The sequence below is a fragment of the Cavia porcellus genome, unplaced genomic scaffold (assembly GCF_034190915.1).
Source record: "Cavia porcellus strain 051 isolate PalLab524CR breed Dunkin Hartley unplaced genomic scaffold, mCavPor4.1 scaffold_3, whole genome shotgun sequence".
Taxonomy (NCBI): Eukaryota; Metazoa; Chordata; class Mammalia; order Rodentia; family Caviidae; genus Cavia; species Cavia porcellus.
The window spans coordinates 58,967,853-59,039,941 of record NW_026947486.1 but is presented as its reverse complement, the minus strand read 5'-3'; positions in this window follow the sequence as shown (position 1 = coordinate 59,039,941).

The following is a 72,089-nucleotide window of genomic DNA, read 5'->3' as shown; positions in this document are numbered from 1 at the left end:
ATGGCTGATTTTATCAATATAATATGAAGTTGGGGATTGTGATGCCTTCAGCCTTGCCTTTGTTTCTTTGCTATTTTATGTATCTTCTGTTTTTAGATGAATTGTAGGAATGTGTTCTCTAGACCTGTGAGATATTCTTATTGTATTTTCATTGGCATTACATTAAATCTGGGAACAGTTTTAAGAATACGGCCATTTTCACAATATCTTTTCTTTATAACTATGAGAAAGGGAGAGCTTTCATTTTCTGATATGCTCTTCAACATCTTTTTTCAAAACATGATAATTTTAAATATTTAGATCTTTTACTTCCTTTTTTAACCTAAGTATTTCAATTGTTTTTTTGGATACCATTGTGAAGGGTATTGATCACCTAATTTCTCTTTCAAGAGTTTGTTGTTTGTGTACAGGAATGCTATTGATTTTAAAATCCAACATTAATTCATGATAAAAACATAGAGAAAATCAGAATAGATTTGTTTTACTTCAATCTGATAAAAGCCATCTATGTGATGGACACTTGGGTTGTTTCAAAGATCTGGCAATTACAAATTGTGCTGCTATAAACATAGGTGCACATATATCACTGTGGTATGATGCTTTCAGTTCTTCTGGGAATATGCCTAGAAGTGGAATAGCTGGAATAAATGGGATTTCCAATCCCAACTTTTTGAGAAATCTCCAGACAGATCTCCACAAAGGCTGTACCAGTCTACACTCCCACCAACAGTGCAGGAGAGTTCCTTTTTCCCCACAGCCTCTCCAGCATTTGTTGTTGGTTTTCTTGATCCTGGCCATTCTTTCAGGAGTGAGATGATATCTCAGTGTGGTTTTAATTTGCATTTCTCTAATGACCAATGATGATGAGCATTTTTTCATGTATTTATTTTCCATTTGCATTTCTTCATCTGAGAATTGCGTATTCATCTCAGATGCCCATTTTTGGATTGGATCTTTGAATTTTGGAGGTCTGAGTTTTTTTTTTTTTAATTCTTTATATGTTTTAGACAAGAGTCCCGTGTCTGAGAGAGAGTTCACTAAAATCTTTTCCCAGTTTGTGGGTTTTCTTTTCACTATGCTGGAGATTTCTTTTGACATGCAGAAACTTTTTAATAAGAAGTGGTCCCAGTTATTGATTCTGGGAAGTATTTCCTGTGCGGTTTGAGTCCTGTTAAAAAACGCAACATCCAGTATTACACTAAATGGGCAATAACTGATGGCTTTCACTATAAATTCAAGAACAAGATGAGGATGTTCACTATCACTACTCCTATTCAATATAGTTCTGGAAACATTATCCAGAGAAATTAGACCAAAGAAAGAAATAAAAGGAGTAAGGATAGGAAAGAAAGAATTTTAGTTATTATTATTCACAGATAACATGATAGAGGACCCAAAAAGTATAATAAAAACTCCTAGATTTAATAAGTAAATGCAGTAGCACAGCTTAACGCATTCCTAATTTATGTATTTTACACTGGCCCACTTATCAAGTGCCTTGGAAAGCAGCTAGTCTTTTGTGTGGTTGAGAACAAAAGAAGGCTCTACCACAGTTCCTTGCTCCTCTTTCATTGAGATTCAATGGTACTTGAAATATCAGTGGCAAGTAGAGATTCTGCACGGTCTCTGAAAGGGCCCCATGGGTGAATTGTAGTAGATTTCTTTAGGATTGTCAAGCAAGCCTCTGCCATTCTCTGCAGAGGAATATTCGCCCCTTAAAGAGCAGCTCTTATCTGCTACTGGGCCTTAGTGAAAACTGAATGCTTAGTCCATGGAATACTGGCTTTCCTTTGCAACCTGAGTTATCATTTATGAGCTTGGCATTATCTGATCCATTGAGTCATAAATTAAGACATGCATAGCAACAGTCCATAATGAAATTGGAGTGATTAAACCAAAGCTGATACAAAGAGCACAAATAAGTCACATGTATGATTCCCAGATGACCTTAGTTACTACTTCTGCTATGATACTCTCATTTCTGAGTATGCACTTATGACTTTATCAGGAGTATCATATGATAGGCTATCAGAGGAAGAGAACACTAAGTTGTGGTTCATGGTTAGTTCTACACATTATGGAGACACCAACTACAAGTGGACAGCCACATCACTACAGCTCCCAGGATACCCCTAAAAATAGTGGTGAAGGAATATATTGACAGTGCACAAAATTTCAGGCAATATACCTGGTAGAATATTTTTCATGGAAGAAAAAATTGTGCTATGTACAAATGCATACTAATTCATTGTTAGTGGCCAGCAATATCTCTGGATAGTTGGGAATTTAAAAGGAGCATGGCTTAAAAATGGTGATAAAGATATTTGTGAAAGAGATATGTGAGTAGATTCCACCATATGAGGAAAAGATGTAAAGAAAATTGTATTTCATACAAATACTAATCAAAAAATGACATCAGCCAAAGAGGACATTCAAAGTTAATTAGATAAGGTGATAATTAGGGACTTTCAGAGACCCTATAGGTCTCTGTATTAATCAATGGTCTCATGAACAGAGTGGCCATAGGGGCAAGAATGAATGTCATACATGGGCTCAAAAACATGGAATTCTACTCAAGGCTAATCTAGTTACAGTCACTGTGGGAGCCTCAGTATTCCAGAAGCAGAGAGCAACACTGAATTTCCAGTACAGCACTGATCATTCAGAGATCTCTTAACAGGTTGGTTATAAAGGATTGCTTCCATCACAAAAGATATAGAGCTTTGATCTTACTAGTAAAGACACTTATTATTATATATGGATTTGGCTTTACTTCACATAATACTTCCACCAAATATTACCATCCACGGGCTCACAGAGTATCAGACACACTGCCATGGAATTATATGCAACACTGTATCTCATGAAGGAACACATTTATGCCCAATGAGAGCTAATGAGATCCTGCTCATGGAATTCGTTGGTTTTACTATGTTTTAATTATCCAAGAACAGGTAGACTTGTAGAAGAATGATATGGGCTTATGAAGATGCAAGTATTGTGACAGCTAAGTAGCAATGGCTTCTAGGGTTGATGCAAATGGCTATATAGGCATTGAATCAATATCCACTTTATGTTACCATGACTCCTATAGTGTCTTGGTTACTTTATGCTCGTTGCTGAGAAAAAATACCTGATGCCCAAGTTGGGAAAGGAAAGGTTTACTTCTTATAGTTTTTGGAGGTTTCAGTCCACACTCAGTTGGCTCCCAAACAGGCAGGCATGGCTGGCCCACCTTTCATGGCAGCTGCAAACAGCAAACAGGAACTGGCAAAGAAAGATATACCTTCTTCATGCCATTACATCACATCCTGGCTCCACCCATTTGTGGGTAGAGCACTGACACCATCAATCCAAGCACTATACATTGAACTATCACAAATGAACAATGCAAACTCATGGGGCCTGGGTGACACAGACATAAACCATGACATTTCACCCCTGGAACCCAGGACTAATGTACATCCTTTATACAAAAGACATTTAGTCTACCTCCAAGAGTTGCCAAAGTCCTAAGTTTCAGCATTGCTCAAAAGTTCAAGTCCGAAGTCTCCACCAGAATCTATGATAAACTCTTTACTGCAAGCCCCTGTACAAATGAAACAAAGTTAAGCATTTCTGAAATGCAAAGACACAAGATAAACATTGCCATTCCAAAAGTTACAAACAGGAGAATATAAAGCATTGGAAACAAAGCAAATCCAACATCCAGCAGGACAAACATTAAGTCCTAGAGTTCCATGTTCAGCATCTGAAGCAGTCTGGTTGCAAGCTCCAAAAGGCTTGAATGATTCCACCCCCAGGGAACTTTCAGCTATTTCAACTCCAGCAGGTTTTCTCTTAAATCCTCTCTGCTCACTTTTTGCAGCTTCCCTTGGATCATCCACATTCCTGGCTTTTCCAAACTTCTGGGGTCTCCACTGCACCTTTGGCTTCACACCTACATCTTCACAAATTGCCCCCTCAGGGGCACACTGCTTGGCCAGCCAGGCCCTTTGCAATTGAGGTGGAAACCCTCTTACCCTCAGAATTTGTGCATTTTCCTCACACCTAAAATCAGCACCCTGTGGATGCTGCCAGGGTTTGCTGCTAATTGAAGTAGTAGTCAGGCTTTTCTCTCTCTTGGCTGTAGTGGTCAGTTGCCTGGATCACAGCGGTCTGTTTACCTGATTGTGAGGAAAAGCTTCTCTAAGTTGATGCCATTCTGGAACCTCATGTGGCCGCTGTTGCCATTCTGGAACATGGCACTCTGAAGCTTTTCCCTCTGAGCAAATTTTTTCACCTTTGCTGTGAGGCTCCACAGGGTGGGGACCCTCTTCCTGGGATGGCCTGAGGCCATCTTTGTTATCTCTCTGTTTCCCTTCAGGAATCAAAATCTCAACTGTGTCTTTACAATCCACAGCCTTCCTGGAATTTTCCTTCTGGCCAAACTCACAGCATTTTAAACTATCCTGCTGGGCTCTTTGCTCTTGATTTGAAACATGTAGCTGGCTGAAAGCCCCCAACAATAGCCATGCCACAGCCTCAATGTTCAATTGCTTTTTAATTTCTTTTTCAAGATTAATCAGTCCATTTCCCTTTGTCTCAGTCTCAGGCAATGTCTCTGGGCAGTTACAAAATGCAGACAAACATTCTCCCAAGCCGTAACACACATCATGTGGAGTCCAACAACCAATCCAGTCCTTCCCATCAGAAACCTCCTAAGCCTGGTCTTTACCATGAGGCTTTATATCCGCCTTCTGGTCTCTGGAGCTCTGACCAGAATCTCCTCTACAGAACAGCCTAAGCTGCTCCCGCTCTATGCATCCAGCTGACATGTCTGAATCTTTCCAAACTCCACCCACAAGCCATTTCCAAAGCCTCTCAAAAAACACGGCCAGGTATAGTCACAGCAAATGATGCCACTCCTCTTTACCAAGTTCTGTCTTGGATACTTCATGCTTGTTACTGATGCCCAAGTTGGGAAAGGAAAGGTTTATTTCTTACAGTCTTTGGAGTTTCAGTCCACACTCAGTTGGCTCCCAGGCAAGTGGCCATGGCTGGCCCACCTTTCATGGTGGCTGCAAACAGCAAACAGGAACTGGCAAAGAGAAAGACACACCTTCTTCCTGACATTACATCACATCCTGGCTCCACCCTTTGTGGGTGGAGCACTAACACCATCCATCCAAGCACTATACAATGAACTATCCCAAATGAACAATGCAAACTCTTGAGGCCTGGGGGACAGAGGCCTAAACCATGACACATAGCAAGGACTTACAGGTCAAAGATGGGATTGGAAATGGTACCACTCACCATTAACTCTAATGAAGCACTAGAATAATTTTTGTTTCTTTTTCCCACAAGCTTTAGTAGCCTAGAAGTTTTAGTTGTGGAGTGGGGGAAAGCTTGTAAAAGGAAACACAATGAGCCCACTGAACTGGCAGCTAAGACTTCCTCCTCAGTTATTTTGGTTTCCTAGTGCCTATGAGCAAATAAGTTAAAAAGGAAGTTAGGGTGATGGCAGGAATGACTGACACTCACTATCAAGAGGAAATTGGACTACCGTTGCACAAAGGAGGTTATGGTAGTTCCACTTGGAGTGTTACGGTTTGTATCTAGATGCCACCTCAAAGCTTTATACAAACATAGATGGGGATTTTCCCAGATGACTGGGTCTAGGGTGTGTGAAACTAGGATTATGGATGGTGTTACTGGATTCACCTATTAACTGGTTTGTCATTGCTCTGGGTGTGGATGATGGCAAGGTCCACAGGATGTGGATGGCATCACCAAAAATGTTTATAGTTTGCATGAAATACAAAGGAAGATAAAGAAGCTATGATTTCTGCGTCCCACTACTGCCTGCTGCCCACCATGCCTGGATTATGTCTCTTCTGTGATTCCCCTCTGCCATACACTCTTACTTTAAACCAGCCAATTATGGAATTAAATCTTTGAAAACTGAGATAAAATAAACCTTTCCTCTTTTAATTTGTGTATGTTAGGTATTTTTCTCAGCAATGAGAAAAGTAAATCTCCATTTAAAAATGAAATTATGTTCTTTCCTATTCATCTGAGATAGAATTTTATCATATTCTGAAACTTATGAATAATTTCATTTGTATCTTTTACCCTTGTTTTTGTATTGTTTGACAAACATTTGTTCTAACTCATAGTAAGTTAGATTTGTCAAGCTTATCTTAATGATTTGTAATTCTAGTATCCTCTGTGAAAACTTGTGCCTATTCTATGGTCCCTAAAATGTTCTTATGTACTTTCCTATTAAAGTTTTATTATTTCATTTGGATATTTTGATGGTCAGGTTCTGTGATTTTTTTTTGTTATGATTACTTATAAATACAAAAACAGATCCCCATATAGAAGAAAAAATTGACCGACTGTCTTTTACCAAAAAACAAACTTTCCAAAGTGCTATGTAATTTCAACTCAATCATATATCAGGTCCATGAAATAGTATGTTTCTATGTTTATTGCCTTCTTATGGTCTGTTTGACTATTCTTTTGCTAGTATTTTATTATTTTTTTAAATATTGAGATATTAGTAGTATAAAACTTCCAGCTACATATAACTTCTGGATACCTTCAAACATTAATTTGTATTTTAACAAAAGTTCATTAGGCACAAAAATGTGTTTTGGAATTTTGATTTAATTATTTTGAGTCTATAGTTTTTTTAATTTTTATTTTTGAGAACTGACATGATAACAATATGAAGTTCTCTTATCTATGGCTTTGTATTTAGATTGTCAACAGATTTTTCTCAGTGATACATTGTAATTTTCACCATAAAAGTTTTGTATAACTATTTTTTTATTTTAAAGAGGGGAAAATTAAACATAACAAAACAGAACCAAACAGATCATAAGAAAAGAATTTAAGAAACACATATTTCAAAGTAAGACCAATGGAGATCTTCACTGTCTATCATACTGCCTTTTTTTTCTTCCAAATAGTTGTTCATATCTTCACATACAGTGAATTCATACTGAACACAATAGTACTAAACTGATCAGAACAAGATGATGAAGGCATTTTAGTTCTTCAAGAACAGAAATAGGGAAGTCAACATTGGCTGCCATAACGTCTCTTAGTCTCTTCAAAATAGCTGTCCATATCTTTTTAAAAAAAAAAAAAAAACTTTTTTAAAAACTTTTTATCGGTACCAGTGATCAAAATCATGACCGCCTGCTTGCAAGGCAGGTGCTTATGCTGCTGAGCTAAATCCCCAGCCCCTAGCTGTCCATACCTTTAAGTATGTTGAAATTAAACAAAAGAAAACAGACTAATATCCCTTTGGATAGAGAATAATAGTATTGCTAAATTTTATATGATGTTGCTACAGAATTAGCACTGAGTATCTTAGTGTCTCTTTTTGTTCAGAGTATCTGTTCATTGCATCATGCATTATATAATCTATTCTCGTAAACTGTTTAAAAGTTCTACACTGCATGAATCTCTCTATATATATACCTAACCTTTCTGTATTAGAGGGAAAAACAAAACAAATCAGTAGTTATTATGACGTCTCTTGTTACTTTCAGCAGAATATCTGTATCATCAGGCATAAGATAACTGAACATAGAACTACATAGCAATATTAATAAAAACAAAACATTGGAGACATTATAGGACTTTGAAAGCAGTTAGTAATCAAATCAGTATGGGTATCCTATTGTGTCTTGTCATCTTCAGAGTAGTTGTCTTCACTCTTAGACTTGATACTATCAAGCATACCAAATTTGAATAAAATCAATCAAGACAAAACAGCAATCTAACAAACCAGATTCAAATAAGATCAGTCATAGTAAGACAATGTAAGTAATACAGAGCTTCAGGTTAAGTTAATAGGAAATTAAAGATAGTTACCACAGTATATCCTGCTTTTTTTGGTGATAGCTGTCTGTGCCCACAAATCTAGTATGAGTAGACAGACTGGAACAGAATGAAATCAAACTAAACAGAGTGATAAGACTAATGTGGCTTTTAAATATTGGTACGCTGTTAACAGTGTCCTCTGCCTAACTTTTTTAGACAGTTCTTCTCCTTTCCCTTTCTCAGAGTGCTTTCCACATTTTGGGTCCCACTATCTCCTTTAGTTTTTGGATTAGGGGGGCAAATTGCTAACTTCCTCAGTGTGGGAAGCCCTGTAATTGGCTGCCACCTTAGCATCTGCAGGCTTTACCACTTTAACACCTGCAGGCCATAGCACTTTAACAATTTCAGGCCATACCACCTTAACATCTGCAGGCCTTACCACCTTAACTCCCTTTAGGAGTTAAGTTTGGTAGTTAAGCAGCACCTTGCCTACCTAGGGTGCTTGATATATTCAGGAATTATGTTAATCAGCCTGCCTTATGAGCCCGCATGCAGGAAATTTGAATTGACCTATGAACCTCTGTCTTGCCACTGTTGCTAAGTTACCTCCTGATATCTCAGCACCCAAATCCCTCCTCCTCAGTACCCTATATATTTGATACTCATTCCTTGAATAAAGAGAGACTTATTGGAATTCCTCAACTTGTTTCCACTCTTTGTGTCTCTTGTTCCCTTTTCATCCCCACTCCCCCTCTAGGGTCTCTGTGGACTTAACCACAGGCAGGGTCACCTCAGTGGTTCTGAACCATTTTATCCCTGAGCTTGATCTTGAGTTGTATTCCTTAACCTACAGAAGTCTCAAGATTTTTCTTCCTTATAACTGAACAGTTTTTCACTGCACAAAAGTGTCATGACTTTCCAAGCTATCTGCAGCTGCTGGATGAGCTTCCCTTATTTCTCTCTGGTTCCCTGCCACATAGAACATTGTTTACTCATCTTTAACTTTTGGTTCATTAATCCTCTTTCAGGTAGATTATATTTACTATTCAGAGCATCTTGGTGGACCCAATCTCCTGATCTACTCTCCCTGTGTTTCTTTTTGTTAGTGTATCAAGGCCATTTGTGTTAGAGATTACAGTCAGTCTTCTTTGACTCATCTCTGCTATGTCTTTTTTCTGCTATTGGTTGTGTACTTTTCCCTTCATTCCACTGTCTTCCCCACTCATTGAGGCCACTCTGCCACTGTTGCTGGAATCCTGGTGTTTTTTCTCTCTCTCTAGATTGTCCTTCGGTACGTTTTGTAGGGTTGGATTGGTGGTAATGAACTCCCACAGTTCCTTTTTGTCATGAAAACATCTTGTTTCTCCATTAATTTTGAGAGACAATTTTTCAGGGTACATCAATCTGAGTTGGAGGTTATTTTACTTCAGGGCTTAGAATGGTTTGCTCCAAGCTCTTCTTGATTTGATAGTCTGTGTTGAGAATTCTGTCATGATTTTGATGGATTTTCCTTTATAGGTGATCTGTTTCTTTTCTCTGACTGTTTTTTAATATTCTGTTCTTGTGATGAATTTCTGGGATCTTGATTATTATATGTCTGGGTGTAGACATGTTTTGGTTGCAGCTGGCTGGAGTTCTGTATGCCTCATATATCTGAATATCATTTCCCTTTCCTATGCTTGGAAAGTTTTACTTAATTATTTCTGTGAATAGCCTTTGTATTTCATTTGTGTTTACTAGTGATTCTTCACTCATGTTTTTTATTCTTAAGTTATAGATCCTCTTGTCTTCTAGCCTTTGTATAGTTACTTCGTGATTCTTTGTTATTTTTAAGAGATCTTTCCTTTCACAATCACACATTGCAAATCTATCTTCAAGTTTTGGAAGTCTAACTTTAGTTTCTGTCTAGGAATTTTGCCAGCTTTCAGTGGAGTTTTTAATTTCCTGGTAATCTCTAGATTTTGTTTATATTCTTCATCAAAGGTTTCTCTCCTTTTTCTGAGTTTCTCCATTCTTACCTCTGTGTCTTCTTGAGAAGTGCTTAGAATTTTTTTTATTAATCGTTTTAGATCTTGTTTCACTTGAATTAGAATTTCAGCTTTATATTTGTCTATGAGGTCATGAAGGTATTTCTTTATGTTCGCTGATGCTGTGTCCCATATTGCATGTTTGCCTCCCTTGATCTCTGCAGTATTTACCTCTCCTGAACTTATTTTCCATGGGTCAGTGGCTAGAGGCTTTTTCTTGTTTCTTTCTCTTGTCATGTTTCTGGTTTCTTTCCAACAGGTGTATGGTGGAGGTCTCAGGCCCTCTCTGTATTGCTTACTGTTTTTCTGAAGTGTGCTGGCTAGGGAATTGCTGCCCTCTCCAGTTTCCTATTGATCTGTGAGTTGCATGCAGGAACGATGTGCGCTGGCCTCTCTCCTCTGAACCAATGAGTGCCTTTACTATGTGAGTCTGTGTAGTGCAGATGTCACATGCTGGGAGAGTTTCATCCTCGGCTATTGGGTCCTGACCAGGGGTGTAACCCAGCCCAAGCAGATCCCACTAGTTCTCTTTCGGCCAAGGGCAGGATGACTGATGCCACTGCAGTGCCAGGTTCAGGCCCATACTGTCCAACTCCAATATTTTGTCCAGCCAATTACCCGCTCCATGGAGCCAAATTCCTAGCACTCACCATGGGTGATTGCAGCTTTCCATATGGGTTCCACCCTCTGTTGCAGCACATCCTCCCACCAACCTTTGATGAAAAATATAAACAAAATCTAGAGATTACCAGGAAATTAAAAACTCCATTGAAAGCTGGCAAAATTCCTAGACAGAAACTAAAGTTAGACTTCCAAAACTTGAAGATAGATTTACAATGTGTGATTGTGAAAGGAAAGATCTCTTAAAAATAACAAAGAATCATGAAGTAACTATACAAAGGCTAGAAGACAAGAGGATCTATAACAAGAATAAAAAACATGAGTGAGGAATCACTAGTAAACACAAATGAAATACAAAGGCTATTCACAGAAATAATTAAGTAAAACTTTCCAAGCATAGGAAAAGGAAATGATATTCACCTTGAGCTCACCAACGCCTTATTGGTGCTACTGTGAATTCAGCATGACTGTGAGTCATCTGACTCCAAGGCATGCCCATCACAGTGCAGAACTGGCTCCAGTGAGAGTGAGTTTGGTTCCAGCCTTTTGTCCACGTTTTTCCTTCCTTTGTTTATTTTTATTTATTTTTTTCTTTTTCTTTTTCCTCTGTTTCTTCCTGGGTCATGAGAATCACTGTCCTTTCATCTGGTCTTCTCCATGGTGCTAAATTCTAGCATCTGAGTTGTTTTTCTCAGAGAGGTTCTCTACCCTGCTACCTATTAATTCGCCATCTTCCCAGGATCAATTCTATAACTTTCTTTAGCATTATTTATAATTACTAGATATTGCAATTGTGTTTTAAATAATATCATAGTTAAAATTTAATTTTACTGTCTGATTATGGATTGAAAATTTTATGTTGACTTTTTAATTTTCTTGAGAAAGATTTTCGCTATGTATTGCAAGATGGTCTTAAACTCACTGTGTATCCGAGGCTGGCCTCAACCTTATGGCAATCCTCCTACTTCAACATCTTCAGTGCTGAGATTACAGTTGTATGTCATCATGCACATCTTTCTATTTCTAATATGTTCACATTTTCCTTGTCTCCATTCTCTTGATTTTATTTGCTGTGTTTTCTTATCTTCTTGGGTTAGAAACTGAAACCACTTATTTTTAACATTTTCCTTTCCCATCTACACATTTAAAGTTATAAATAATCTATGAGCATTTATACAGCTCAGACATTGTGATATGCTATATTTTCATAAATGTAAAGTTTTAATTATTTTAAAATTTACACTTATGTATCTATGAACTCTTCACAATTATGTTGCTTACTTGCCATATGTTTGAACGTTTTTTGTTTGTATTTTTTCACAAATTATTATTTAAAATTTCTCCTTTTTACTCAATAGTATATCAAATTCTAGCAATAACTTTTGTTTTGGTAAATATATATTATGCATAATTAACAAATGTAGCCTTTTTAAGTGTATGTGTCAAAGACATTAAGAACATTCACTTTGTTGTACAACATGTTTATCATCCAATTCCAAAATATTTTCATCTTCCACAACAGTAATTCTGTAGCTATTAAAATAATAATTTTATTTTATTGCCTTTTTCAAGCTCCATGTAATGAAATTCTACTTTTATTCTCTATCAATTTGACTACTGTGGGTATTTCATGTAAGTGCAAACATTATAATATTTGTCCTTCTGTGTCTGGCTTATTTCAGTTAACATAAAGTCTTCAAGTTTTATCAGTGTTACAAATGTCAAAATTGTATTCATTTTTAAGGTTTAATAATATTCCATATGAATGTATTGCAATATTTTTATCCTATAATTCATCGACAAATATATTAGCTGTTTCCACTGTTTAGCTTTCAAAATGCTGTTATAAAAGGGATGTACAATATTCATTTAATTCTTTCATTTAGTATAGACATATACTCATGAGCAGATTACTTATTCTTAAGCTTCTTCTTTTTTTGGTTTATGGTTGATTATTGATTAATATTCAACAATTCTCTTCCTGAGAATTTTTCCTATATTTGAGGTAGAATTAATTTTCCTATATATTTAATTTAAGTTTTATTTCATTATAGTTAAAATTTGTTAATGTAAGTAGAATATACTGTCCTATACACATTATAACAATATTTTGGCTTTAACTAGAATGTTTGATCACATATCATCAAAATAGCTCATGGAAGTTTAATTTCTAACTTTTTTACATATCTGGCTCATATCTTCTGTATTCATTCCTTCTTTGAGGTTTTTTTTTGTTATATCTTTTTGTGTAAGATTTTTATACTATTTTACTGTTAATAATTAGTTACCTAAGGAATTACAAAATCCACAAAGTATTTAATTAGGTTCTTCTTTAATGTGATTTATTTTCTTCTTTTTAAATATAAAAACCTCATAAAAATTATACCCATCCACTTTCTTTGACCTATAGTCTCCTAATTCATGATTTGCTTTTACATGTGTTACAAAGCTAATGATAGTTATTTCTTCACAGGCCTTCCATTTCCTCATGTATTTATTTTCCTGGTGCTATTTATACTTTTATGATTTTTTTTCTGTTTAGAAATATTGTCTTCACGGTAAGAACTTTTTCTAATGCAGATGCCCTTGTGATGACTAAATTGAGATCTTTGCAATATCAGAAAATTTCTGCATTTTACCTTTGTTAAATACTTGCTCACTGACTACAAATTTTGCACCTATAATTTTTCAACATATTATCATGGTTATGTTTTTACTGATTTTCTTAAAACTGTCAACTGAGGTATTTTGTCCAATTTAATAATGCCCAAAAAATATTGCTCATGTACTGATTCAACTAGATTTGCTTATCATTTTGGATTTACATTACCTGTATATTAGACCTTTTGATTGTGTCTCATCTATTAGAATTCTATCGATATTTTATGTTTTTGTTGATATTTCAGTGAACTCTTTCAATATAGACATTTATTTGCATTTATTTATTTATTTTGAGACCAACTGTTGAACTCGTGATCTTGTACTTGCCATTCTGGCACTTATGATGCTAAGCTATATCCCTGGTCTCATTCTTTACATTTAGATATCCTAACTCTTGTCATGTTTCTGTATGATTTTTTTTTTATTTTAAGGAGAAAAAAACATAAAAATCAAGAAGCAAACAACTAAACAATAACAAATTGACATGATATCAACAACAACAAAAGCAATGGCAATATAGGATTTCAAATCAAGATGATAAAAAATTTAACAGTGGTTGTTAATTGCATATTGTTATCCTCAAGTAATTGCTCAGGCTACCATATACAGGTGTTCAAGATTGATCAAATGAGATAATTTCCCTATGAGCAGTTTTTTTCCATTGTACTATATCTATTGTAACTTTTGGATCTTACTTGAGTGAGACAATACAGAATTTTCACATGCAAGTTTGATTTATTTCACTTATGAGTGTGATTTGTAAAGTATTATTTTAAAGTAATCTAATAAACTATTTTCAGACATTGTGTTTCAGTTTTATAAAATGTCTATTTCATGTGTTTTATAGATTACAATTTTAAGTGTAGATGAAACATATCTTCTAATCAGTATTTTGAGGTGATTGTGGTCTATTTCTAATATGTAGATGAAACTTGTAACCAAATTTATTGATTTTTATTTCTTCAGCACAAATAATTTTTTACAGATTTACAAATGTATAGTTTTTTTTTCACTGCATGTCATAAATTATCCTTATATCTAGATTAGGATCATAGTTATGTAACCTTTTCTCTGAAATATTATACTTTATGTAGTATAAATTTATTATTTTGTCAACATTTTTTATACTGAAGGTTAGTAAAATACAACAGAACAATACAGAATAAACCCAATTAAGACAATGCAGTGATATTGGTACAGAACTTCACAGCTGGGTTCCAGGATAACAGTAATAGGTACCATAGTATACCTCTTTATCTTCACAATAGTGTCCCTTTCAATCAGGTATAGCAAAATCAAATCAAATATAGAACATTATAAAACTATCAAAACAGTGTTGAATAGAGAAATAGAATTAATCAATTAATAAAAATATTTGCCTTCAAAGAGATGTTAGAAGGAAATCCCCCATATTTGATATATTGCATATGGTCTTCCTCCCAAGGGATGCTCAGACCTCTGGCTCTGATTTGCTAATGGGGAGGGATGAGATGATTGATTCTCAGTCCACATGCTGGTAGGATCATGGCTGCCTACCAGGGAAGCAAGCAGGTTGCTTTGTTGCCCAGTGCCCTAAGTACCAACATAGTGTGGATCTCCAGAGACGATAGCTGGCTGGTTTTCTCCCTGGGTTGCCCGCCACTCACTGGAGCCATGGCTGCTTACCAGGGAGGCAAGACAGACCCTTTGTTGCCCAGTGCTCTAAATTTCAACAGCTGTGGATCTTGGGAGATGCTGAATGCCTGGTTCTTTCCCATGATTGCCTGTTGCTCACTTGAGTTGTATCAAAATTTGCTTTCAAGGATTTTTGTTTGCATTTCAGTTTTACCCTTTTAATGCAGGTGTAACTAACTTCTGAAATATGGTTCTGATGTCTTGATCAAAAAGTGGGCATATATAACAGATCTCTTCTAATTAGGCTTAAATCTCAATGCATTTTTGTACTCTGAGCACTTTAATATATGCTTAACTTTCTAGTCTCTCCATTTCTTTGTTCTCCTAGACCTCTGTCTTAGTTCCTTTATGCTCGTTGCTGAAACAAAATAACTGATGCCCAAGTTAGGAAAGAAAAGGTTTATTTCTTACAGTCTTTGGAGGTTTCAGTCCACACTCAGTTGACTCTCAGGCAGGTGGGCATGGCTGGGCTGCTTTTCATGGCAGCTGCAAACAGCAAACAGGAACCAACAAACAGCAAGACACACCTTCCTGCCATTACATCACATCCTGGCTCCACCTCTGTGTGGGTGGAGCACAGACACCATCAATTCAAGCACTAGGCAATGAACCAATCATAAATACACAGTTCAAACTCATGAGGCTTGGGGGACACAGACATAAACCATGACATTCCACCCCTGGCACCTAGAACTCATGTACATCCTTTATACAAAAGACATTTAGTCTACCTCCAAGAGTTGCCAAAATCCTAAGTTTCAGCATTACTGAAAAGTCCAAGTCCCAAGTCTCCTCCAACATCTATGACAAACTCTTAACTGTAAGCTCCTGTACAAATGAAACAAAGTTAAACATATCTGAAATGCAAAGGCACAAGATAGGCAATATCATTCCAAAAGTTACGAACAGGGAAATATAAAGTACTGGAAACAAAGCAGGTCTAACATCCAGCAGGAGGAACATTAAGTCCTAAAGTTTCACACTCAACATCTGAAGCAATCTGCTTGCAAGCTCCAAAAGGCTTGGATGATTCCACCCCCAGGGAACTTTCAGCTATTTCAACTCCAGCTGCTTTTCTCTTAAATCTTCTCTGCTCACTTTTTGCAGCTTCCCTTGGATCATCCACATTCCTGGCTTTTCCAAACTTCTGGGGTCTCCACTGCACCTTCAGCTTCACACCTACATCTTCACAAATTGCCCTCTCAGGGATGCACTGCTTGGCCAGCCAGGCCCTTTGCAATCGAGGTGGAAGCCGTCTTACCCTCAGAATTTATGCATTTTCCTTGTACCTAAAATCAGCACCATGTGGATGCCACCAAGGTTTGCTGCTAGCTGAAGTAGTAGCCAGGCTTTTCTCTCTCTTGGCTGTAGTGGTCAGTTGCCTGGATCACAGTGGTCTGTTTACCTGATTGTGAGGAAAAGCTTCTCTATGTTGCTGCCATTCTGGAACCTCATGTGGCTGCTGTTGCTATTCTGTAACGTGTCACTCTGCAGCTTTTCATTGTGAGAAAATTTTTCACCTTTGCTGTGAGGCTCCACAGGGTGGGGACCCACTTCCTGGGATGCCCTGGGGCCATCTTTGTTATCTCTCTGTTTCTCTTCAAGAATCAAAATCTCAACTGTGTCTTTACAATCCACAGCCTTCCTGGAATTTTCCTTCTGGCCAAACTCACAGCATTTTAATTATCCTGCTGGGCTCTTTGCTCTTGATTTGAAACATATAGCTGGCTGAAAGCCCCCAACAATAGCCATGCCACAGCCTCAATGTTCGATTGCTTTTTAATTTCTTTTTCAAGATTAATCAGTCCATTGCCCTTTGTCTCAGTCTCAGGCAAAGTCTCTGGGCAGAAGCAAAATGCAGACAAACATTCTCCCAAGCCGTAACACACATCATGTGGAGCCAACAACCAGTGCAATCCTTCTTCCCAGCAGAAACCTCCCAAGCCTGGTCTTTACCATGAGGCTTTATATCCGCCTTCTGGTCTCTGGAGCTCTGACCAGAATCTCCTCTATAGAACAGCTTAAGCTGCTCCAGCTCTATGCATCCAGCTGATATGTCCAAACCTTTCCAAACTCTGCACACAAGCAATTTCCAAAGCCTCTCAAAAAACATGGCCAGGTATAGTCACAGCAAATGACCCCACTCCTCGGTACCAAATTCTGTCTTGGTTACTTTATGCTTGTCACTGATGCCCAAGTTGGGAAAGGAAAGGTTTATTTCTTACAGTCTTTGGAGTTTCAGTCCACACTCAGTTGGCTCCCAGGCAAGTGGCCATGGCTGGCCCACCTTTCATGGTGGCTTCAAACAGAGAACAGGAACCAGCAAAGAGCAAAGCAAACCTTCTTCCTGGCATTACATCACAATCTGGCTCCACCTGTATGTGAGTGGATCACTGACACCATCAATTCAAGCACTAGACAATGAAACTATCGCAAATACACAATTCAAACTCTAGAGGCCTGTGGGACACAAACATAAACCATGACAAACTCCGACACTCAGACCCACATCTATGTAGTTTAAGTGTTTTAAACTATCTAGGAGATAAATTTTATGCACATGATTGTAACTTTTTTTTTTGCTTTTGCTTTTGTTTTTTGGCCGTTTCCTCTATTTTACCTCTTTTACCCAGTCTTCTAAATCTCAGCTACTTTGCTATCTGAAACTTTGGTTTATCTTATTTTTTTGTTCTCATTTTCTTCATTTTCTTTTTTATTAACATATGTATTTGTGATACACTCTGGCTGGGGAGTTTGTATATGTACATACTGAATCTTGTCCCTTTAATTTCCCATTCTCTTTCTTTGTCCTCTCTACAAATGATCTACTATCCACCAACAGCTATTTGATGGTTAAATTTAATTGCTCACTTGACTGGATTAAAAGACCATTGGAGTGTGGTTAGATTTTTGGGACACTAAATTCCTTAGTAGATTAATCTCCTGAAGTTCATAGATAAGTTTGTTGTTAGGAATTGGAGTCCTGATGGAAGTAGGCTACGTAGGATGAGCATTAAATGGTATGTGTCTCACTGATATTCTCCTCCTATGTTCTACTTCTGACATCCATATATTGAGAAATGTGTCTGCACTAAGTCTTCCTTCCATTTGATTTGTAATCAGACAGCCATGGAATGAACTATCTGACACAATAAACGAAATAAAGATTTTCACTTTTATGTTGTAGGTATCAGGTATTTCTCCTACAACTGGGAAAGCTGATGTATATATTTATTTTTGCTTTGGATTTTATTTATTTATTTATTTATTTATTTATTTAATTTTTGAGACAGGGTCTTTATGCAGTTCAGGCTGGTATTGAACTCAGATCGCCCAGGCTTGTCTGGAACTCCCAGTGATCCTCCTGCCTTACCCTCCTGAGTGCTGGGATTATAGATGTGAGCCACCATGCCCAGCTAGGATTTTATTTATTTAAATCACAGTTTGGAAACAGTATTGAAGAAAAGAATAGTAGGGTGCATCTTTTTAGTACTCACATGATTTATTTCTCAATGGCTTGTAAATTTTAGAGTTGAAATATACTGTCTACTAGTATGTGTATCATCTAGCTACCTATCATCCATCTATTTATATATCATCATTGTGATGCATGACAGCAAATTTTTATGAAATAGGTAGATTTAAACAACATAAATTTATTTTCTAAGAATTGTTGTTGCTAGAAATCTGCAAAGTTTCAGGCCATGACCTTTTGAAAATAGTATTTCTTTGCTATTTCCCATCTACTGATCGATGTGGTGATCCATGATATGGTTTGAGTATAGATGTATTTCTCTAAATTTGCCTTGGTTTCTTTACATGTATGTGCTTGTGCCCTCATTTGAATGCCAATTTTTATATATAAATGCCATTTTATTCCAATAAAATCTCATCTTAATTTGATTACATCTGCAAATATTCTAGTGTCACATGACATTGCAATTATAATTTCTGGGTCTCATGATTTTCTTTTTGAGGAGACACAATTTAATCTACTTGTATTAGTCAGAGATTCAAGTGTATAAAAAATTTCAAGATTGCCTTACAATAATCAGCCACAAAATCAGGTGAGGGAGCATGCAGAGTGTGTCTGGAATTTGTAGGGTCCAGTCCAAGAGCTGGAGCTTACTACAGTGTCCTTTGCAGGTCCGTAGCAAGAGGCTGATGGATCTGAAACAGAATGCTGAAGAATCTACAGTGGGAGGCTGAAAAGTCTATGTCAAAGCATGAGGAATCCCAGGGGGGAGTTAAACAGTTTGTACCAGAAGACAAGAGATGACGTCCAAGCTGAAGGTGAAGACTTGAGTTTCTCCATCAAAACAGCAATCACTTCCTTCTCATTTTCCTTTTATTATATGTAGACTACTCTATTGGGGTGATTGTAGCACTCACATATTCTTGGCGGTGCCCTCTTACACAGTCTGAGAATGTTACAAAATAAGGACCCTGGTCCCCTGCTGAATCACTTAGTTAAACTTCTGGCCTTCTAAAGTTGACATAATGAACAATATACTAGAATGTTAATAGCTTGCCCCTACATCCAAGGATGTAATGCTGTTCAGTCACTTAGCTAAGCTACCAGACTTCTCAAGTTGACATTATGTATACACCATAACACTACTATAATTTGCATGTGTATGATATAATTATACATATCTACATCATATATTTGTGTATAGTAGATGTATGATTACATATACAATCATATTGAAAGTTGTATTCTGCTCAAATAACAGGTTTATATGTGGATTGTTTCTAATGCTTATTTCTTGTTATAGGTTATTGGTCATTATTTTTTATTGGATTCTGTTCAATATACATAAAAGAGACACATCAAACCACAATAATATAATCTTTTCACTGCAAAGGAGATACGAGAGAACAAGCATAAAACGTTAATTAAAGAAATAGCAAAACAGGGTAGCTTTTCTGTTACACTTTTACTAAGATTGCCTCTTACATTTGTTTTTTTACCTGTTCTGGAAATGTGGCCATATAGAAATTTTTTTCTAAGAATCCCCTATGTGTTTGTTTCTTTAGCATTTATGATTGTATGAATTTTCTCTCTGATTTTAAAGTTATGTTTTTTATTGTAATATCTTATTTGAATTTCATCTTTGGTCAATATTAGAATTCAGTAAGTGTTTCCAACATATTTATAATGTGTTTAAATCTCAAGTCTTTAGTTTTCGAACTGAAACATATCATAGTGATGAAAATATCTGCTAGCTATTTTATTCTTCAGCGTGATTCTATACCATGAGAACATCCACATTCTCCATCATGTTCTATACTTTAAATGAAATATACTTCGAATATATTGCTCTCAAGGTTTCAACTCTCATCCATTTTGTTTCTAGTGACTCTTTCCAGGAATTTTGTTTTCTCCTACTCAGTAGAGTTTTCTACTCTATATTTCATGGATTTTGGATTAATTTTTATCTTTTATTCTCTTTAGACTCAAACAACAGCAAAAGCAAATATCTTGATTTTATGTGCCAGGTCCTCAAGTCTCTAATTTTGTCATTCTAGTGCCATGAGACTACCAAACAGATACTGCTTTTGCTGTCCCTTGCCTTTTACTTGAATCATATTTAGGTTTAAAATTTAACCTGAGAATTTCTATTTCCTGAAAAGAGGCAGCTAAAAAGATATTCTCCTATATGAAATGTTATTCATTGTCTCTACAGTTCTCTGATACCTTTTAAATTTATCTCTTTTTTGTATTTTCAAAGAGGCTATTGGTTTTGTACAGACTATTCTATCTGAAAGAACAAATTTATTAAATGTGCTTAGTATCTATATTAGTACTTCAGTATCTATATTACCACTGCAATTTTTGTAGCTTATTGAGGTCCTGGAATAGTTTAGGATAATGCAACATTAAATTGCCTTCTATTACTTTTAGAGATTTTTTTTTAATTTTGAGATCTAACTGGCCTTAATGGAAACTAGAAATTTGCCATCTATCACTTAGTTTAAAATTTATTATTGTGTATATTATCCGCTAATTCCAAAATATAATAAATAATTAAAATTAAAATCAATATCAGATGTTGCCTTTAATTCAATTCAAAATGCTTAAATTTGCTTCATACATAATTATTCCAACATTCCTGCCACTTTCTGAAATAGTTCTAGAAGTGCATTCTAATCTTTCTTTCTTTCTCTTTTTTCTTCTTTCTTTCTTCTTTCTTTCTTTCTTTCTTTCTTTCTTTCTTTCTTTCTTTCTTTCTTTTTGTTATGGAGGATAAAACTCACAAACTTGGCTTGCCATGCAGATGCATATGCTGCTGAGCTAAATCTATGGCCCACTGCTCTCATGTCTTATGAGGTCTGATAAAAAAGACAGAACCAAAAAAACCCAGATAATGCCACTTCAGAGTATTATATAATGTGGAACAAACTCATAAAAACGTTATGGCATGTTCTCATGCACTTGATTTACCAGATACTGATTCGTGTGACTATTGTTTCTTACACTAAATCCAAATATCAACAAAAGTAAGAGTTTTGAAACAAACTGGCATTGAGGTAGCCACAATGAAGCTAAAGTCACAAGACCTGTCTTTTAAGACTACTTTGGAGAGGGGCAAGAATTATAGGTGTATGCAAGGTAGGAGGGAGTATTTAGGGGGAGATTTAATGGCAAAGTGTCTTTTACTTAAATTCAGTGTGTAATTTAAATATTGCAGTTATATATAAGTATATATATTTGAGAACCTACATAAAGCTAATAGAAAATCGTTAAATGCTATAGTAATATTGAGTACTGATTCTTTAAAGTAAGAACTGAACCAATTGCAGATTTGATACTTTCTATTTAAGTACACGTTTTTATCTTTAACCATCAACTATCTAATACAGTGAAGGCAACTTCTTTACTCTGCAATCTACAGATTTTTCCTAAAAATTACAGATATACATAGTACACACCTTTATCTTTACTGTCTTTGTCTTTAAAAAAAAAACAACAAGACAGTAACTTTTCATTTCTTATATAGCATGCAAAAAATAGAAAAATCTTACTGTCCCAAACATCACTGCAACAATAATAGCTCTCCATTCCTACGGCAAAATGAAATGATATAGGTTTGTGTTGCTAAAGCACTGTGCCAAGCATTGTAATTTATACAAGGACAGTTAAGGCAAAATTTATGGCACAAAGATATTATAAATTAGGAAAAATATAATATTCAAATAAAATAATAATAATGAACAAGTTAATGCAAAGCACGTTTCAAAAAGAAGTGTATTTTAATTTTTTGTTCCTACACACTTTTAGTACATAATGATTACATTTATTGTGGGTAGTTTGTACATATGCATAATATATCTTAACTAATTTTTTCCATTCTCTTTCCTATCCTTCCCTACTCTCTCCCACTCTCTGAGAATTGGAAAAGCTCTTTTCCATCTTTCTTGACTCTCTCTTTTAAACTTCCTTATCAATTTCGTTCCTCACTATTTGCTCCAACTCTTATTTTCCTTCCCGTTTTAAAAAGATCTCCTAAGCCAAGAATATAGTTCAGTGGCCGAGTGCCTGTTTCTGCAGGTGCAAGGCCATAAATTTGATGCTAGTAAAATAAAACAAAATGAAACAAAACAAAGCTACTTATTAATAGCTAAATTTTATTTTGTTCCTTAATTTTTCATTTATGTTCCCCACACAAGAAAAATCATGCAGAATTTAAAGGTGTGTGTCTGATTTACTTCACTTAACATTATGGTCTTACGATTCACCCATTTGCCATGTTTATTCTTCTGTATGCCAGTGTAATACTTTGTTGTATACTGTCAACACATTTTCCTTATCCATTTATCTGTTAGTAAACATCTTGACTTTTTCCTAGGTTTAGCTATTATAAATGGTGCTACCAAAAGTATAGGTTTGCATGTATCTTTGTAATTGAATGCTTTTAAAACTTTTGAGAAAATACTGAGAAGGGAAATAACTGGTTTTAATGGAATCCCTAGCATTGAAATTTTAGGAATCTCTGTATTGCTATCCTTAGTGTTTGCACTAGTTTACAATGCCAGCTATGTAGAAGAGTTCTCCTTCTTATAGCCTTGCCAGCATTTGTTATTTCATTTCTTGATAAGTGCTATTCTTTCTGGAAAATGGTGATATCTTAATATTTTAATTTGTCTTCTCTAATAGTCAGTAACATTGAATATTTTCCATTTACTTATCAGACATTTGATCTTCATATAAATATCTATTCCTTTTACGCTTCCAACTCTTTGAGTCTTCTATTTGAAAAAAAATATAAGATTTGTGCTTTTTATATAATCTAGGCATCAATATCTCTCCAAAAATAACTTCCAAGTTTTTCTCTCATCCTGCATGTTATGTTTTCACTGTGTAGTTTATTTTGCTTCTTTCACTATGAACAAGATTTTAAATTTGATATAATCTCATTTGTTGAGCTTTATGTCTCATATCCTTGGGTTTCTTTTGAATAAGTCCTGTGTATGCCTATGTCTTCAAAAATTTTACCTATCTTATTCTTCAGCAGATAAAGTGTTTTTTGTTATAACATTTATATCTTTGATTGACTTTGATATTAGTTTAGTACATGGTGAAACATGTTGGCATAAACTCAGTTCTCTGCATTGGAAAATTGAATTTTCTCAGCTCCTGACCGGAGCCACGGGAGACAGGAGACCAAACTCGAGCAGGATCAGCTCTCAAACTTTATTGCATACAGCGAACCGGACCTAACAAGGTCCGCCACCCTCAACGTTGGTTCCTCTTCTGCCCGTTGGGGGCAGGAACAGCCTCTTATAAGGGGAAGCAGTATCCAATCACAGAGAAGCGTGTCTAACAAGCTGATAGGCTAGCGTCACGGGTAACTGGGCAGACATGACAATTTGGCGGGCTTGTTCAGGCCGGGAAGAACCCGGAAGCAGGAAATGGGCGCCATCATAGGCGGCTTCCCACATCTCCCCCTTTTTTATTTATTAAAATAGGATGGTCTGTGGGTCCCTCCAAGGTGTCTATGACCTTGTTGCTGTTAGACACCTAGGAGTGGGCCTACCTTGTAGGCCGAGGCATGAGAGAATGTAGAGGTCTATACCCTGCTGTGCATCACCCTGTTTTGTGCATATCCTTGCGCCAGGACCATGCTCAAGGTGAGTGGTTCATTTTTTCGCAGGGCCAGGCTTTTGTGAACCGAACCTGGATGCATATAGACATTCATTCCTGCCTTCCCCCCAACCTTTGGGGCGGACGGCACTGCAGTACCCTTGGTCTCGCATCTCAATGCCAATAATTTGACTCCAGAAGGGACCCCTGGCCTTATAGGCCATGTATATCTGAGTGGAGCCTGTCTTAGGTTGACCGGGAGGGCTTTTCCCGTCTTACCCGTCATTGGCTTGCCCACTCAGCTCTTATAGCTGATGTTCTGCAATGTGAAGGAGATATGCGGCGGCCTGCTGGTGATGGGCCACCTGCTGCCATTTGCATGGCTGCCATGGCTGTGATCTTAACCTGCTGCTGAGTTTGTATGAGGCGATCTAACAAGCATTTAATAACCACAAGCCCTACTAGGATAGCCATGGCAATTAGGATCCAAAAAGAGGTAATCGTGGGACAGAAGGAAGAGAAATGGAGGGTCGACCGGAGTTAAGCGGGTGGGTCATAATCAAGGACTGTTTGATTGATGGTGTAAATCCTGGGTGAGGCGGGCGAGGCCGCCGAAAAAGGTGCCAATGTGGGCGGGTGGTGCCAAGGACCCCAAAGATATTGTGGTGGTTCTGTGGAATCTGAGCATATCGCAGGGGTGATTAATAGGAACCCACAGAATAGAGAAAACTCCAAACCAGACATTTTAGTTTGTAGATGGTCTCAGGCGCTGAGCGTCGGTCCCAGAAGGGTCGAGTTGACTTGTGTCCGCGGGCTTATCCTCCTGTATCAGGAACTGGTGGGGAGTTTACTGCTCGCATCAATCTTTCCGGGACCCACAGCGGTTCGCAGCCTGGTTCCTGTGGGAAGACACAAACCGCACCTCGGGTCCAGCTAACCACTGGATCCGGGCCCATCCATTGTCCTGTAAGGACATCTTTCCATCTCACCAGCCCTTTGTCGGCCGGGGATGGGTTATTGTGCTCCATGGCAGGGGAATGATTATTGTGATTAAGGTTTAAAAAATTTATGGTAAAGAGTGCCAATGATATTCTTCCTTTGGGCGTTAGGCCATGGCCTATTCCCTCCTTTTGTTTTTGTAAGACACCCTTGAGTGTCCGATGGGATCGCTCAATGATGCCTTGTCCTTGAGGGTTATATGGAATGCCATGCTTAAGGACAACATCCATTTGTTGACAGAATGTTACAAAAGTTTTGCTGGTGTAAGCAGGACCATTGTCTGTTTTTAATATATTGGGCTTTCCCCAAGCAGCCCAGGCTGCAAGACAATGATTAATAGCATGGGTGGCCCTTTCTCCAGGTTCTGCCGAAGCAAACATAACCTGAGAAGCGGTGTCAACCAAAACATGTACATATTTGAGTTTTCCGAATTCTGGGATGTGTGTAACATCCATTTGCCAAATATGATTGGGGCGCAGTCCTCTCCGGTTAACACCAATAGATTGTTGAGGTGAAGAGATCACACAGGCCGGACAATGTCGTACTATGTCTCGTGCTTGTGCTCTCGTGATGTTAAAGCGCGCCACAAGGGTGCGGGCATTAACATGAAACTGAGAGTGGAATTTTTGGGCCGATTCTAGAGGACTGGGAAAGGTGAAGATCCATACTGGGCGCGTGGGCAAGTCCGCCAAGGCATTACCTTCCGCCAAGGGCCCAGGTAAATTAGTATGGGCTCTGATATGTGAGATGAACACTTTTGAGGTTCTATTCCATAACTGATATTGAATACCTAGGAATATGGAGGCTACCATTGAAGAGGGTTTAATGGGACCCGCCATCTCCAGAACTTGGAGAGCATTTACCACATACGGAAGGAACGTCCTCCTCCTCCCCCAGAAGGGGGCGCAGGAGGTAATCCGGGAAGTAGCTCTCCCTCTAACCAGGGCGGTGCCATAGGTTGTGGGCGCCCTCTGGCGGCCACGGGTGGAGGTGGCAGCCCAGGGAGCAACTCCTCTTCCGGCCACGGCGGTGCAGTAGGGCCTGGCGCCCTGAAGGGGGCGACCATGGGTCGCGAGCTTCAGAGCCCTTGTGTTTCTCTGGAGGCCCAAAGTCAGGTGTGACTTCGGGCTCCTCCGAGCACTCGGATCGAGCTTTGTCAAGAGCCTGTCGGGCTGAGCAAAGCCCGGGGGTTTGTTCGTCCGTCAGACAAGCCCTAATCAGTTCCCACAGGGGTAAAACCATGGGATCCAAGCGTCCCTCTTCTCGGGTGCATCTAAGATCCCCTCCCAACTTCTCCCATGACGGGAGGGTTAGAGAGCCCGTGGGCCAAAACCAGGGGGCAATTTCATTAACACGATCCAGAAATCTCGAAAGGGTGACCCGGTTTATGTAGATGCCTCGGGTCCGTAGCAGGACTCTTAGGGAGTCAGCGAGGGGTTTGCGAGCAGCGTTGCCCACAATGGCGAAACGAAAGCAAAACAAATGCAAAGAAAAAAAAAAAAAGACCGGTGTCCACCCGTGTGGCGCTCAAAATCTGTTAGGTGCGTCCACCCAACCCAGGCGATCCAGTACTCACCTGTCCCGGGAACCGCTGTATCTCACGTAGCTGATCAGGGTGAAGAGAAGAGGCGCTCGGGGCCTTCCGTTGTTATTGGGCCAGGTCCTCCGTCGTACCGCAGGCGACAGCAATTGCACCTCCCGGCCGAAGAGGCACGTCGCTGAGTCTTTTACCTTTTTCCCCGTACGGGCCATCAGACGACCGGAGCCGCGGGAGACAGGAGACCAAACTCGAGCAGGATCAGCTCTCAAACTTTATTGCATACAGCGAACCGGACCTAACAAGGTCCGCCACCCTCAACGTTGGTTCCTCTTCTGCCCGTTGGGGGCAGGAACAGCCTCTTATAAGGGGAAGCAGTATCCAATCACAGAGAAGCGCGTCTAACAAGCTGATAGGCTAGCGTCACGGGTAACTGGGCAGACATGACAATTTGGCGGGCTTGTTCAGGCCGGGAAGAACCCGGAAGCAGGAAATGGGCGCCATCATAGGCGGCTTCCCACAAGCTCCATTTATTGAGGGGTCATATTTTTAACAGTAAAATTGTTTGACACATTTATTAAAGATCAAATAGTTGAAAATATCTGGAGGTGGTTTTTTTTCACATTTTTGTAATTCGTAAACATTTCTGTGTTTTTTAACTTTTATTTTGTTTTATCAATATCATACTCTATTTATAATTGTAGTTTTATAACAAAATTTCAAATCTTGACTTGTGTTCCATGCAGCTTTGCTACTGTTACTAGAATTGCTTTACTTTTGTGGATATTTTCTGATTCCACATGGACTTTAGGGTTATTTTCCCTAGATCTGTAAGGAATGATGTTGGAATTTGATTAGGACTATTTTGAATATTTCACTGTTCAAAGAAGCTTTTTTTTGTTACATTGCCTCTGGGTATCAACAAAAAGTGGATTTCTTTGAATTTTATGATGTCCTCTTCTGCCTGTGTTTTCAGAGTGATATATTTTTCATTGTATATGTCTTCCATTTGTTTGATAAATTGATTACAAAATATTTACTTTTACTTTACACAATTCTGAATGGAAGTGTTTTACTTTTTTCCGTGAGTTTATTGCTAGTGTATAATAATGAGTTTTGTGGGCCTATTTTGTATCCTGCTGTATTGATGTATTAAGTTTGTAGTTTTAAGAGTCTTTTGGTGGAATATTTTGGTGGAATTGCAGGAATAGGATCCCATCACCTGCAAATAGTGATAGACTGAATTTGCCTTTTGCTTTATGTAAAATTTTTATTTCTTTACCTTTCTTACTAGTCTGGTTAATGTTCAATGAGCTTTTTGTATAGGAGTTTTGATAGTGGATATCTTTAACAATTACCCAATTTCTTGGAGCAATGGTTTCAATTTTTCCCTTTTATTATGATATGGGCAATGTATTGTTCAAAATGTCTTTTTTAAAGGAGGTGGTTAGATCCTGGAGGCAGATTTAATGAATTATTGTAATATAATTTTATGCTGACAGAAATAATCATATTAATTTATAATTTTGGCTATTGTTTATGTGTTTTAATTACATGAGAAATAATAACTTGTAGAAAAACAATAAAAATTAAATTAGAAAGAAAATCATTTCTTGTGGTCTAAATTTCCAACCGCCAGTACATATTGAATTTCTCAAATTTTTATGTATATCCTTTCTGAGTTACAATGCAATTACATGTGTGAAATATATTTTCTATTTGTATAAGCACATGACATAAAGAATTATAATGCTCCTTAATAATTTAAAAATTTGTATGAAAATTTTGAAGTCATAAAAAAGTATTACAGTTTTATACTCCCTTATTACTTGTTTCTCTAAATCAACATATATCAATATAAGGCAAAGGTTTTTTCATATGTATTTCTCCTTAATGTTTCCAAAATAGAAATATTTTAAAGCATATCTCAAATATAGCATCAATTAATTTCAAAAATCTACAAAATATTCTATAATTATAGTGAATTTATTTTAAAACAAATTTCAATAAAATGATTATGTATAATACTATAAGTTCACTAATATCATCAAATAATCCTGGGAGAGTTGGCATTCCTAAGTGCTCTAAAGGTGCTCTTTTAAAATGAATTGTTGGATATGTTTCTAAAATGAAAATTGTAGTTTGGATAAATGTACCTTTTATATGACAATGCTATGAAAATCTGCTTTTAAAAACATTTGCAATGCACGCAACAAGTTCCCTCAAATAGACAGACTAGTAAGTTTGACAAGTATAAAATCTGTACAATTTACCTTATTAATTCATTAGAATGTTATCAATATTCAACACATTTTCTTCATGCCCATTTGTAGATAACGCTCGTCATACACCATATTGGAAAAAGTGATTAGCTTCATATCATTATGAAATACTTTTAATATTCTATCATCATAACAAAGAAATAGCACAGTATTCATTTATATATGTTACTTTTTCATTATAAAGTGCTTTGGAATTTCTTTAATTTTATTCAACACATAAAAAAGATATTCTTTTTATACCTGGTCAATTTACCATGTATGCATTTCCCATGAATTGTTTTCCTTTAATATATTTCTATTTCATTGTTTCAAGGTGTGATTATTATACACAAATTACTCTGAAATTATATGGCTTCTAATGATTTTTTGTGATTCTGTTTTAATTTTTCTAATGTAAATGCTTAGAAATGTGAAATGTTAAATAAAGTTTATAAATAATTTGCAATAGTTTCCATGCAGTTTTATAAAATATCTATCATTTTTCACTATTACCAGCAATGTATGAAAGTTCCTAGACCCTGGTTAAAGATATAAACCTCCAGCTTTTTACTTTTAACAATGTTAGTAGTGTGTAATATCTCACTTTGAATATTTGTTCAAAAATTTTCTCATTTTAAAGAAATAATTACATTATTTTATGATTGTTGAATGAATTTTAATGCATATTGGTTATACACCATATTCCTCCCAGTGCTTGATTTGCATTGTGTTATTTACAATATATTTTACATAGCTGAGTTTTGAAGTTTATAGTTATATTTGTTAGATTTGGCTTGAAATTTAAACCCTGAATGAAGATATTCTTACTTATTTAAACACTGCATGATTTTGTCTGTTGTTTTCTACTTGTTTCATAATTTTGGGTTGCAAATAATATTGTGATTAATTTTTTTAAAAAATTATACTTTAATATTTATTCATCCATTATTGACATATATGATGATCACATTCATGATAGAGAATTTTCACCTGGAGATACTATATCTTAATTAATTTTTCCCATTTCCCTCCCTTTCCTTCAAGCCTTCTCCCCTTCTCCTCCCTTCAACACTTCTTCCTCTCCTCATTGACAAAAGTTTTTCTATTGTTTTTCTCTCATTCTATTTTTAATCCCTATTCTTACCTTCCCCTTCGCTGACCCTCTCCTTTAATCCTTTTCTGTTTGAACTTTATTATCCTGCTTCCCACATCCGTCCTCTATTTTTGCTCATTATTTACCCTTTTTGTTTCTCACATAAAGGAAAAATGTGATATATAAGGATGTTTGAATGGCTTACTTCACTTAAAATTACCTTCTCAAAGTGTGTCCATTTATTTAAAACTATCTCAAGTCCATCATTCTTTATGACAGAATAGTACTCTATTTTATATAAAAAACTAAGTTTTATTTATTCATTGGGCCATTGGTGGGAATTTGGACTGTTTCCAAAATTTAACTATTACAAATTTTGCTACTATAAACAAGGATTTGTATATATCACTGTGGTATGATGCTTTTAACATCTTTGGGAAGACATAAGGCAGAATAGCTGGTTCAAATAATCTTTTGTTTTAGTTTTTAAAGAGATCTCTATACTCATTTCCATTGTGGTTATAAAATATTAATTATACTCTTACAAAGAGCTAAGAAGTCTTCACTTTCCCCCTCAGTGCCTCCCCAGTATTTGTTGTTAGTTTGTTTAATTATTATTTACGCAAGCATTCTTTTTGAAGTGAGATGAGTGAAATTTCAGTGTTTTGCTGTTTGTAGTTCTTCAGAGAAGTGTTTGTTCAATTCAGATGCCTACTTTTTGATTGGGTCTGTAAACTGTGGGGACTTTTTTAAAGTTCTTCCCATATTCTAGATATTACTCCTTTATCTGAAGAATAACTGGTAAAATGTTTCTCTTTCAGTAAGTTAGCACTTCACTCTTGGTTGTTTCTTTTGCTGTGCCTAATATTTTTTAATTTGATGTGATTCTTGTTATTGACATTTTACTATTCCCTGTATGATCAGTGTGTTGTTCATAAAGTCTTAGCTATACCTATGTGTTCAAGAGTTTTATCTATTCAATTTTCCAGTAGACAAAGTGCTTCTATTTTAATACTTAAATCGCTGATATATTTTCATTTTAGTTTAGTGAATTTTGAGAGATGTGCATCCATGTTGAATCTTCAACTTGTAAAAAACAAGTTTCCAAGCATGATTTATTAGAGAGACTGTGTTTCATTCAGTGAAAATGCTTAGGCACTTGTCAATGATATAAGTACCTGAATAAACTCATATTTGTTTGTGCATTTTGTATTGTGTTCCACTGATCCTTGAGTGTTTTTTCCCCAGTACCATATCATGATAACTTTGTAATAGAACTTCAAGTCAGGAATTGTGATGCCCCCTCATCCTGTTCTTTGATAGTCATGGACTAATTGACTATCAAGATCTCAGCAGTGTCTGAAAAGAAGTGAGATTTCTACATTCAAATACCGCTACCCCAACAAAAAATGGCCACAAAGCAGGACAAGACAATCAGGGCTTCAGACAGATGCTATTTCAATTCAAGGCCTCACACAGATGCTATTTCTATTTATAATTTGTGGTCCATAATACACCGTGTTCCACACCTTCTATATAGTGTACTGGCATTATTATCTAATTCTAGGAACTGTTTTATCTGCTTGTTGATTTATTATGTGACCAGTTGACCATTGAAGGATGTGTTGTTTAATTTCCACATATTTCTATAGTTTCTGTGATTTCTTTTTCTACTGATTTTTCATTTCATTTTGCTGTGATCTGATAATATGCATGCAATAATTTTGATTGTTGTTTATTTATTTAAGCATATTGTATTACTATGTGATCTATTTTTGAGAACAAAACATGTGATGCTGAGAAGAATGTGTACTCTGTTATTTTGAGGGGTAACATCCTATAGATAGATACCTACTAGTTCATTCCCTTGATCAACATTGATATTTCATTGTTGTTGTTTTGTGTATGTGTGTTTTGTTTTGTTGACACATTTATGATAGTGGGGTAGTGAGTTTCCTCACTCTGATTATATTGATTATCTGAATTTTTATGTCTTGTAGTGTCTGCCTTTTGAAGTTGGGTGCATCGAAGTTTCGTGCTTATATGTTTATAGTAGTTATCTCAGTTCAGCATTTCCATTAACCAATATTCAATGTATTTTGCCTCTTTGAACAGTTCAGACTTAATGTTCTATCTGTCTTGAATTAGAATAACAATTTCTCCTTGTTTTGGCATTCCAGTTGCACACAGTATTGTTTTCCATTCTTCCAATTCTATTTTATAAATGTCTTTTTTGTTTAAATTTCTTTCTTGTATGCAGTACAGGATTTCTAAAAAATAAACTGTGTCTTTTGATTCTCAAATTTGGTCTACTCACAACTATTTGATATTAATTGACTGATTCCTGTTATTTTATCCGTTACAAGTTGCCATTTTTCTTCCTTTTTTTTTTCTACAGAATTTCTGCACCTATGTGATGTATTCACTTTATTGAACCATTTGACACTGTTATCTTATATATCTCTTTCTAACCTATCTATGACAGCTTTTTGGAGTATTAATTTTATGGTCATCAATTTCTTTAGGTGCTTTTTGTCATATAAATATCTCACTTGTTCATCAATTTTGGAAGGGTTTTTTTTTTTTTTTTTTTTTGAAATCGAATGAAAAACCTTGCACTTGCCCGGCAGATGCTTATGCTACTGAGCTATATCCCTGGCCCTGAAAGATAATTTTGAAGGATATTGGAGACTAATCCAGAATTTGTTTTATTTTAGGGATTCCAATACATCATTTCAACTTCTCCTTATTTTTAAATTTTGTTTCTGTTGGAATTGTAATGAAATTACCCTTATAAGTGATACATTGCTTTTCTCTAGCAGTGTTTAAGAATCTGTTGTTATATTGAATTTCTATTGTTTTAGTTGTGGTGTTTCATGGAATGTTCTTTTTCTTCTCATGGCTTTTGGGGTTCAATGACGTGCGTTTAAGTCATTTTTTCCAATCTAGAAAGTTTTCTGATATTACTTCTTTGAACTATTTTTTATGATCTTTGTGCTATTTTCTGATTTTTGATTTATCTTGATTATTCTTATGTTAGACTTGATTATCTCATCCAGTATCTGTGGAATCCATTTTACAAATTTCCATCTTGTTTTTTATGGTATCAGTCATTATATAGTCACTAACCATAACCATGTCTTCTTGATCTGGCACTCTTTTCATATTGGCCACGCTTACCATCTATATATTCAATAAAGCATATTAATTTCTTATATTTCTGTTTGGAAACATTTTTTTTTTGGATTTAAGTTCTTTTCTACATTAGGCATTCATAGTTGCCATTTTTTCCTTTAGCCCCAATAGATATTTATGAATATTTTCCTTTGATTTGCTGATGGTTTCATTATGATCATTATCTTACTTATACCTTCTTTAAATTCATCAAGTATTTTATTGGAGTGTTTCGCTTCTACTGGTATCACTTCCAAACCTTTTGATATGTAACTTGTAATTTACTTTTCCTTGGTGCCCCCTAAATTGGATTTCAAAAATTGAGAGGTTTGGGAGGCATTTTGGTGCTTTGTATTTTCATCTCTTTTTGTCTATTTATTTTGCTTGTGGTTGTGGGATTCTTTGGTTCAAAATGCATTTCTTTGGGAGAGAACAGCAATATTGTTTGTTATGTACTGGCACTGCAGATATTGGGATATGGAAGAAACATTTGATAGCAACAATTATGTCACCCTGGCTATAGTAGTAAAGAGAGTGACAATGGTTTCAAATATCAACTTCATTGTTCAAACACTGACAATGGTTTTAAAACTGCCCTTAACCAGATAAATTAAGATTTCTAATGATTTTATTAAAGACACTGAAGCCACTCATGTACTAATGTGTATTAATTCAGAGCACTTTTTTTTTTTTTTTTTTTTTTTTTTTTTTTTTTTTTTTTGCTGGGTGTTGGTAGCAATGCAAGAGCTCAAGCTTGTTACTGGGCTCAGTGTTACCTCTTTCAAATCAAACCATACCAAAGATTATACCCACTCGACGTGGGTTAATCACAGAATACAGGATTTCTGATGCTCCTTGTCCAAGCTTAAGGCTTTCAGGGGATCCCAAGAGGAATGTTAGCTCTCACACTCTCCAAGCCTGTCTACCAAAGCTGTGTCTCTTGTGGTCACTCTGCTAGTGTACTATATCTATCCTGAAATGACACACTTTTTCTGATTGTTAGTCTTATCTTTAATCGGATCATTCTTTTGGCTGTCATGTGTGCTATCCTGTGCTGAGGTGAAGGAGTGTGTGGAAGGGTTAAGGTTGGTTATTTTATCAGCTTTCCGCTTCTCCTTCTTGTGTCATGTCATAAAGTATTTGGAGTTGACAGCAGTGGCATGAATGGGATGAAATTCTCTCTTCCTCTGCAACAGCAGAGGTCACAGCACAAAGCATCCATTATCATCACTACATAGGAGGTATTAGCCTGACATTTATAACTAAATGTACCAATTTTCTCATTGTGTTCTTTTTCTGTTGTTTTATTTATTTATATTTCTCATTCATTTATACATTTCCTTAATATGATTTACTATGTCCCTTATTCTCATTGTTGTTATTTTCTTTTTTGTCTTTGTTTGGGATTTCCTTAAATATTTTCTGCAGTGAAAACCTGCTAGTCAGGGATAGGGATGTAGCTTAGCAGAACAAACACCTGCCTGGCAAGAGAAAGGTCCTGAGTTTGATTCATGGTAACAAAAAATAAAAAAATAATGCCAAGTGGTTATGATGTTTTAAAATTTATACTTATAAAAGAATTTAATTTGCTTTTAATTTTGAAGGGTAACCTTATAGCATATAATATTTTGGGTTTCTGGTTATTTATTTTTTTCAGGGTTTAAAATACATTTTTCCCCAGTGGTTGTTCCAATCACTCCAGGCCTTTAAGTTTTCTATTGAGAATTTGTCATTATACACATGAGTTTGCACTGGTAAGTTATTTGTTCATTCTACAAGCTGTCAGTATTCTTTGTTCTGCATCTGTGATATTTTGCCTGATGTTTTATGGAGAGGTTATTTGATGATTCTGTCAAGTTGAAGTTTTAGGTGACTCTTTTACCTATATCTATCTCATTTTGCCTATCTCATTTCTCATGTTTGGCAAAAGTTCACCAATTATTTCAATGAATAGATTTTTCCATCCTGTGAGCCTGTACATTCACACTCTCTGTGAGTCTGTTATTTTTGCTAATTAATGCTAAAACTAATTATTTTAGCATTATATTTGAACTCTTAGATCATCTTTTTCTTTACTATTTAACTTTTATAAGATCATGTGTGTGGCATATAATGAGTACATTTACTGTAAGAGTTTGTTACATGTACATAATACATTTAAATTCTTTTACCCCCTTTCCTCCATCACATTTTTATTTCTCCAAAATCAGATTCATTTGTTTTTCTTATAAAATTGTATAAAATTAATTGTTATATATACTGATTGACCACCAGGCTAAAAGCTCAAAAATACATAAGAATGTATAAGCAATTGTAGTAAGTCAAGATATAATTTTAGAAATATCATAAACACATGATTATAATACTTCTATCTCTTTTTTCCTACTATCTTTCTTTTATTTCATACTTTGTATATATCAACTTTTTCATATAAGGCAATTGAGTCAGTAGTCAAGTTTGTGTGACCGAGTTACTTCAGTTAGCATTATGGTCTCAAGATATATTCATTTTCATAAAAGTGACTCAAGTTAATCCTTCCTTATGGGACACTAGTATCCCATTGTGTATAAATGCCAAATTTTTATTTATTTCTCTGTTAATGAGCATATATCTGTTTGCAAAGATTTTAATTGTGCTGCTATAATCATGAGTATAAATGCATAATTGTGCTATATATAATGCATTTGGTTCTTTGTGTTAGATACCTAGAAAGAGAATAGTTGGGTAAAACTGAGTTTCTATTTTTAATTTTTTTAAGGAATCTCAACACTAATTTCCATAGTAGTTTTATCAGTTTACAGTACCACCAAAATGGAGAAGAGTTATTTTCTCCGATTAGCCTCCCCAGAATTTTTTATTGGTTGGTTTAACAATGGGAGTCATTCTTTCTGGAGTGAGGTTTAGTCTCACTGTCATTTTAACACACATTTCTTGAATGGATATTTATAGCGAAATTCATTTCATGTGTTTATTGGCTATTTGTATGTGTATCACTAAATGATTATTCTAGTTATGCTCATATTGTCTTCAAGTTATGATATTCTTTGTTCTGCTTTAACTTGCATCGTATGAGGACATTTAATGCAATTTTTATTTAAAGTTTTGGAACTTTAATTTCTAGGATTTATTCTTCAGCTTTGCTATCACTTTGCTTTTACTTGTGTTGTTGCTCCTCTTCATTATCTTCCTTATTTGATTTAGTTACTTATTGAAATGTTTAAATTTATATATCATCTTAGTCTTTGATTTTTTTCAGCTGTTTATATGACCATTATTTGATCTCTTTGTTCATCTTAACTCTCTTTTTTTAAATTTTCAAAGGGAAATTATAAATTTAAAAGATACATTGTTTCCTTGTTTTCTCATTATTTGTGGGCTTTGTATTGACGATTGCACATTATTTGGAATGGAGCTTTCTAAAATGTTTGCAGATAATTTCAATAAACGTCTTTGAATTTTTGATAAAATTCACTGTGAAAGTACTCAGTGAAATTACTCAAACTCTTAGGTTCAGTCCTTAGCATGGCACTGTAAAAAGACAAAAATTGTTATATGAAAATCCATAGAAAAATTTATACAGAAACACAATTTAAAACTTGTTTAAAATGTTGTCTATTTTTTCACTAAATAAGGTAGATGAGCAAATAGCAATGTAGGATAAGCTACAAAAATGAAAAAAAACAATGAAATCAAACTTTAGAAGAAATGAAAATAAAATATTGTAAGTTTTAAACATAATATTTATATAACAGAATTGAAATAGTGAGAGAGGAGATATCTTAAGTCTGTATGTGAGGTGAAGAAAAGAAAGAAGAATGGGATCAGGCGTAGAAATGGAAAAGGAGATAACACACAGGGACATTGAATCCATTAATAATATAACAGGGACAGAAATTTGGAAGGACCAATAAATTATCCTTTGTGATGAGAATATGATCACATAAGGTAAGGCAGTATAATGGCAAAAAATAAGTCAACATTAACACAATGACATGCAAATTTGCATACACACATATACACACACACAAAAGAAAAGAAATAAAGGTGAAAAAACTCTTTGTTTTAATGATAAAAGTATACAAGAATAAAAGGACTTTGGAAAGGATATTATGCAGCATGTTAAAGAGAAGGAGAAAAAAATAGACTGCAAGAATATAAATGGAACCCGAAGATAGCAGCGGCTTCCAATCGAATCAAGAACTATGAGAAACACAAATTTAGTAAACTTATGAAACAAACCTTTGTGTGAAAGAACGTAATTTAACACATCAAGTCACTATATAAACACTAGCAACTGTAAACCATTACATATCCACATATGTCCCCCAGTCACATACAAGAACATATATTCAAGTGACAGTGAAAAATGAAATCAACATTCTTTTTTTGCAGTAGCATTTACACTGGCATCAATTCATAGATTGTACCTAATATAAGGGAGAATGTTTGTTAGTTACTTTCTCACTACTAAGACACAATACTAACTACACATAATTTAAGGAAGGAAAGGTTTATTTTACCTCACAAGTTTTAGAGGTTTCATCAATAATCAGCTGAATGCAATGCAGGGTAGCTTGGCATAGGAGAAAGATCCTATGGCATGGCACACAGGAAGTAGAGAGAGATCAAGTCAAGAGGTTAGAACATATACCTTCCCAGATCATGCCCTCAGTGACTGAATTAATCTGACCAAACTTCAACTCCCAACATCACACTTAGCTTTATAATTATAAGTGAACAAATCTACTGATGAATATCACACTCCCATGATCCAGTAGCCACCTGAGTGCCACAACTTTATGAGCACACGATTCTTTAGGGGAATATATAGATTTAAATTATAAAAGAATAAAAATATTTTATTTCTAAGTCCATATTTTACTTCAATTATTTCTAAGTGAGAGAGGTCATTTAAAACAAATAAGAGGCTGAGTTGTGCTCCTCTTTTGTTGTAAATGAAAACTCATATACGTATGATTTAAAATTTTCACCCACTTCCCAAATTACTCTCTTTTATACCTTGGCAAGAGGACACTGCAAATTCTGGGTTTTCACTGAACCTGTTATTCACATAGTCCATGGGAACATCCTCTGCTCTGTAAATATCCAGAATGTGCTTTTTGGAGTGTGGCTGTTCAATGTCTGTGTAACACTATTTATTCTGATTCACTCTGAGCAGATTAGAAGAAAATGCTTACACAAGTTTGTATTAACGGCCCTGAGTGCCCAGTTTTTCACAGTTGTCTGCGTGTTCATTCTCATAATCAGACGCCCTCCCACTGCAAAATTCGATAAGCAGTTAAAATTTTCCCCTTTAGCTGTATTTGAATCTTTGCTATTGCCACTTTCTGTCTGCTTTACTGTGCTTCTCCAAATGCAGAGTCTTCCAGCCACAAGTGACTCTGAGACCTTTTACCACGTCTCTTGATTTCAGTTTTATCTGTTCATAATCAACTTTTCCTGGGTCTAAACTATTATTGTGTGGCCAATTACTTGTATAGTGTGGTAAGACATATGTATTGAAATTATATAAAACATAGGGACTCTTATGAGCCTGGGCAGAAGCTATTCAAGATGTCTTCCCACCTCAATTCTTCCCAAATTCTTTTCTTGTTTGTTTTCTAAGAAAGAGGAGAGGCCCTTCTAAGCTAGCTTTCTAGTATGACCTGGTTTATATCTGTTGTTTGGGTAAATATCCAGGAGCAGCTAGTAAGTACAGGTTGCCTCTATATACCCCATTCTATTTCCTGTGTTCTCAATTTCATCTATGTTCCTGTATCTTCTCTTATGTTTCTTCTCACAGGTTTATAAACATTTTATTATTTCATTAATTAATAAATATTTACCTTGTTAAAAATTTCATTCTTCCAAATTTATACAATTTCAGTAAGCACTAATAAATTAAATATAGTTTTTTATTTAATTACCTTACATCTAAAAATACTGGAGTTGGAGATGAATGGATGTGGCTTGTATTAAGAATAAATGCAGTGAAACTTGACTAGGGACATTTGGTCAGTGAATTTGGATGGCCTATTTTTAAAGAGCTGTGAAGATAATGGAGTGTGGGACAAGTGAAGCTGCATAATAATATAGGAGAAAAAATGAAATTAAAACCCATTAAAGTTGATAAGACCTAGATGTCTAATGGAGCACACATCTTAATATCAAAGCCAGAAAGCTGAATAAATCCCATGTATCTGTCACTAACAGGAAGACACAAATTATATAGTGTGTTTTTATAACACATTTGAAATCGGTTGGTGAATAAACAGAATCTTCATTTTTTACTTAGAAACGAGTGCCCATTCTTCATAAGCACTTTTTACCAAAGTTAATTATCAGATTTGTAAGACTAGTTTATTTTACACTAAAAAATTTTTCATAGTCATTGGTCAATAATGAGGAATAAGTTTTGTGATCTGTGATTAAATCATGTCAAATAATGTTTAAAAGAATACCTGGAAAAAAGTACTTACATTATTTTGATGTTATCTATCAATGATGCGTGTGTAAAACGTGTAGAATGCCCTTGAGATAGGAATATACCATTCTGATGAATAACACGTTTTCATATGCAGCTTTCTTAGTTGAAATTCTTACATTCCTAGTGCTCAAGAGTATACCATAGAAATATAAAATTCCATGAAATCTGCCTTCTAAACCATGTAATGTCTTTTCTAAATCACTAGTTGGATCTAAGATTTCAAATATTTGGTCTATTTCTTATTCTTTTTCTTTTTCCTCTTTTCTCTTTCTCTTTCTTTTCTCTTTTTTCTCCTTCTTTTCCCTCTCCTCCTCCTCTTCTTCTTCTTTTTATTCTTCTTCACCTTCTTCTTTGTCTTCTTTTTCTTCTCATTCTGCTCCTCCTCCCCTTCTTCTCCACCTCCTCCTCCTTCTTTCTCCAACCTAAAATCCCCATTCCTCATACACATGCACACACACAGAAAGATGGAGATGAAATTGCTTATATTTTTATGTCAATACAACAATATGATAAAAATGATCCCTAAATTGCAAATATAATCTTTGGTTTCTCTTTCCATTTATTTTCTACAGACTATGTATGATCAAGTACTCCATTCTTACTAATTAGAGGAAGCTCATTCTTAGAATATCATTTTTTACTTAGAAACGAGTGTCCATTCTTCATAAGCACATTTTATCAAAGTTAATTATCAGATTTGTTAATGGTAAGAATATGTAAAATTCATAAATAGGAAAAGGAAAATTTTCTATTTTTATGAAATTACAGAAAAATATTGGCTATTTAACAATTACAAAAAGCCCACTTGAAAACCACTATAGAGAAAAAGAAGTATAAAAATATAAATAGAAAAGTTACACATAAAATATTCTTTGAATGTAAACTCTGTAATACATTGTTTCTTATTTTATTACTATTTAAGCATATATGATTAGAGTTTATCAAATGAATTCAATTTCTTAATTTGAAGAAACAAATTCTCTACACTGTCCCTAAAATTTTTCAGTTTCCTATGAAGACAGTACTATCTATCATGTTTAAGATGGAAATTAATTGACTCAAATTTAGCCCAGCTGGCTCCCCATACAATATTTGTAGTGACATTTCTTCAACACTTACTTATTCAGTCTGTTTTTTTTTTAATTTTATGAGGCCTCAACCTACCATACCCTTCTTAAGAGATTAAAATATCCTTCCACATAAATTATATACATGGCCTCATGTCCTGTTTACATCCCAGGCCTTAGCACAAAAATCTTCCTTACCAAAAGACCATACCTACAGTTCCAAACACGGACCCCAGCGATCTACTTAGCCTAAGCTCCAGCCTCTAGCAGTTAGACTCTGATGGAGAGAGATACTAGGTACTCAGTCTCCCTCCCCAGATACATGCTCTGCTAGCTAAATTAATCCTCTCCTCCTACATTAGAAAATATCTTTTCCTTTGATATTCACAACTGACTCCTGTATTCATAACCCAGATGTACAGTCACGGAAGACAATAAATATTCTCTTTAAATTTTCTTGCAGCTGTTTTTTTTTTTTTCACCGTGTTTGTTTTCTCACCTGAAAATTGTAGCTTTGGTAACTTAGATTAGAAATGCATAATATTTTTAAATGTTCACTGACATAAACATGAAGTGGGATTTTACTATTTTCCCTGAAATGCACTATCTAGGACAAATCATTTTCTGTCACTAGAGGAAATGTGTTATCCATTTTATTATCCAATGTGAAAATAAACTTAGATGAAGTAATCTTTATATTTTGAAGGCTTTGTGAAATGTACAAAAACTATACAGAGTTTTGAAAAATTTATAAGTACAAGTGCCACTGAGTTTTGAAAAAGTTTAGGATTGCAGTGAGTATACAATATAACATCCAGATTCGAGTGAGGTTTAAGAAAAGTTGTTCTTCCTTAATCATAATATACCCATTGTAACATTAACTTTTTACAAAAAAGAACAAGAGTAGTTTATAATATATACTTTTAAAATTATCTGTAATCTGAAGTTAGAAATATTTTTAAAGTACTGCCACTAAAATGTAGCTTTTATCTGAAAAGCAAGTTTCCCCATCAAATATAGGGGAACCAAAACTTTCCAATATTAAATTCACCAGTTAAAGAAAATGCAGAAGTACTAGTTAAACTAAGTTTTAATCCAGTGGATCCAGATACAAAATACATATAAAAGTGTTCCTTTTCTTTATGTTTTCAAACTAAAGCTAATTTATTGACTTTTGATGGAAATCTAAAAAGTTTAACAAGTACAGAATAAAAAGTAGAACTTCCTTCCCTAGTCTGAGTGTATGTAGTTCACATGTCTCAGTATAATCATTTTACCACTTTTTTGTGTATCCTTCAAGAGGCAATTTTTACATATGTGCACATATATGTGTGTGTGTGTGTGTATTACATTTCTTTCTTTTTGATTCCATTTTTAACATACTGTACTATATTTTTGTATAAACAAGAAGAAACATCATGTACTGTAAATGTTTTATTTGTGAAATTCTATAAAAATGCATACTCTGTAAAAAAACATATAATGTTATAGACCTGTATAAAATATTAATATATTTTGTATGTGAATGGTAACATAAGTCATTTTTACCCTCTTCATTCTATATAATAATATTTGTAAAAAATAATTTTACTTCAGATTTTAGGAAGCCTGTCTATATTTTGATGTCTTGGTATTACATTTATACATATATCATGTATATTAAGGTCATTTATTTTTTATTTAATGAATATTACATACATGCACAATTTTTATACAAGTCAAATGTCATAGGCAATAATATTGGATAAGAAAATATTTAAAACCTTGATCATGTTTACAAATACTATATTTTGTCATCTAAAATTTTATTTGTTGAAGTATATCATACACAGGAATGTGTCAATCAGAAACGTGTACAGGTCAATGATTCATAATAAAATATTTAGATCTATGGAACTATAACACAAGTCAATAAATAGGTTATCAGCATTCTTGAAGCACTTTTATGCTTTTTTTTTTTTTTTTTTTTTTTTTTTTTACTTTTTCAAAATCTTTTTATCGGTACCGGGGATCGAACTCATGACCACCTGCTTGCAAGGCAGGTGCTTAAGCCACTAAGCTAAATCCCCAGCCCCCACTTTTATGCTTTTACTGAAAGATTTCCTGTTATTTCTGCAAAGGTAAAAATAATCTTGATTTGTAACACCATGTACAATATTTATCTACTGTTTCAAAACTATATTAATACAATATTGTAATACGGATTATGTTTTTAGTGCATTATTTTACTAAATATTATGAGACTTTTCTTTATTTTTCATGTCTAAATTTTGCACATTTTATGGCTGTATATGTATATGAATGTGTTCTTTATGAATATACTATATCTATTTTACCTTTCATGGATACTTGGATGTTCTGCTATTATAAAAATTGCTGAAATAAACATTCTTGTACATATTCTTTGGTACAAATATATGCTATCAAGATCCTTTAGGTGTCGGCCTGAGAACTGATTTGAAAGGGGATATTGTATATGTATTCTAGGTTTAGTACATAATGCAAAACAGATTTTAAGAATATTATGACAATTTTAAAATCCATCAGAAATGTAGGAAAGCTGGTGATATATATTTTCCAGAGGTAAGTATACAAATTCATTCTTAGTCTTAATGGTGGAATACTGTGGCATCTTATTTTGACCAATGTGTTTCTATGGTGACTAATTACTTTGAACAAATTTTTATGTGTATATCAAACAGTGGGACAATCTTAATGTGTTTGAAAATGTTTCTGCTTTTCACATAGTGATTTTTAGAAATTATAAAATATATTTCAGAAATTACCCTTTTATTGGTTACAAGTTTGTAAATGCATAGTTCTTTCTTATTCTGTTAATTTCTTTTTGACTCTCTAACAGCAATTTTTCAAAAATTGAAGTTTATAGTTCCAATTTATACCAGTTTATTGTCACTTTTTCTTTGAGTTATTCTTTAGCTTAACAAAAAACATTTACCTAGGTAAAACCCAAGAATGCATATTCCATAGTATGCCTATGAACTATTATTTTTATTTTATATTTAAAACCGATAAGTGAAAAAGCATGGCAGGAGGGTCTGGGCTGTGTAAATCAGTTAGGCTTGTAGCCTAAATTCAGTATAAGAGGAAAAGAAGGAAGATAGGTTGCTTTCCTTCACTGCTCCCTGCCACCCTTACCATGGACTCTTTCCCCTCTGCCGTCTCCTCCTGCCGTGCTGTCTTGCCTTGAAGCCAATGAACTATAGATTGGAACCTCTATAACCTGTGAGCTAAAATAAACATTTTCTCCTTTAACTTGTGGTTTTTGGTATTTTGTCTGAGCACTGGGGAAGATAACTAAGACATGGGTGAGTGAACAAAATATTAACATTACTTCTGTAAAAAAATTCAAAGAAAGCACTAATAAAACAAAATAATATCTGATAATGTACCTTTTTATGAAGCTATAAAAATATTTAACACCTATTCATTTTTGTACAAATCTTGATTTTCCTTTGCACATATACAACACTTCAGCTTTCTAGATTTCTTATCATGTGACATGATCAGACAATTGTTGCCAAAGAGCTGGAGCTCTCATTTGCTTTGAATTATTGGGCAATAGTTCATTCAATTGCCTATTTCATGATTTTTATGCTTTTGGGAGCATTATTAGTTATCTAAAGTTTATACAGTTACTTCAGCATATGCTCTAGAATCCAAACACAGTTTTCATTTGTCCATTGTGTAACATAAACTTTAAAAAAAATTTTTCTTAGATTTCCCTAATACTGATCAATCCCGATAACTTCTACCAGGTCAACACTGACATGGGTTTCTTCATCTGCTAATTCACAGGGATGAAAAGTACAAGACAGCCAAATAGTCAAAGACTGCGACAATGGAAACCATATTGTGCTTCTTGGTAGAAACACTTGTCTTTAGTGAAACAAGACCTCCTACAATTTGTAATGGCTTATTGATTTTGTCAACTTGAGAAGCTTAATTAAATTGGCTCAGCAATTCTACATGCTAGGGTGTGAATGACTCACCATAGAGCAGCTCATTTCCTGGATGGTATAATTGGGAAATGAGGGAGGATAGAATCACTTTTATCCTTCAGAGGAACTCCACTCTTCAACTTTGGCTTGATCATCATCTCCTAGTTTTTAGTGCATACTCTTTAGCTTTTTCCTCAGATCCTTAAGCATTCTTGTGTAGATTCTACAGGCTTCCATCACAGACCCCCTGCCCTCTTGATACAGTCTGGCATAGGACATATGGTGAACTGTAGTTCTTGGACTGCAACCTTCAGTCTCCAGTGTGCAGACAACTGCTCCATACTTCCTAACCCAACTCTGAGGCTGATCACTGCAAGTAAATCTTGTAATTTGTCTTTCTTTTTTCTTTTAATTTAAAGAACATAAAACCAAGCAAAGAAAGCAGAATAAAGTCAATCAAAACAAAAAAAAAAATGTAAGTGGCACAAGACTTGAAATGTAAATGAAATCAACAATGGGTACCACAATGCCTCTTTTTGTCTTCAAAATAGCTGTCGATATCTTCAGACAGAGTAAAAATCAAACAAAAGAGAACACATTAGAACTAATAAAAACAAAGAATAGATGTAATATAGGACTTTAGAACAATACAATGTTAAATTCTAATGGCTACTTTAATATATCTTGTTATCTTTGAAATATCTGCCATAACATTGTATACATTAAAATCAAACAAAGTAAAACAGAACATAACACAACCCAACAAAACAATGAAAATGATACAAAGCTTAAAAATAAGATAACAGGAAATTAACAATGGTTACCAGCTTCAGAAGGAGATCCGCCAGAGATGCTGTATTGTGTATTGTCATACTCTGAATAGATGATCAGTCTACCGGCGTTAAACCTACAGTCAGTGAAACACTAATATCTACAAGCATTGATTTGTACTTTAACTCAGTAGCTATCATTGCAGCCAGTGTTTCTCCAGATCAGACCTTTGTTTACAGTGGGGGAAGTAGGTTTGCTCTTCCTGTTTCCCAACCTGTGTGCTGGAAGGGGTTGGAATCTGGCTCTCCCCCCAAGAACCCTGTGCGTGGCACACATTAGCACGGAGGAATTATTTCTTGGTGACTTCTTGCTCCTTTTCCACACAGTCTATGAATGGTCCAAATCATATGAAGAGGCTGGGTTCTCTGGCTCTCTCGCCAGCCACTCACACGTGGCACTGATTCACTGGGAGGGCTTGCTTCTCAGTGACTTCTATTCTCTTTCTGGTCAGGCTGCAAATGATGGTGACTCACAGGAAAAGGCTTGCATCTGGTTTTATCTCCCACTGTACTGAGGGTGCAGTGACCCTCACATGGCACCAATTTGCAGGGAGGCATTCGGTTTTTGGTGACTACTTGTTCTCTTTCTCCTCAATCTACCTGTCTCACAATAAAAGGCTGGCAACCAACTCTCAATCTTGTAATTTCTTATACATTTGTGTATCTTTTATTAAATCTTTTTCTAGTAAATCTAGAAAAAGATGAATGATACACCAATAAAACAAAAATTTTCCAACATTTTACATAGAATAAATTACAATGAGTTTATCTCTCAGAATAATCACATATGGGCCTAATATTTTTACTCTTTGTTTTTGGTACATTTATAATCTATCAGTTTGAGAGCACCGAATACTAATTACCTGGTAAGTACATATACTACATCCTTAATGTCACTACCTTAAAATTGCAGATTGTTGCCTCCAACATAACAATAAATCATTCAAATTTTGCTTCTCCCAGTTTGTTTTCAGCTATAACTTACACATTCAGAATAGTGGGTTAAATAGTCATACACTGACTATTTCATCTACTTTATTGTTAAAAGTATTCTTTGTTTTGGTAGGCTATATAATATCCTTCAAAATCACTTTCAAATCTCTGGAACTTACGACTATGTTACTTTCCATGGCTGAAGGGATTTTGAAGATATAACTAAGTTATAGATCTTTTTACTCTACATGGACTCCATCTTATTATATAGGTATTAAATGAAGACTTTATAGATGTTGTCATGCAGGTAGATGTGATTGTATAATAATCATCAGAAATATAGAACATTGCTATATTTAAAGACAAAAGAAGGGGCCCTAGATCTAGGCAGGTGCTTTAAGATAAAAAATCTAAGAAACTGATTCTCCCTTAGAAAATTCAGAAAAAAACACAGTTTGCCAATACCATCATTTTACCCCAGATAGTCCAATGTTATACTCCTAATTTACAGAGATGAAATAGTATCAATTTCATTCAAAGTTATTAAGTTTGTAGTAATTAGTTATTGCAGCAATAGAAAACTAATACCTTTGGATTCAGGCAGTATAGTGTGGGACAATGCATAACTGGATCAGAAATACTGTAAAGCTTCAATTCACATAGTCTTACTGAGAAAACAGAAATACCATAACATGCTTTCCCACCAAAATAAAAACGACTCAATGTAGTTAACCTAATTCATATTAACAGATAATATTATGCAAAATATCTGATCCGTTTCATTAATGATATATTTACTATCAAGCATTAACCATCATGTTATCAAGTTGGGGTATCAATGACATTAGCTGAATCAGTCTGCTAACGGTACACCTTGATATTGGCTACAACTGAGCCTCCAACAAACAAATACTGATATTGCTTACTGTTTACTGCTCAAAGATCTCATGTATTAATTTTGTTCTTCTGTTTCCATTGGTTCTATCATGTTGTATCTTACTGGATTTTATTATGTGTGGTAGTATAAACAAATTTTTTATGGACTGAGAAAATATAGTAACCATTGTTCCTTTTCTGCTATTTTGTTCTGAATGCACTGTAATGCTTTCATTCTCTTTAATGGTTTTATACTATTTTCTTATGTTTAATACGACTGTGTATGAAAGTATACTCAACTATTTCAAGGAAAGAGACATTACAGTATCTGCTGTTATACTGCGTTGTCTTGTGGTGTAATACTGTGTTTCTTAAATTGTAAAAAAAAAAGATCTCACATATTTTATGTATAAAACTGCTTTCCTTTTTAAGACAAATGGATTAGCAAGTGAAAGGCACACAGTTCTGCTCACTTCTGGAATGTTTGCTTTTCATCAGACTTAGAATCTTCCTGAGCAAGGCTGGAAAAGAGAATGTTTTCAGCTAGTTACAAATTCCTAGCTCCATCTGCAAAATAACCTTAAATTTTCCACCTTCTGTAAATTGTTTAACAAGACATAGATGTACATTAAGTGGCAAACATTTGTACAACATAAATATTCACAAATTATAATTGCCCAAGATCAGGGTTTCAGTCTCTTTCTTTGAGGCATTTACCACATAAGAGACTGTTTTCAAAATTGAGAATGTTTTCTGTTGTAAAATATGTAATTAATAACACTTGTAGTATCCCCTGTAACCTCATAAATTTGCTTGAGATCTCAGGAACATCAATTGATCTACTCATGTATGATTTAGTGTGGAACACTCCTTTGCTCTAAGTTTCAAAGCCTAAAATGCCTGGAGATCGTCTTGTGGAGCAAAGCAAGTGAATCTAAGAAAGTGAAATGTAGTAGTATATTCTTCCTAAAATGTGGAAGCTAAAAAATGATGATAGAAAAGAATGAAAAAGTCAATTATTAGACAAGAGAAAACAAATAAAATGAAAGACATTATTAAGACAATAGAAGGATAAATATAATTAAAATATGTTATATGTATTGAAATATTCTCCCCAAGTGTGAAACTAAGGTGAAGGAGGAAAATCAGTGAAGAGTCTTATGTCTATATATAATTATCTCCAAATTACACCCAATAATATGTAAAACAACTTTTGAAAAAACTGGTGAAAATGCCCACACACCCACAAACATAATTTGTTTCCTTCCAATTGATAATATACATGACAAAAACTAGATTATAAGGTATAGCATAAAATTTCTTCAAAATGCTGAAGATTTTTAACCAATTACATGAGAGTTCCTTAGTGATAGAAGTTTAGAAGCATCATTTATTTAGTTTGCAAATTCTTGCTCTTCCTGTGACCCATAATATGTACACTTTTGTTGAAGTACTTGAAAAGTTCATGTGTTTCTGCTCCTATCTTATGGCAAGTAATCGTTGTACTAAGGAATACACATTACTTTCCACTTTTTGCTCACTATATGTAATCATTACAATATCATAAATATAGTGTTACAAGTGAGATGGTTCTGAAGAATGTCAAGATAATTAAGGTTCTTACGCATATATGGCAGGAAGCAAAAGTTAACTTAGACTTCCGAGAAGAAATTTTTGAGTACTGCTGTCCCTGATATGTAAAGCTGAATTGTTTTGATCCTTTGAACTGATGCATCTCAAGAAATAAATATTCTAAAAATTGATAGGCTGAAAACAATGCCAGAGACTTGATATGTTTCAGTAAAATTTTTGTATCTGACATGCAGTTTCAAATTTGGATATGTCCTTCTTGAATTTATTATATTCCTCTGTAGTATTACAAAATTGATCTTATATTTACAAACTCAATAAAGTGAATTGAAAGGATTGATGGTAAAGACTTACATCCTTGCTTCCCTTTTAAATCATTAGGAAAAGCATTAAAACTTGAAATATATCTATCAGTTCTTTATAACATGATGGTTTCTGTATCAAAGACACACATGCAAACACACAGATGTGATACTGTTCACTTTTATTAGTACATGTTTGCAGTTCACAATGATTACAACTGTAGTATGCAGTTGGTATACATACATAGCATATTTCAGTACCTTTTGTCCTCTTTCTTTTTCTTCTCTCTCTGTCTCCCTCTTTTGGTTCCTTTCCAAGATTGAAAAGTTTTACCTCTCTACTTGCTATTGTATGCATTTTATTTTGTTTGTAATTATATTTTGGGTTAATCATGTGAGACAATTCATGTGACATTTATTTTTTGTCTGATTCATTTCACTTTACATTATGTTTTCTAGGTTCATTCATTTTCCTAAAAATTGCTAACTCAACTTTATTCTTCTATATGGCACAGTAGGATTCCATTGGGGATGCATACATTTTCTTCCTCCAGTCATCTATTGCTAGACACTGTACTATATCTTTAACACTTTTGGAAAGACACCTAGAAGAATAGCTGGATCAAATAGAATGCATGTTTTAGTTTTATGAGAAAACTCCATCCTGATTGCAATCACAATCACAAAGTGTACTGCTTTACACTCCCACCAAAAATGTAGAAAGGTACCTTTTCCCAAAACCTGTACCACATCTATTACTGGTAGGTTTCTTGATGATAGCAATTTTTCTAGACAAAGATGAAGTCTCAGTGCTATTTAAATTTGCATATTTTCTATGTCCATGGCTCTTGAATACATACGTAAGAAGATACTATTTATCACCTGTTGGACCTACTGTGAGGTGGATTGAGGCAAAAATCACCTTTATCACTTTCCCACATAAACTTCAATTATGTCTAGATAACTTGAGAGTTCTACAGGTTTTCTAGTGTCAGTGTCACTTCAAAACTTCAAAGATAATAGTACTTGAAAGTGGTGGTACTCATACTTTCACCACTGTACAGTTTCCCTGAAAATATTTTTTAGTAAGTGTCCAAGGTCTCTTTCCTGGTGAGTGGACAAGCTATAAATGAAAGTATCACCTAACTCTCATCTAAGTTAAATCTGAAAACTAAAAAGGGATTGGTATTTTCAACTGCACTGGATAATATCAGTTCCTCTGTTTGCTTCCCTTCATCTGTCCCTTCATCTCTCCTTTACTCTCTGCAGGTTTCTCTTTCCCTCCTCTTCCTTTCCCTGAATTGATTGTGTCAATAATCTTGTTATATATCTTGTTTCCAAAAATACATAATCTGTTACTTATTATCAAATATCACTGTGTGTCAAAGCACATTGATGGCTACTGAAGCTTCTCATTTCATCATCATGATATACACCTTGATTTTTATGCCATAATCCCTATGTTTTCCCAGTATTCCACCATTTTTACTGAATTTATGAGGCTCAGTTCCATGATGGTGGTTCTCAGTGTCAAATATGACCTTAGAGTATGGTCAGTATTTTAAGGTTTAAAGATGCAAAGGCTCCCTGAATGTTTTCTCTTGATTTTCGTATTGTTCTTTTGACCTTTTGTAATCTGATAAAAAGATTTCTTTTTCAGGTTTTGCATAGAATTCTTTCTCCAGTACTAAGATAAGGAAATTTTGATACCTTTACTTATTTACTGTAGATTGTTGCCTTTCCTAAAATTCAAGGAGGAGACTATTCAAGTTTATTTCTAATGTTCTTGACTTAACTTTTATTCCTGCTAATGATTCATTGCCTTAAATGTTCCAAATCAATATGCTTCTTCCTAACCTCATAGTTTGTTCATTTTTGTTCACTATCTCCAAAATGTGTTTCCCCATGCATCCTTCAGTTTCTCCTAGTACATTACAGTTACCACTGTGACTATTACTAAGCTATATTAGCTTGTGGATAAATAACTATATCTCTACCTTAGTGGCTTTATGCTTGACATTGGTTACAGGACTGAGTGAAATGGAGAGTAGTTTACTTTTTTGAGTCTAAACTTTATTATATAGTTGTATCATGTGAGGTTATTGAGCAGTCTCAAAGAAAATGTAGATTTCCTTTATTTGACAAACTGGGAATGTCTAGGAAAATATGAAAGGTTTAAAATATTTTAGTCTTTACAAACATAGGTGTTTATGTTCCAAGTCTCAGTGCAAAAATTTTTTCTTTAGTCTGAATTTTCTAACGCTTATTGACACCTACACTGTGCACTCTACTTTGTATCATACAAAGTATACTTTACTTTGTATGATACAAAGTATACTTTACTTTGTAACACCTTTATATGATTAAGTCATGAGCCAAATATTTAGCACTATTTAACCCTACAGTTTCAAGTATGAAAACTTGTTTTGTAACATACTTCCATAAATGCCATTTCTATTTCACCAAATACTTTAAATTAGAATTTCATTGCCTTGTAATTATCTTAATGTCTTGGCATTCCTTCTCAATTCTTGACAGAATTTCAGAATTCTTTCAACAGTCATTGTCTTATACTCTTCAAGTGCTACAGACACTGATTCACAATGACATGTCTTACAGTTGGACCTCATCATAATGAAACATTCTTTTTAAAGATAATAAAATCAAACAAAACCAAACAATAAAGCCAATCAGAACAGAACAATGAAAACAATGTAGGATAAAATATACCAGGAAATCAACAATGGTTATCATAATGTCTCTTCTTTTCTTCAAAATATGTGTCCACCACCAGACATAATAAAATTAAACAAGACAGAATAAAACCAATCAAAACAAAAGAATGAAAGAATATTTTAAAGACAATAAAACCAAATAAAATAAAACAGAATAAAGTCAATCAAAACAAAATAGTGGTAGTGTATTTGACAGATGTTTAACAGTGTCCAAGCAAAGACAGACATAGTAGGAGACAGACAAAAAACAGTTCACATTGAAAAGATACAATATATTTATCATATATATGTTTTTATTTTCTCATTTCTTTCATTAGCTGCCATTTTATAATATTGTGTTGTCCTTCTTATGCTTTTTTTTGGTATTTCTATGTGTGAATTGACTTAGAGTGGTAATTTCCATATTAAATGTTTCCTTTTACAATTCATGGTGAGATATTTGGTTTTTTATTTTAATTTTTCTTTTAATTATATCTACTAAAGATTATGGTTTGATATAAAATTTTATAGTTTTGACTATTGAATTATGCCATTTATTTGTTACTACAGTATCACTTGGAATATTTCCACAACAGGAAGTCAGTCTTGCTTGCTTCACCTATTCCACTCCTCTCCTGTTGTAAACTCTAACATTTTATGTTGCTCTGTCATCCATATTAAAAATGACCCAGTATTCATTTATGGCATTATTAATTTATGTCATATCCAATTTTTTCTTGCCTAGCCTTCCTGATTCTCTAGTAGTTTTATTGATTTTTTTTTGAACAAAATTAATTTTTATTTCTCTATTTTCAATTTTATTTATTTATGTTCTAATTTTTATTGATTTTTTCCATTTTTTAAGGGCTTAAATTATTCTCCTTTCTAAGGTTTCCTAACGTAAAAGTTATTAATCTTATAACTTTTATTATGGTATTTTATTAGTATGTGTGTGGTATATAATGTTTATATTACACATCTTAATTGATTTTTCACCCCCTTTTGCTTCCGTCTCTCCCCTCTCACTTATACCTTGATCACTTTTTATTTTGTTCACGTTTTCTTTACATAATAGTTAAATTTCTTGTATGGAGTGGACACATGTACATAACACATCCAAGTTTATTCATTCATCTCTTATCTCTTCACTCCTTTCCCTTGCTTTCCATCTTTTTAATCCTCTTCTCCTTTGAGGATAATTTGTCTCTTTTCTTCCTATTATCTATTTGTTATTGTGCGCTTTATTTTTACTCTGGATTTCTAATGTAACAGAAAAAATGTGACATTTAAGCCTCTGCATCTGATTTACTTTAGTTAATATTGCAGTTTCAAAGTGCATTCATTTCCCTAAAAATGTCTCAAGTTAATCCTTCTTTATGGCAGAGAAGTATTTCATACTGTTTAAATATCCCATTTTCTTTATCACTTTATCTTTTGATAGACATATGGTCTGTTTCCAAGATTTAAGTATTATTTAGCTACTGTGCAGCTATAGATATTACTATGTATGTGTCTCTAAAATATGACAGTTTTGACTCTTTTGAGAAGATATATAGAGGAGAAATATTTTATCTTTCATTTCTAATGTAAAAATATAATGCTATAAATTTTCTTCAGCTTAACTTTTGCTGTATCCCTCAAATATGTCACATTTTATTTCACCTAATTCAAAATGTTTTAATTGTTTTAAGCCTTTATCTTTGATCATGTGCTGTTCAAAAAATCTACTGTTTAATTATGCATTGAGATACTATGTCTACTTTTATGCCATCTGTTTTTCAACTTAGAATTATGGTTTGAGAACTAATTCATGATTCATACTTTATAAAACGTAATAAGATTTATTTTATAACAAAGAATGGGAAATACATTGATGAATGGTCCGGCAAATACAAGAAGAATGTGAATTCTGTTATTTTTGCATGAAATATGCTTACATGTCTATTACATTAAATTGATTGATATTGTTTAGGTAAAACCCTGATTTTCTTTGCATTTCAAGTATCAGTTAAGGGGCTTGGGATTTAGCTTAACAGCATAAGCACCTGCCTTGCAAGCAGGCGGTCGTGAGTTTGATCCCCGGTACCGATAAAAAGTTAAAAAAAAAATATCAGTTAATGGCAGAAAAATGTGGAAGTTGCTAAGCAACTCTGATACAGGATTAGGTTATTTATTCTTAGAATTCTATCAGCACAACATGCATACATTCTGACTCTGTGTTTTCAACTACACATGCACTTAATACTATTTGAACATTTAACATAATAGACTTATTTTAATTACAATATGGACATTCATATCTTTAACAATCTTCCTTTCTTCATGTGTATTGGTTTGAAAGCAGTGTACCTAATGAGATTTATTTTAATAATATTCACATTAAATATATATCTCTTTCTTTGCTTTCAATCCATTTGTATTTTGATTATGTAAAGTGGGGTTCTTTTAGAAAATATGAAAGTGGTCCTTCTTATTCCTTCTGACAGTCTGTCTCTTAATTGGTTTATCGAGGCCAATTCCATTTAAAAAAATCCTTGATAGGGTTACATTAACATGTGCTGTTTTATTAGGGTTCTTTTTGTGCCTTGTCTTTTGCTTTTTTCTTTTTTCCTTATTTTCTTCCCTGTATGACCTTGGTGATAAATTGAATTAAGTAGAGCTCATACCATGTAATTTTAAGCAAATTGAACCTCAAAATATACTATCATTTTCTATTTAGTGCAAGTAACTTTCAACAGAATATTTCAAACCTCCCACATCATTTATGACATTGCTGCCATTTGTTTAACTTATCCATCTGCTAAAATATCATTGTTAATGACATAAATATTATTTTATAAGAGTTATGAAACACAAATGCTTCATTTTATTTTCCTCCCATGATTTTTGCTGCTTTTCATTTATTTATGCAATCAGAATTCTTGGTATTATAATTTTCATGGTTTGAGAATAACTTATTATTCATTGCCGGACTGATTTCTTAATGATGAACTCTCTTACTTTTTGATTGTCTAACAAAATCATCATTTCTCCTTCATTACTGAAGGTTTATTTCAGCAGATATGAATTGATGAGTTTATTATCTTTTTTCACCTATTACTATTTTATATTACCCTTTTGCTACTCCCATGATTTCTGATGAGAAATCAATTGTGAATATTATCCAGGTTAGCTAATAAGCAAATTGTTCTATTTTTGTATATTATTGTGAGTTGTATGAATATGATATGCTTTGATATGGATTTGTAATTACTTTTCTTCTATGTCACGTAAGGCTTCTTGATCTATGGGTTGGTTGCTACAAAATTTTGTGTTCATTCATTTCTGTACATTTTTTGCCATTTTAATTCATTGTATGTTACAACTTTTATTGTTCACAGTTCTTGATGTTATATTCTTTTCAAAATTATTTGATTCATTTGCATTTCAAACTTTGAAGTTTGTATGGTCCTCATGTAAAGTTCAGTGATTCTTCAGCAGAGTGAAGTCTACTAATGAGCCCATCAAATGTATCTTCACTTCTGTGAAAATGTTTAGCTATTTCAACATTTGCTTTTGAGTATTTAAAAATTCTTTCTATACAGTCGTTCTGATTATGGTACCAACCTATTTCTCCATATTATCTACTTTTATTGAAGTTCTTAACTTATTAAATATAATTATTTTACTACCATTTTGATAATTTTAATATCAGTTACCTCTGAAATTGTACATAATGTTTACTTTTAATCTTTATACTTTTTTGTTTTTATGTTTTGACTTGCTTGAAATTTTCTTTTGCAGGTCATATCTGTAACAATAATTAGAACTCTGGTTAAATGGGCTTGTAGTGTAAGGTTTTATGTAAATCTGGTTAGGAATTGGGTTTTATTTAATGTTAATTCTAGCTAGAATTTTTAAAGATTTAAAATCCCTCTAATGTTCTTACCTTTGTCCCCTTGCTTTTACAGTACATTCCTAAGTGCCCTTTTGCAGTAAGTGCATGCATCTTTTATATTTGTTTCAGCTTTTTCAGACTTTGTTATGTGGTGGTAATATGTAAAAAAGGGAAAGTAAGAATTCTGTATTATGATTTAGTAGCCCTGTTTCTGTAGCTTGTGTCCTTAGGAATTCTAAATATCTTCCACAGAATTCCTGCCATTTTCTTTTTTACTTTTAGTTGAGTTAGGATGCTACACATGCTGGAGTGATATAAAAAAATCTTCCCCTGGTGGGAAAATAAATTCTAGTAAAATTGGATAGGGGTGTATTGTGGATAATTCTGCAGTTTATTTACAAAAAAAAAAAAAAAAAAAAAAAAAAAGACTCTCCCAACAAGACTCGAATGAAATCTCTCTCTCTCTCTGTTTTTTTTTTTTTAACTTATTTTGGAGGTAGAAAATGCTCTAGTATGGATATTTCTAAGGACTCCAGCTCTTAAGATTTTTCACTTTCAGTGATAATTCATGCTTAGATTCTAGAAATTTATCACAATTATTTTTTCAGTGTCTCACAATTTTATTTTTAATAAGTACTGGAATGACCACTGTGATACTGAATTTTTCATCAGTATGACAAAGTAAAGGACCAATTTTTAATTTTGGCTTATGATTTCACAGGTTTCATTCCATAGAAATCTGGCATTTTTCTTGGCCTAGACCACACAGAAACTTCATTAGTAGAAATGTGTAACACAGTGTGTGACACACTAGCAGCTGAAAAATCAAGAGCACAAACGAAAACATTTAAGAAAAGTCTTGGCACAAGAATCATTTCAAAGTGTGCACCTCAATGATTAGTCATGTCCTTTTTGCATCATCTGCCAATAATTTTATCAAGATATGATTTTATAAATGAATTCATCTATTTAATAGAGTTTGTGTCCTCATGATAATAATTTACAAATAGCCCATCAAGTGGTAACCAAATTTCATCACATAATTTTGAAGGACATTTCAAACCCAGACTGTAGCTTCCAGTATAATACAGGAAAAGTATATTTGTCACATTCAGAAATTTAATGACATAATAAATTGGCTGCATTCTTTTTAACATTTTTTATTTCAAAAATAAAAACAAAAAAGAAAGAAACAATTAAAATACAACAACAAAAGCAAAAAAAAAATGGGTCCGTGAAAAGGCAGTATATCATGAATGGAGGAACATGAGACAGCAAACAGCTTACCTCATGGCTACCGGGAGAAGAAAATAAGGCATCACATGCCCAATGTTACATTTTATATTTACAGTGTGCACCAAAACTCATACATGCTCCAATTTGGGGTTTTTGCAAAATATTGATACATGTTGGCCTTGTACACATTAGTCGATTAATCCACTTGTGGGTTCAATTTCTGAGTGTACTTCTGGGATTGGCATCTGTTTGGAGATGCGTTATTGGAGGTTTTATCCAGAAGGGTATATCACCATCCATAATTCTTCTCTTAGGTCTTAGCTTCCTGGCTGCTGTGATGCGAGCAGCTATCCTCCACTATGTCACTCTTCCATGTTGTTCTGCCTTGAAGCCAGTGCTACATGAACTGAAATACACGTCAAAATAAACCTCTCTTTCTTTGCGATGTCAGGTGTTTTGTTCAAGCAACTAGTGATGTGGGCAGCTTTCATTTGTCAGAGATATTCTTAATTTCCTGGCTACCTTGAAGTCAGCTGTTATAGCTCGTGCTTAGATATCACCCCAAAGCTTCATGTGGCCCTAGGTGGAGCTTTTTAAAGATGTGACTATATCTAGAGTGTGAAATTCTGAGATTAACACTGTGTGATAACTGGTTCGTTTAGCATAGTTCTGGGTGCGATTAGTGGTAAGACTCACCTGGTATGTGAGTGCTACCCACCTTAAGTGTGAGTATCCTGGATAGAATATCAGACACAGAAAGAGGACAACTATCATCATTGGCTGCTTCTATACTGCTTCCTTGTTTTATTGTTTTCTGCCTGCCCTGCCATGCCATTTATGGACTGTTTTTCCTTGTCAGTACCTCTTTGCCAAAAAAATATTGTCTTGGAGCCAGCAAGATTTGGACTGAATCCTCTATAAACTGTGAGCTAAAAAATAAGCCTTTAATCCTTTAACATTGTGGGCTTGTTATTTTCTCCCTAAGACAACAGTTAACAATGGACTGAGTCCTCTAACAATTTATGAGCCCAAGTAAATCTTTTTTTCTTTTCAGTTTTGGTCCAGTAATTTGCTCTAGCAGCAATAAAGTTGCTGAGGCATTAAGTGACCAATCTCTTCTCAATTAGCTTAAGATCTTAAATGTTTATTCACCTTCCAATAGCAGTACCCTTTCACAACTATGTCCTCAATGCATGGACATTCAAGAAACTATGAACTATGTCCAATTCATAGCACCATTAATACTTTTTGAGACAAACTACCCAGCAATGAAATTTACAGGAGGATCGGTTTATTTTAGCTCACAGTTTGTAGTGGTTTCAGGACATAGCCAGTTGATTCTAACTGGCGAGGCAGAAGGGTATCCTGCAGAAGAAACAGTAGACAGAAAGTAGCAAGCAGCAAGTAGCAACAGCAACAAGCCTTCCTTCTGTTTTATTCCACCCAGTGCACAAGTCTTTGAGTGCCTCCATCCATATCCAGTATGGACCGTTCCATGATCAACACCAAGAAACATGATATGACAATTAGTGACCACACTGATTATCATATAACCTTTTATCTAGAAACCCACATCTTAAATCCAGCCATCTCTGAAAAAGATCCCCTTGTAAGTGTTGGAGACTTGGGAGACATCTACATACTAGAAATAACTTAAACTTTTCATTATTTTTTTCCTTGGAATTTAGGCAAACAGTTTTATTGATAGTGAACTCTGTACTTATTCTCACTTTTCTCCTTGGTTTTTGCTGATTGATGATGATAAAAAAAGAAAACACCTACTTCATTTCACCATATTGAGCTATGTAGCCTTCTATCCACTTTCATTGAACCTAAGGACAACATGGCAACTTGAGTTTTAAATCCAGTGTTTAAGCAGATATATATGCACCAGGTATAACAACACCTGCCTGGCAAGCATGAGGTAATAAATCCGAGTCCCGGTACTAAAGAAAAAGAGCAATTATGGTTACAAATTATTGATGTGTTTCTTTGTATTACTGTTTGGGTTTCAGTTAGAGTAGCTGAAAATACCCAGAACAAAAGAGGAACATATGTTTCTGGGACATAAATAAGTTTTTCTGTGTAAATAACTGCAATTCAATAGTAAGGCTAAGCAAGGTAATGCTGTAATTTGAAAGATCTACATATTTCTGTTTTATTGTATACTTTTAACAATTAAAACATCAGAGTTTTAAGTTTAAAGTAAGTGTGTGTTATAAAGAAAAGCCCAAATTGTGAACAGTAGGAAAAAAACATATTTGTAGGTTACTCTCAATTATAGCCATACATTGATGATAAGTATGAATATCATAAAACAATTAAAAATGTATATTCTAGATGCTTCAGATTCATTCATGTAAGCATTTTTATTATTAAGTACTATTTAATATTTTCAACTTCGTCAATGACTCATAAATAATTGAGATACATAGGATATATTTATTACATTAAAAATCAAGTTTATGAATTTTTTATATCCAAATGCAAAGAAAGATACTAAGGAAATGTATTTTAGCTTTAAAAAATCTTGCTTTTATCAGTGAATTCTTATGAAAGAATTCTGACAGACATGATTAAAAAATTAAATTTATTTGAATAATTGCAATTGATACAATACATGTTTTCACTACCAAACGTTTCTCAAACAGATAAAGTCTTCAAAGTTGAATTATTTGAGAAATTTCAAATTAAAATTAATTAGATATAATATTATTTCTTCTTTGATACAATGTCATACTAAAATTTTGTATTACTGATTAAGTGCACAATGATCATACTGTATAAAATAAAATGAACACCATTAAATCAGTTTTTACTAGTCCTTTATAGAGTTTAAATATTTTAATAATTTATGTATTCATTTAACCATTAATTATACTAAACTGAATTTATAGAAGATCCTACTAAATACACTGAACACTTTAGAATGTTTACCTAAATTTGGATCTCAGAAAATTTTGGTAAAATTTACCATGATATTTAATTGTACATTACATTACTTTCACCACATAAAACTTAGGAGCAAAACATAATTGAAAACTTATTGGCCAAAGTGTAATTTTTTATTTTGTAAATAAATATGCACACCTTTTACTATGAATTAATTATTTCTAATATGTGTCTTTTATAAATAATACTGTTAGTATATTCTAATTCATGCATTTAGTGAATAAAATGTTAACATTTACATTGGTTACACAGCAAAGCATCAAACTAGAACTTTTAGTTTATAGGGCAGGCATATGTTAAGCTGCAATTTAATATAAAAATGTTTTTTCTCTGAAAGTTGCTGCACCACTTTACATTCCAATAACACTGTAACAGTTACTCTCTGTCCCTGTCAACACATTGTATTTTCTTATCATCTCTACAGTTTGTACTGTCTGGTACACTTACAGGTGTATTTTGTTGTGATTTTTATTTAAAAACTGATGATAATGAGATTGATATCTTTCCTTATGTTTTTATTATATGAATACTATAAATTTTGGTTGCCATATATCATGTTTCAGAATGTATAGATCCATTTCTAATTTTTTCTTCAGTCCTAATTGTAGAATAGGAAAATTAAAAAAGCATTGATTAGTAACAAAATTCAGCTTTTATGAAATCCAGATATTGAAAAATAAGTTGCTAAAGGAAAAGAATTAGAATGACAGGAGTTGAGAAGGAACTTGCAGAAAAATTAGTAGTTACTCAGGAGTTGGAGATGCAGTTTACAATACACAGAAAAAAAAATCAGAACTCACTTCCCAGCTCATGACTCCTACAATGAAGAACCTGGGTCCCTAAAACTCAGGCAAACAGTCAGGGCTTAGAAATCCTGGATGAAATGGCAGTGAAATCCAAAGCTATGGTGAAGTGCAAAATCAGTGTGCGGGTTTCTAGAGAAGGACTTCTACAGCATAGCAGGTAACAATTGGAGAGACATTCTGTCACAAGTTCCCACCATACCATCAGACAGCTTAGTCGGTACTCCATTTTAGGAGGGAATTTATTGTATGTATGTATGTATGTATGTAAATCGGAGACACAGAACAACTAAAAAACAGGTTTACCTCAGGGCTATCAGAGTTGTAGTTCCACATTGGCTGGTTAAGAGACAGACATAGGAGACAGTCACAGGCAAGGAGTGGGCCAAAAAGAGATACCCTAAGAAACTGAAGCTGAAGCCAGGTAGGACATAAAGCCCAGACCCATGGTGAGAAAGTAGAATTGACTGAGTTGAGCTAGGAAACGGCAGGGTCAGAAAGTATTCACATTAAGAATTTGAACCCTACTGTTGCCTTCACCTAGCACAGAAATGAAGTTATAATGCCACCACTATCTATGAAACAAGCAAGATTTTGTCTGAATAGGGACTTTGTCTAATCCTGGGACAGGCAGATGGGATTCTGGAATAGTGCAGTCTACTTACAAATCCACAAGCATAAAGCTAGTATGAACATAAAATAAAATTTATGAATTAAGTTTAATGGCACAGTTTAGATATACATAATAATCACATTCATCATAAGGAACTTGTACTTGTACATGATATATTTTTAATTCCTGGTTTTTCCCCATTCCCCTTCCCTTTCTTCAATCCCTTACTTCAACCTCCTTATTTATGAAGCTTCATTTGCATTTTATCCTTTTATTTTCATTTTTTTCCTTTTCTCTCCTATTGTCCAGTTGCCCTTTCCTTTTGAACAATTACTTTCAATTTAGAAATAAAATTGTGACAACTAGAAATATACAATGAAATTAGAATAGTTTAGTTCTGGGTGTGGCTGAAGGATTTTACTAAAGGGAGAAAATCCACCCTGGATGTGAGTGTCAGCAACCAACAGGCTTGCAGCTTGACAGTAACAAAATGGAAATGAAAAAGGAAGGCTCTCTTCTGTTTCTTTGGAGAAGCTCCAGTCTTCACCTTCACCTTGGGCGCATGTCTTCCAACACAAACTCTTCTGAATTCCAGTGCAGTTTTTCAGCCTTCCAACTTCCAGTACTTCCAATGTTTTCCACCTTACACTGCAGATCCTTTGGTTTCCTAATAAAATTCCAATGAGAAAGCAGAGTAAACTCCAGGACTTTGAATTTTTACTGGATTATTTGAACATTTAGCAGCATGCCAGCACTTTAGTAATTTTCTACATGACTCAAAAGATGAGCACAGTAACCGTATCTTGTAAAATCCTTATATATTTATAAAGTTTATATTAATTCTGTTTGATTGGTGAGCACTGACAGATATTTTGGTAGCAAAAATGTCTCTAGAAAAACAAAATTGCAAATGTGAAATATTTTAATTGCTTCAGTTGTTCCTGGAATTGGCTCTCAAATCTGATGAGAAGTAAAGATATCATGAACTCTCCTTATGACACTGTGGGAAATTTGTATAATGCTTGGTGTGAGCTGTTTAAGAAAATAAGCACCATATATTCATTTGGTCATCCTTATTCACCTTTTGTGAATGTAAGGAATTTACCAACTTCAAAGAGTATATTTGAACATAGTTTGGCAGAATGCAAAAGATAATGTTGCTGGCCAGTTGCTCTAGCTCCTTTTACAGACTAATGAAAGAAAACAACAAGTCAAAAATATATAAAGGAAAACTTAAATTTTCTAAATGCAAAGAAAAATTAATGAAGGAAAATGAAAATTTAATTATTTGCATTCTCAGTTTCAGATACACATAAATTATTTGAAAGTTTCTAAGTATTTGCTGAAAGAGATTCCCCTTTACCTTAGTCTCAGAGCCATGACTGCATAAACCCAAACACAGACACTCATTATTCAATTGGCCAAAATATATTCTAAGTTTATGCTGTTTTGAAAGACATCTGAATTTAAGGTGAGAGCACTGATTGGAAAACGCTTGGAACACCATATACTGGGATGGATATGTTTTGGAGGACCCTGACAAAAGTGAGGATGTTGAGTTCCGAGACTCCAATGAGATTATTTTGCCAGTGGAAGATATTGCTCAACCCACAGTGACAGTAGCATCACCATCCACATCCCCTGTGATGTTGGCTTATCCTCATATGTACCTTATATATTTACATGCTGATGAAACTAGTCCTGTGTTGACTAAGCATGAAAATTCTGACATTCCTGAAGACTTAATCTCACTACTCACCACATCACAGAAGACTGAGGCACGTGGTGTGACCCATGTAGAGATTTACTATTCTCCGCATGAACTTACTGAGTTTTCTGACTCTTATAAGCAGAGATGTGAAGAGTAGGTGTTCAAATGTGTTTTATAGGAGGCTTAGTTGCACTTCTCTCCTTGATGAAATAAAATATCCAACACGAAAACTTAAAGGAGGAAAGCTTTATTTAGCTCACAGTTTGCCCAAGTTTCAGTCCAGAATCAGCTAGGGCTGTAATGCAGGGTGTGTTGACAGACAGGCATTTCAGAGGGAAAAAATGATTTATGGTGGGCAGAAAGCATCAAAGTAAGTAAAAGAGGACTGCAGCTATTTCTATCCCTTATAATTTACCAAGGCTACTTATGGGAGACAGTACTCACACACTCAATGTAGTGTCCTTGATTCTAGCATTGCTTGTTAAAATAAAAAAAGAAAGTTAACTACCAATTAAGCAGTTATTTTAAAAAGTTCAATAAATGAAATAAACAAAATTTTATTGACTAAAATAAAAAGAAAAAAAAAATGAAAGAAGTGGTTGGATCCAAGACAGGGTGGCATGTCAGACAGGTATCACAGAGAGAATAGTTCATGGTGGACAGAAAGTAGCAAGCATGTAAGCCACATCTTTTCCTTTCTTATATGTTTATAAAACTATGTAGAGTGAGTAGTATTCACACACTTAATAATAATGTGCTTGATCTTAGCATTGAACCATGAATCACTTCCAGTGTTACACATTTTAGGTTCAGCCATATCTGAAAAGCCCCACCTATGGCTGATGGAGGCACAGACCACAACAATCTTGTTGAACTTCAAGTCCTCAAATCCTAGAAGGAAGCCACTAATTCAGAAATGGCATGAGTTGTTATTGTTTTGGGGTCATTTTTTTCTTCTTTTATTTGCATATTCTTCTCTATATGTTTATTGATGCTTAGAGAAATTCACTTCCTCTTTTTTGCCTTTTTCTATTCATTCTATTCATTTTATCTCTTCTTGTCCTTTTTGCATTCTGTATTATCAATGTGTTTTTTCTTTTTATTGTCAGTTTTTCTTTTGTGTTCTATTTCTCCCTTCCTTTTCCTGCTAGCTATATCTAATTCTATAGATATTATTGTATTTTTAATAAGGAAACTTGTCTCAAATTTTCTCTATTCATACCTCATTTTTAAATTTTTAAAGAGTTTCTTCTTGCATTTTTCACTACCAAAAACATGTATTTTCAAAAGTGTAAAAATTAAACTTTTTAGATCTTTAGAGTATTTTAATATATTTTACTAAAGTTGAATTATTTTCTATTAGCAGAGATGTTCCTATTGCAGTTTATAGAAATTCACTGTATGTCATTATTTTGTTTGCCTTAATATTTACAGTATAACTAGATTTTTAAAAGCTAATCATTTTGCATTATTGGTTGTCATGAGAACAATATTCACTTTATCTTAGATGTTATTACTTGATTGGGGATGTACATGAGATAAGAGATCATATTAGAACCTATAAGCCAAAGTATGTTCTTTTCATACGTTTGGTACAAACCTTTTGAAAGCATTTCTCTCTCTCTCTGTCTCTCTCTCTCCATCTCTCTCTGTCTCTCTCTCTGTCTTTCTGTCTCTGTCTCTGTTTCTGTCTGTCTGTCTCTCTCTCTCTCTTTCTCTCTCTCTCTCTCTCTCTCTCTCTCTCTCTCTCATATCAGGAATTGAACTCATGACCTTATGTTTGTTAGGCAGGCTTTTATGCTGCTGAGCTAAATTACCTTCCAAGGTTGTTCTCAATGACTTACACACTCCACTTCTTAGAGAAGAAGAAAACGAAGTAGACTCCTTGCAGTTGTGAAAATATCGTAAAGTTAAGCATGACTCACAGAACATCTGGTGGTAGACAGCTGTGACAATCAAAATGAAGTTCCCCAGTACAAGCATCTCTGCCTACAAACATCTTAATTCTATTGCTTACATTGTTATTGGAGTAATATTTTTAAAATATTAATCTGAATATAAAAATTTTCTACTTTATATTTTTCTAAGTTTTGTGACAGTGCCTTAGTAGGTGAATAAATTTCCCAAGATGGATTTGTACTTCCAAATTCTCCTTATTCAGCTTCACAGACTGCTGGAAATATAGATGTGTACCATCATGGCCACTTTCAACTTCTTATGTTAGTCCCTGCACTGCTTTCATCATTTTCAAGTGCAATAATAATGGTGCCTCAGTATGCCCTTTTAGCACTCTTTCTCTACCATTTCTGGGAAGTCATACTGGCCTACTTGACATTTTCTAAGTTTTCTGTTTCTTGTAACTAGGGCTCCTTGAAATGCTATTTCCTCTGTCTGCAATGTTCTTCAACATTCCTTCTCTTAACTCAAAAGAGAAGAAAGCTTTATAACACTATCCTTGCTTTCAAAAGTGATATTGATTGTACTTAGCAACCAGTATTATACAGGCAGTGACTGATCAAAATGGAGGCTGGTTATAGAGATATTTTTAAGCTGCCACACTAGACCTTTCACCTAAAAAATATTGTTTCAATATTTCTTCGTTGCTGTGACAAAATGTTGTAATTTTGTTTTCTTAAGAGGCAAAAACATATTTCAAAATGTCGGAGACTTAAAAGTCCAGTGTAAAAAGATGGAAGATACACTACTGTGTAAAGCTCTATTTTCATTTTTCAATTGATCGTTTTTTAATTTTTTTACCTAATGAACGAGAAGGAGATACAGAGACCAAGTCTCCATGTCTTCTTACAAAAGCTTCTGTATAACTTATGCAGATATCACTTTCATAACTTAAATACCTCCTAAAACTCCCATATCCCAATATCATATTGGGCATTAGCATTTCAACAAATGACATATGAAAGGATAAAACTAATTACTCTGTAAGTATAACTGTATCAGTGTTATTATTTACATGTGATTTTTTTTTCTTTTTACAAACTCCATTGTTATTAGTACGCATTTCCTAAATATTGTACTCATCATGGGATGATAGTACCATATTTAACACCTCTTAATTATTCCCCATTTCTTCCTCCCCTTTCTCTGCATTTTCTTGTCACAGCACCATTGGTTTATAGTGAAAAGGCAAATAAAATTTGTTTGGGGCTTGTGATAAAATTTGTCTTGGATTTTTGTTATAAAACGCATCATGTCTTATGAGAATGGGAATGGGATGACAAATTGAGATTTCTTGATATTCATAAAAGTCAATATTGCTGCCTAGTGAAGAAGATTGTTGTGTTCAGATATGGTGGCTCAAAATTTCAAATGATGACATTTGCATTTGGTTCATTACATAAAAGAATAATTTTCTTGGAAATTATACACTCAGGATTAAAAATTGCAACAGGCACTTGAAATAGGTGAACTTGGCAGTGGATTGGAAAATAGATTTGTGGGCCAGTACATAACTAGAAAATAAGTTTGAAGATTGCTACGGTGTTAGGAATAAGGGATTCTGTATAGGAGTACTAGAAGCTAGAGTTGTGATAGCTGAGGAAATCTGATTACAATTAGAACCATTTTTATTATTAGAGAATTAGACCGAAATAAATTTAAGGGACAAATTAGGATGTTTCTGAGTATTAATATATTCAGTGTATATCCATGATAGAAGTTATATGTGCTACTTCATTTATTTTGCCCAGAGTGAAATCATGATACAGACAATGACACAATCATCAACAGGAATGATCTGAAATAATCATGTAAATATAGCTACAAAGGTTATCAGTATTAAAATGTTTACAATTTTCCATACACAAATACAGAGATAATAGAATGCCATTGTTTGTTCCTACATATACAATTATAATTTATATGCTTAATTTATGATGAGTTCTGCAGGTGAGAAAATGAATCTTCTAAAAAATTTTTATTAAAAATAAAACACAGAATAAAACCAAAAACGAATATAATGATAAACATCAGAAAACACGATCCCTTATGAAACTTTCACCATCATTTTTCATTTAGATTAACATTATTATTCTTAAATTTCTTTAAAAATAAAAAGACTCAGAATAATCTATACAACTTTGACAAAGGAACAAAATTAGAGCTCCAGTCACACAATTTATCACAAACTACCAATAGTGACAAAATGGCATTAATATCAAGATTGACAGACCACCAAATTACCAATATAAAGTCCTGAAATAGATACCCGCATAACAGGCATTTGATTTCTGGCAAAAATGCAAAAAACATTTATATGGAGAAAGAATTTTACCCTCATTTACTATACTGGAATAGCTAAATATCCACATCCAAAAAATCGAAAACTTATAGCACATCAAAAATTAAAACATCCAAAAGTCAACTCAAAATGACTCACAATGGGTTAGTTAAAGTGAAAGCAAGTGTGACCAGATTCTTTGCTTGGCTGAAGCCATTCTCTCTGGAACAAACTACATGATATTTCTTATCATACTAATGAAACTGTGTGATGATTAGGCATGCATTATATGTGTATGAAAATAAATCTGATGGTTTTATAAGATATACAAATACATCATTGGTAAGAAATTATTGGAGGCCCCTCAATATACTTACAACAAATCTTTATGAATGTTTTATGTGATCTGAAATCTCTAAGTGCTTTAGTTTAATAATTCAAGTCAGGTTTATACTTTTATAAATTGACAGATTTTCTGTGGAACTAGATGGTTTTATTTCTCACTGCCACATGAATTATTCTAGGCCAGTTTGTATTGTCTAGACAGACAAAAACAAAGGAACACACCAATACAGCAATAGTAGAGAAGAAACATAATGTATAAGAAATATACTATATAATATATGAATGTTATAGTTTTATTAATTGCCAAGAAATAATTTTATCAGTAGTCTCTTTAAGTATAAGGTAATGTTGAGCCATTATTATTGAGTACATAGTCTATTGAACAAAATTCATAAGGGAATGAAGAGATTTAGTGAACCAATCTTTCAAAAATGGTCAGGAAAAATATATATTGACAACTAGTAAACTTGATAGCAAAAGTAATGGAATTTTAGCTGGCAGTATTTCTAAAATTTGATCTTGATGAAATTCAATCTCATTTGCCAATAGAAACAGGCAAGTTGAGCAGTATTTGGCTTCTGTATGGGTTCATCATATACTTGATATCCATTTAGTCTATTGCAATTTGTTTTCTTTGTAAAACCTGATGATTGCCTCCCTAGTATATATTCACATGAAATACTCTTGAGTTCATTGTGATATGATTACTGCATGTAAGCATGGCTTCAAACTTTCTTTTGGAAACAACCAGGATTGTAGCAATGCAAGTGTCCATAAATATAACTTGACAAATCTTCTGTTTCTTCACAATGTGTGTTTTCTTCGAATTTCACTGAATTTAACAGTTTGAACTTTGGCAATAGGTATGAAAAAGTTCTATTTGATACACTTAAGCATCCTGAATGGAGCTATTTCTCTTTGTTTTTGAATGGAAACATATTTGCATGTGGTGGAATTAAGATTCTAAAATGACCGTCAATATTTAACATTGAAAGTCCGATTTTATTCACGATAGTGAGCTATCCTTCTGGGAAGGACACCAGTTGCACCAATTATGTCAAAATTTGGTTCACTAAGATGGAGTGAGGTAGTCAACACATAATCTCTAGTGAGGTATATTAAATTCTTATCCTCTTTCCTTCTAAAAGCTTCTTCAAATAAATAACTCTATACTTCTAAAAAGAAAAAGGAAAATATAAAACAAAATCTTCCCACGTTTGGGAAGATGAAAAGGCCTCCTTCTTTATTTTGCTAAGGTTTCAAAACAGCAATGTGTTGCCTTGGTGATATTTCTTTATTGGTCATAGAAAAAAAAAAACTTAAGAGATTCCTCTTACACAGGAACAAAATCACTACGAAAATCAATTAGATTTATTTGGGATAAAAAATACTTGTTTGGGATAAAAGAATAAAAAATAATCATCTTTATGGAGAAGTTGATTTTATGAAAAGAAATAAGTGATATGGATAAGTAATATTCATATGAAAGTGATAAAGAGATGAAATTTTAATGCACACTTAGAAGAAAACATTTACAAAAGAATAGCTTGTCGTCTAATATTGAGAAGAAAATATTTAATTCATGGTAAAACCTATGCAAAGTAGAATATAAAGTCATTTAAAACAAGGGAATGCCTACAGATTGACATTTTAAAAAACTGAGTATGATCCAAGTAGAAGACAGATAGATGTTTACATTAGTATCAAATAAAAAGAGAATAATGATCATTGATCTGTTTTTCCATCAATACAAACCTCTGCGTTTTAATGCTCAGTACCGCAGTGAAGCAACATCTATAGAAGCTGAAAATATATTCTCCCATAAGATGAAACATTTTGATTTATTCTTCTTAATTTCTATTTGAAGTGTGGCAAACTAATCTTTTTTTTTAATTGTCAGTGTATGCTTGAAAACTAGTACATGTAGATACAACATCTTGAATATTTTTGTTCATATTCATTGCAGAATCCCTCCACCCAGTGTCTCACATAATTTTAATTCGTCCATAAAGTCTCTTTCTTTGTTTCTGACCATCTATTTTTAATTTTGCTGTGTCACTTACTTATATTTTTTGTTTCTTTTATAAAATATTTAATACTTAACTTATATCTGATTTTTTATTATTCATCATTATGGTCTCAAGATCCATCTACATTCCTACAAATGACTGAAATTTATTCTTCTTTATGACTGAATAGTACCCCAGGGTCTGCATATACCACATTTTTCCCATCATCAGTTCAAAACCAATAAATGTAGTTAAACAATTTGCTTCCATAATTTAGGTAATGTGAATTGTCTTGAAAAACATGGGTATGCATGTATCACTATAATATCACTTAAAATCTTTCAGGATGAAATTCAAAGGTGATATAACTGGATAAATTGGAATTTCTATTTGGAAAAGTTTAAGGATTTTATAATCCTTATAATACTTTATAATACTTATTTCTGTAATGATTATACTATGTTAAAATCCCATCAACATTGTAGAAGTGATTCCTTTTCCTCACAACCTTTCCAAATTTGTTTTTTAATCCCTTGATGACAAATATTTTTACTGTACTATAGTGGAATTTTAGTGTCAATGATTTGCCATTTTTAATGGTCAAATATAATGAACATTTTTATGTACTTATTGAATTACATTTCCTCTTTTGAAAAAAAGTCTATTCATTTTATTTGCCCATTTTTTCATTTGAAGATTTTGATTTTGGTAATTTACTTTTTTAAAGAAAATGTATACATTCTAAAGATTAGTCATCTCACTGAGCAGGGGCTGGCAATTTATTGTTCTCATTCTGCAGATTCTTATTGTACTCTGTCATTCAATTTCTTTGCATACAAATGGTTTTTGATATCATTGGTTATTTATTGGTATTATTTTTGTGCAATTGATTTTCAGCTTAGAAAGACCTTGCAAATGCTTGTGTCTTCAAGAGTATATATTTTTATCTTTTAATATACTCAGCATTTTTACTTGTATTTTAGATCTACTTTGCTTTTATTTTAATTTGGTTGCAAAGAATGGATCTATATTCTTTCCTTTGTATTTGTATAAAGCATTTTTTCATTACCAATGTAAAAAGACTACCTTTTTACCCTCCGTAATTTTGGCCCAGTTTAAAAAAAAAAAAAAAAAAAAGATGAAAGTATATACATTTTTTTCGTGGATCCTCAATTGTATTCCATTTTTTACCATATCAGTAGATGTGTGTTATGACCTGTATCTACAGTCCCCTCAAAAGCCTCATGCAGTCATATATGTAGCTTTTCACAAGTGACTGAATCTAGTGTTTGTGAAGCTTAGATTTTCTCATGGAGTGATGCTAGGATTAAAAGTGCTCCAATCTGGTCATGAGTGCATCTCAGTCTAAGCCTGGATAGAGTACAAGAGAGAGAAATATGGTAAATCCAGATGCTTGTGGGCTATGTTGCTTCCTGCTTCAAAATTTCACTGCTCATTGCCTTGCTGCCTTTTTCCCTCTGTCTGTCTCTTCGACCTTTCCACTCGGTCTCAGAGCCAAAAAGACTATAAATTGAAATTTCTCTAAACTGTGAGAAACAACAAATCATTTCTCCTTTAAAATTATGTGAAGGATATTTTTGTCAGTAACGAAAAAATAACCTAGACTAAGCTTAGTACCAAAGAAGTGTGGTGATTGCTGTGATGGTACTGGATCATAGATGCAGCAGCCTTTGGAAGCGGCTTGCACGTAGAGTTTAAGAAGGTTTTAAAATGTAGGCTGAAGAAGACCTGGAATTCCTTAAACTGTACTTGATTGGAGATTTCAATCATACTTCTGAAGAACAGAATGATGACAAAAAATGATGCTAAAAAGACCAAGCAAGGGTGGTTCCTGCTGGGAAAAATTAATTAATTGGTTGTTGGACTCCAGATGATATGTGATATATATTGGCAGAAAGTTTGTCTGCCTTTTTGCTAATTTCTAGATGTTTTGCCTGAGACTAAGATTAAAGACATAAGACAAAAATTGCAGAAGAAATTTCAAGACTCAGGTTGATTTGGTAGCATGGCTATTGTTGGGAAACTTTAGCTAGATTCATGTTGAGAATCAAGAGCAAATGCCCAGCAGAATAATTTAATACTGTGAGTTTTGCCAGATTGGAATCTCTAGTATACTCTCAGCCATCAAAGATAGAACAGAAGAGAACTTTGTTGCTGAGAAGGAACTGGAAAACAGACAATATGCCATGCTGTCATCGCAACAGCAAGACTCTGGCCTTTGAAAGCTTTATGGTTGTGAGGAGAAATTATTTAGTTTAATAAAATATCTCCAAAGCCACACATTTTGGAATGGTGGTAGCCTAGTGAATTTGTTCCTCCAGATGCGGTGCAGACTGCTCAATGGTCCAGACACTCAGCCCTTAAAACCAAGAATAAAGACAGCCTGGCTACTGCACCAACTGGTTTCAGACCATGGGGTAATAAACATTGTGCTGTAAAATGCAAAAAGCAAAAAGCAAAATGCAAAATGCAACAGGTGTGAGTTCTGAAAAGAATGCATCCAGATTTCAGATGAAAGTATGGGCAGCCAACCAGTGTTAATCTCAGAGGGCAGTTTGTGAAGCTATGTAT